This window comes from Sorex araneus, chromosome 11 (assembly GCF_027595985.1).
Source record: "Sorex araneus isolate mSorAra2 chromosome 11, mSorAra2.pri, whole genome shotgun sequence".
Lineage (NCBI taxonomy): Eukaryota > Metazoa > Chordata > Mammalia > Eulipotyphla > Soricidae > Sorex > Sorex araneus.
The window spans coordinates 32,237,610-32,309,698 of NC_073312.1; the positions used below are offsets into that span (position 1 = coordinate 32,237,610).

Here is a 72,089-nt window from a genome sequence, read left to right on the forward strand (position 1 = left end):
TCATAAAATATTAGTTTTAAAATTTAGAACATAATAAGAAAAGTTGTCTGTGTATTGGCATACACTAATCCCTTGCTTAATTTTATAGTGCCGACTTTCAATTTTGGGAAGTATGAGCATATTGATGTTATGATTCAATTTTAGAACATATAAGAATATAAGGGTTGTAGTGATAGCACAGCAGGTAGGGCATTTGCCTTGCACGAGGCCGACCAGGGGTTCAATTCCTTTATACTTCTCTGAGATCCCTGCAAGCTACCGAGAATACCTCACCCACACGGGAGAGCCTATCAAGCCACCCGTGTCGTATTCGATATGCCAAAACCAGTAACAAGTCTCTCAATGGAGACATTACTGGTGCCTGCTCAAGCAATGGGATGACAGTGATGACAGTGATGAGCATATAGATGTTACAGACTATGAAGAAATAACATGGCTTTGAAGTGAAACTCGGAAAGCCCATCTTTAATGAACACTGGATCTTTTTGAATCTGAAGACAATGGAGATATGAGGGGAGGAGAGATCAGAGATAGCATCTCAGGAAATGGGTAAAGAGGGAAGGAGGTAAACAAAGCCCTATATGGAGGGATTTTCAGACAAAATCATAACAGAAGTAGGTGATCTATTCTTCTCACAGAGGAACAAAGCAGAGCTTGTAAGAAGGGGGCACAGAACCCAATCCGCTGGCAACAGGGGTAGTATCAAGGTCCTTGGGGTCAACCACAGATTTCAAGTTGAATTTCTGTAAAATGGTGGTCAGGAATAAGAACAGTTCCATGCGGGCCAGGCTTTCTCCTGCACATGAGCGTTTACCTGAAAAAAGCAAATACAAAGAAAAGTTAGTCCTTGAACCCTGTTTCTGGCTGTCAGTTGGAGAATATGCAATAATTATTTAAAGAGTGGTTAAATGGGTGAATAAAAAAATATGATGCTTTGACAAATGGATGAAAAGTGTAATACACACACACACACACACACACACACACACACACACCATACATTGCCTAACGGCTTATTTTAAAGGTGTTCTTTCAACGGTTATTGACATGAACACAAAGGAAGAACTTTGAAAAGTAGTTTTAAATTATAACTCCTACTTTCATATATAAGAGTTCCATTAATACTTTTCTTGAAACAAATACATTAGCTGTGTTTTCTGTTTCTAATTTGATATTATAGTGTTTGCTGTTTCTAATTTGATATTATAGTGTTTGCTGTTTCTAATTTGATATTATAGTGTTTGCTGTTTCTAATTTGATATTAGATGATCTGTCCATTTTGTCTGAGTCTTTTTCATACTTTCACAGAACTCATGCTAAATAATCTCCAATATATCATGATATTTCAAGTTTTATCTCACACCGTTCCATTTTATAAAGCGCAATTTTCTTATATTTTGTCTTTTAAAAAAAATTCTTTCTGAATTTGGAAGAAATGAGTGAATTTTCCAAAATATCAGTGATCTGACCTAATAATGAAGGTGTGTAGAAAGAGGGAAAACTGCTTAGACCATAAGATTCTGTTCTTGATCATGAACAAAGAACTATTCTACTAGCCCTAGAGTGAGCACTGTGTATTGTCAGCAAATCCATTGTCAATTGACTGCTGATGTACCAAGGAAATAAATTTTAATACCTGCTGAAAAAGCCATGAAGTAGTCACTTTTCTTAAATTTTCCACTCTCATCCAGAAAGTGGCCGGGGTCAAACATCTTTGCATTCGGGAATTCTCTTTCGTCATGCAACACAGAAGTCAGTGATGTAAGTATAGTTGTGCCCTGGAATAAAACACAACTAACCTGACTCATAAAGTGTTTGTGGAGTTGGAAGAAATGTACGAGATAATATTAAGCAGCAAGGGGTTCCTCTTCAATAAATGTTAGGAAAACTGGATACTGAGATGCCAAAAAATCAAGTAACCCACTGCCTAGTACCATAAATAAAAAATAATTCAAAATAGATTATGGTATAGTATATAAGACTAGAAACACAAAACAGATAGAAGAAAAACAGGAGTGGGAATATTGGCTTATGGTGTCTTTGTTACTCAATTGCAAATGGCAGAAAACAAAAGTAAAACTAACAAACATGATTACATCAAACTACAAACCTTTTCCTAAGTGAAAGGAACAATGATAAAATGATGAGGCACCCTAATGAATGGCAGAATATAACTGCACACCATCCATCTGGTAAAGAGCTGGTACCCAAGATTTTTAAAGTATTCAGAAAACGAACAATAAAAAATTCAATGGCCCCTTTTTACTGATCAAAAATTATTTATAAAAATTAAAACTAAATATTTATGCCATGTATAAAAAATAACTCAAAGTGTATTAAAGACTTGGCTGTAAGACTTAAAACCACAAATTATGTTGTGAAAAGCATTCACAATAAACTCCAACATTGCATAGACTGCACATCACATCAGAGATGTCTTTGGGACTCAATTCCAATGACATAAGAAACAAAATTTAAAATAAATTAGTTAAATTAAACTGGAAGAAGACAGAGGAGGAGAGAATGAAGACAGGGGAGACAGACGAAGAAGACAGAGGAGACAGAGGAAGAAGACAGGGAGACAGAAGAAGATGACACAAGAGAAGACACAGAAGACACACGGAATACACAGAAGCGAAGGAGACAACACAGACAGAAGACACAGAAGCAGAGACAGAGCGGTTGAAAGAGACCAGAGGAGAGACTATAGAGACAGAGACAGAGAGACAGACAGAAGCAGGGGAGACACTGAAGCAGAGCTCAAGGCAAAAGAAGTGAGAGTGAGCGGGGACGAAAGAGAGAGAAGCAGAACTCGGGAATGGAGATTGGAATAAACTGCAACTGAGACCAAAAAAAAACCTAAAATCCTTAGCACAGTCAAGGAAACCACACACACACACACACACACACACACACACACACAACACACACACACACACACACACAAAGCAGCTTACTGACTGGGAGAAGATATCTGGACACCATATATAGGACAAGAGACAATTATTCAAAAGATATGAAAAGCGTACAACTCATCAAAAACAACAAAAAAACAGGGGCCAGAGAGCACAGTTGGGAAGGCTTTTGCCTTGAATACACCCCACCTGGTTAGATCCCCCAAACCTCGTAATGGATCCACAAATCTTTCCAGGAGTGATCCTGAGCACAGAATCAAGAATAACCCTGAGCAGAGCCACATGGGACCTAAACTCCCAAAACAAATAACAGCAACAAAATGTCAAAAACAACTCAATTTAAAAATGAGTACAAGACTTGATCTTCAAGCCTGTGTTTTCTCCTGACCACGTTTCTCATTTGATTGTCTCTACGTTTCTTTGCTTGTTTATTTCTACTCTGGTGAAGCCTCTGTTCATTCTTGAAAACATTTCCCTCTTTCACTCCTCTTACATCTTGGTAAACAGTTTCATTCTATAAAAACTACCTAAAATATAAGATAAAAATTAATATTAGCAGAAAATAGAATAGACATCATTCTAAGGAAGACATACAGGCAGGCACCAGATATGTTTTTAGTTTTTGCAAATCTCTCTGTGTTCATTAAGAATTGGATATATATAATGTGAAAAGGAAAATTGATAAGCAGAGGTCAGTATAAGAAAAACAAATCTTACCTTGGGAATGATGTAATTTCTGAATTTAATATCCTGGGTCACAGCATGGGGAAGGTTGAGAGGGACGAGATCAATGAATCTCTGGACCTCGTGCACCAAGGCGTCCATGTAAGGCATGTTGCTCCTGTCCTGCATGCAGGGGCTCCGGTGTCTGCCAATCACATGCTCAATCTCTTCCTGGGCTTTAGCTGTAATACACAAATCATGACTCAGAGAAAAAAAAATTTTAAGCTGCGTTTGTATACCACTTCAAGGATGCATGAAATAGGCTTGTGAAGTTATCACAACACCATTTTTGTGTCAAGAAATGCACTTAGACATAGATAATTCTATTATATAGATAAATATCATTACTTATAAGCCAAACAAGATAGTCTATACCTACCTATTATTATAATATGTGACAATACAAAGGAAAATGCAGGAATGTTTTTAAATAGAACAGAATTACATCAGAAAATTCAATCAGAAAACTAAAGTCTTGAATCACACAAAGAGAAATCAAACATTGTTTTAATCAGAAATAAAAATGGTTGAAAACTAAATTATAATGTAACTATCTGTATGTGTTGAGTTTTCATTTTTCTTTTATTTACTATTTATGTCTCTTATCTACCAGATTGGCTGGTCTGGAAATCACCTCCATCCTCAACTCCTATTTTCAGATTATACTTCTCCAATATGTTTACACCAAAAGTACTATAAGAAACTTTATTTCAATGTCTTTCTGATTACACAAACAATGCACCCCAGCAATATAACCATAATCACTTTGAGTACTTACTTGGACCAAACCATTTCTTCCAATTCAATTATAATTTTATACAGTCTCATTTTTTAATTATTTCCAAATAGGAACATATAGTTTCAAACCCACAACAATAATTTTTCTATAGAGCCCTCCTTGCTAATACAGAAATTAGAGGATAAAATTACTTTATTAAATAGCGAAAAATGGTCTTTGATGGAGCCTTCAGTTAACTTGAAGGCTAGTACTTAATAATTTCTCTAAAACTCAAAGTTGTTAAATGTATACCAAACACACAATTCAGTTGTTACGATAAAATTTTGTTTGCTTTCTGGCCGAAGCAATAGTACAGCAAGTAGGGTACTTGCCTTGTATGCAGTAGACACGTTTTATCCCCAGCACCCCATATGGTCCCCTGAACACAGAGCAAATGTGGTCCAACCCAACCCGCCAATTTTTTTTCATTTTCAAATACTAAACACATAGCTTCCAACTGTTTTTTGTTTGCTTTCAATTAATTAAATTTTTTTTTTAATTTTCTATAAGGTAGCGCCTCTGCTCCAGGCCGCTTTCCGCACGCTCGGAACAAGTCTGAAACAAATTCCAAGACCGCGCAGCAGCGACACATCATCATAGAGGGAAATAAATATTTATGCCTCTCTGAGAGCTTGGCAAGCTACCAAGAGTATCCCGCCCACTCGGCAGAGCCTGGCATGCTCCCTGTGGTGTATTCAATATGCCAAAAACAGTAACAATAACAGGTATCATTATCATTATCAGGGTCATTCCCTGACCCTGAAAGAGGCCTCCTATTGTTTTGAAAGACTAGTAAGGACAGGCTGCTAAAATCTCAGGGATGGGACAAATGGAGATGTTACAGGGGCCTGTTTGAGTAAATTGGTGAACAACAGATGACAGTGATACAGAGATACGGTGAACATAAGAAAATCTGATGTGATTTCTCAGGTCTCTGTTGTCCCTATCATCTCCCCTCAGTATATACCCCAATTTTGATGTGTTCTTTTCTAGGTCTGACTTACTGACACTTTCATTCCCCTTCAAAAGTTCTCTGACACCATGACTTCCTATGATGCGATTTATGACTTTAAAGTGAGAAAGGGATAAGAGGGAAAAAATTATAAAGCATACCCATTTGAAAATGCATCTCTTTTGATTGCTATACAACTTAATTTCCAAATTTAGAGCACAGTTTCTAAATTTGAGAGATTGAATGTTCTTTTCTTTTCTTTTTTTTTTTTTTTTGGTTTTTGGTCACACCCGGCAATGCACAGGAGATACTCCTGGCTCTGCACTCAGGAATTAACTCCTGGAGGTGCTCAGGGGACCACATGGGATGCTGGGAATCAACCTGGGTCGGCCCCGTACAAGGCAAACGCCCTCCCTGCTGTGCTATTGCTCCAGCCCCAGGGAGATTGATTCTAAACGTTTCTTATGAGCTGGACAAGTAATGCTTTCCTTTGCATTGTGAGTGTGGCTGAGTGTTGGTTCATGTACATGCTGTCCCTGTGGAGTAACCCTCTCTAATCCTATAAGGGAAACAATTACCTGATAAAAGGAGTTGTGGTGAGGCCTGGAAAGAGTACAGCAGTCAGGATGTCAGCAGGCCCCAGTTGGGCTTGATTTCCTCCACCACATCCAACTGTTCAGGAGGCCAAGGGTCATGTGCATCAACACTATTCAGATCCTATGGACACCAAAGCCACCAGGTGGTGCTCCGAGGCTTTCAGAGTTACACTCAACGATGCTCAGGGCACCATGTGGTTCGTGGAATCAAACCCAGCAAACCCAGGTCTAGTGCATACTAATCATGCTCCCTAACTGCTGTCCTATCTTTTGTCCCTGAATTTGGCTTTTTAAAACATATCCCTTAATGTGTACATTTTCTCCAAAAAACACTAGATTTCTAAATTCCCATTTAGTTTTGATAAGAAAACTTCCCACTTTCTTACTATGACTTGAGAACAATATACTTTCAGAATTGTATATATTATTTACAGAGCCGAGGATCTGTAAATAAACTACCTTCTATTCAAAGAGAAATTTTCATAGAAATCTAGTATGCAGGACCGGTTAATTGATGCTGGTTATGGCTGACACAACTAACCCCCCATGAAATCCAGATCATCATTTATTACTTTTGATATTGCCAGTAGTAAGTAGTATCTTCACCTTTCTTAGCACTGCATCTTCTGGAATTATATAAGATTTCCCATCATGATGTAGCACTGTGGTCCTGTTGTTCATCGATTTGCTTGAGTGGGCACCAGTAAGGTCTCCATTGTGAGACTTGTTACTGTTTTTGGCATATCTAATATGCCATGTGTAACTCTCCAGGCTCTGCCGTGAGGGTGGCATACTCTCGGTAGCTTGCCAGGCTCTCTGAGAGGGGCAAAGGAATCGAATCCAGGACGTGCAAGGCAGGCGCCCTGCCCAATGTGCTATCACTCCAGCCCTCCCATCATGATACTTTCATTAATTTGATCATACAGATATTATTTACTGATGCTTTCTAAGAAGCAAGATGGAAAGCACATCTAAACCTTGCAAGATATTTCTGCCATCCATCCATCTATTATATTGCTCATACCCATGACCTCAGGGTGCTTCAGCAGGAGGAGAAGAGCGTATCTCAGTGTAGTGCTTGTTGTCTCTGTCCCAGCTGCAAACAGATCAGCGGCTGTGATAGTCAGATTTTCTAAAGTAAACTCCGAGTCTTTATTGTGCTTTTCCTAGAAATAATTTGATATGATTATTTGATTTCTGATTTTCCCAGAACTCGTAAATCCAAAAGAATTCATTCTGTTAAAAAATTAAGTCAACATATCAAAAGTTTGCAGGCTTCTCTGCATAAATTGAAAAGGTTATCCTAAAATTATGTTGAAAGTTGAGGGACCCAGAAAAAGCAAAACAAACTTTATAATGACAAAGCTGGGCCAAAGCAAGAGTACAATAGGAAGGTTGTTTTCCTTGTAGAGGCTGATCCAGGTTCCATCCCCAACACCACATTTGGTTCCCTGAGTCCCGCCAGGAGTGATCCCTGAGTGCAGGGCCAGGGGTAAGCTCTGAGTACAGCCTGGTATCGCCCAAGCCTACACTTTTATCCTGGCTGAAAATGAAAAAATGAGAAAGTCGGATACTCATGATTCTCAATCGAAAAACTTTCTACAAGCAAGCAACTATGACTACATTTTCAGTCAACTGATTCTTAACCTGATGCAGTACAAATTCATGCTAGAAGAATTGCCTTTTTCAGTTCAAGTAGCAAAACTCATACTTTTAGAAATCAATACCAAATTTTGCGTTTATATCATTTTATACCACTTTATATCAGTAGATGTTTCTCTCTTCCATATCCCAATTCACTTCCAATCCTCACTTCTATTCCTCCATTCATACAATTCGGTTATTTGAACTAGTTTACACCAACAACATATTAAATTTAATTTCCAATCCTCACTTCTATTCTTCCATTCATACAATTGGTTATTTGAAACTCCCTCAACTGTTTATAGCAACAACATATTAAATTTTATTTCCAGTTATCAGACATACAGAAAACTCAAAAAAATTGAAGTTTTGGTTTAGTCTTCAATATAAAGTGTGCCACAATCAGAATCAACCTTCAGGGGCTGGAGCAATAGCACAGCGGGTAGGGCGCTTGCCTTGCACGCGGCCGACCCAGGCTGACCCAGGCTGACCCAGGTTCGAATCCCAGCATCCCATATGGTCCCCTGAGCACCGCCAGGGGTAATTCCTGAGTGTAGAACCAGGAGTAACCCCTGTGCATTGCTGGGTGTGACCCAAAAAGCAAAAAAAAAAAAAAAGAATCAACCTTCAATTATGGAATGATTTTTTACATTTTGTAACTTATTTGTAATTCGTTGATTCTAGTTTACCTAAAGTGTAATTCTCTGCTCCCAACACCTCCACCACTATAAGTGCCTAAAGAACTTATACATTCCACTTATCTTAACAATTAAATTTTACTTCTTCTGTAATATTTCATTTCTATTAATTTATGCAAGAAATAGCAAAAGACCTTGACAACATTAGTTTCCTTACACAGAATCCTCCCTCGTAAATATAGCATTCTTTCTTTTTAAATACAACACTCTTAATAAACCAAATAACTAAACTACCAGTCACATTTTACCTCTTGCATTTTGATGAGGAAACAGTCAATAAAGTCCCGAGGATTACTAGTGTCCAGAGATGCTTGATGTTCTTTTGTTTTCTCAAAAACATAATTTTTAAAGAACTCAATATTTTTTATTACTTTGTTATGACTTCCAGGGAAATAGTCAATGAGAACAGGGAAAGCATTACAAAGCTAAAAGAGAAAACAATGATTTATTAAAGTTTTGAAACTTGAGTATTTCATGGGGGTGCACTACCCTGGTGCTGGTCAGCACTTACTCCTGGTTCAATGCTTTGGGATTACTCCTATCAAAACTGTGGAATAAATAGGGCCAGCTATGTGCAAAGCAAGTGCTTTAATCCCTGAGCTGTCTCTCCAGTCCAATGAAAAAAAAAGTTTAATGAAGACGTACACCACATGTCAAACCTTGGCCAAAAATTTTAAAAGTGTTCTCTGTCTTAAAGGGAAATTTTGTTTTACTCCTTCATAATTTGTACACTGATAGATGTGTTTGATGGAGAAAATTCTGACAAGCAGATGAAGATCACAGATATTTTCTATATTCATACATCATGTTTATAATATAAAGTATCCTGTATTAATTATTTTATTGTTTACTTCAGTTCCCTACAGTATTGAAATTCTGGATGACATAAACACTAAGATTCCCATCTTGTGGGTAATAGAGGTGAAGGGAGGATAAGCATCCTGATATAGCTATAGTTTTATACTGCTTTTTAAAAATCCTGTCTCGTAGTCTCAAATAGAGTCAGTAATTTAGAAGTGGGAAAATCCTGAATATACTATGTAGCACCTTTCAACTTTCTATTCACAGTAACTATGAGTAGAGTAGTTAAATTAAACTCTCTGGTCATATCACATGGTTTAAACAGAAGGCAGAACATCTTATCTACTTACAGGGTAATACTTGATATTTGTTTATGGTTGGGAAATCATAAACCCAATTACTTTATCACTCAAAAATAATTGCCTGGAGGGCGTCAGAGTGGTAGTACAGCAGGTAAGGCCTTACATGCAACTGATCCAGGTTTAATCCCTGGCATCCCATATGATCCCTCAAGCCAAGAATAATTTCTGAGGCAGAGCCAGGAATAACCTCTGAGCATTGCTGGGTAGACCCAAAAAAGCAAACAAACAAACAAACAAATAAATAAATAATTGCCTTGATCATTAGGATATAAAAAAGAGATCATCAAAAAGGGCAGGAGGGGCGGAACTGGCACGCCATCGGCCCAGATAAATCCGGAGCCGCTGAGCGCGAATCGGACCCTCTGCGCCTAAAGACTTTGATTCCAAAGATGTAACACATTCAGGCATCCAGCGCAGCATCCGATAGCGATGCACTGGGGCACCGAACTGGGCTACAACTCTGTGCTGCCGGGGGTGGATTTTTTTTCCTCCCCACCCTGTCTTCCTGCACGGAAAGCGGTGGCCTGGCGGCACACATGTGACAGGCGCCATCTTCGGTGACTCCAAGCCCACAGGTATTCGGTTTTCACTTTTGGGGCTCCCAGGAACTCATAGGAAGGGGGCGTAACCGGCACGCCCTCGGCCCAGATAAATCCGGAGCCGCTGAGCGCGAATCGGACCCTCTCGCCTAAAGACTTTGAATTCAGAGACTTCTTACAGCAATGCACTGGGACTGTGAGCTGGGCTATGTAATTTCTGGCAGAATTTTCCCTGGACTTTATACAGAAATCCAAAACCGCGCGGACGCAGATCTGACCATTTGAACAGATCTGACTTGGGGGGGAAAACTCCAAATAATAACAGTAAGTTTTTGTTGAAATATTGAAGGTTTTTAATGTAGCAGCCACCTCTGGACTGTGAACTAAGCAAAAGCCCCACGCTGGCCGACACTGTGTGGCGTACACCATACTATGAGGCACAGGAAGTGGGATGAGGGGGAAAAAGAAAAAAAAAGGGAAAAGGAAAAAGGGAAAAAAAGGAGAGAGAGAGAGAGTTATGTACTTGTAGCAGTGGGGCTACATATCTCTTCATTTCCGGCAATGAAAAACTAATTATCAAATGTAGTAGGTCTGTCTCTCTTGGTTGGAAACTCCAACAACTATAGTGAGTTTTGTGTTGAATTATGGAATGTAATCAAGGTAAAGAAAAAATGAAGTGAAATTCATTAGTTATACAGTAGGGGGTAGTGGGTGGGGGCGGGGGGTATACTGGGGTTTCTGGTGGTGGAATATGGGCACTGGTGAAGGGATGGGTGTTTGAATATTGTATAACTGACATATAAACCTGAGAACTTTGCAACTTTCCACATGGTGATTTAATAAAAATTTTTTTTAAAAAAAGGGCAGGAACAACAATAAACACATAGGGCATTTGCCTTGCATGTGGCTGACTGAACTAGATCTCCATCCCATATGGTCCCCAGAGCACTGCCAGAAGTAATTCCTAAGTCCAGAATCTGGGGTAACCCCTGAGAATCACTGGACTCGACTCAAAAACAAAAAAAAAAAGAAAAGCATCAAAGATTCTCACTTTACTCAGTGTTATTTGACATCATGTGTGAAGCCTAAAATGCTCTTTTCTTGAATAAGATATTCTCCTCCTAATTTATTTCTAGCAACTAATATAATAATGTTGATAAATGTTCATTATATTATGTTATCTGTGGATATCCTTTAGTAGTGTGCACATTTTTTAGAAAAATACAAAATTATTTTGTGAAAGCTGGACTTTGGGCTTTTGTAGAAAAAAAACACTTAAAAGAGTTAATTATCGTGAAATTCTGTCCCTTATTCTGTACAGAATTTTCATGTCTATATTTAAAGAGCATTCTATGAAGCTAAGCACTGAGTAGAAATTGTGGTTCATACATTGACTTCATAGTTTGGTGCACTAGACCTTTGGACTTGGAGAAAACAGCAAACATTATGATTAAATAGGAAAAACATTCAGCTTGTTCTTCAAGCTCATGTTCTCCCTTGAACATGTATCTTGATTATCTCTATGCTTCTTTGTTTTCTTATCTCCACTCTGGAGAAGCCTATTCTCTCTATTGAACATGTACTACTCCCTCTTTCTCCCTTCACATATATCTAAATAAGTTTCAATAAAAACTACCTTGCTTCACACACAGACACACACACACACACAACCCCCACAGTCCTACAGAATTCTCTTTTTTCACATATGAGTTATATAGATACATAGAAGGGAACAGCAAAGGATCAAAGGCAATAGAACCAGAAAGTTGGTCTCTAGAACTGATTCCACCAAGGGGTGAGAGGTAAGGGTGGATAGGGGGCTACTAAAGGACATTTTGGATGTGACAAGGGGAAGATGACATTCTGGTGGAAGGGATGGTACTGGAATATTGTATGCATGGACAAAAGTGCCATGCATGGAACAGTGTCCATATGTTGGAACAATGTATACTTAAGAATATCATCTTAAAGTGAACAATGCATAGAAAAAAAGTAGTATAAAACATGGAGAGCAAATAAAACTCAAAAAAAAAAGAAAAGGAATTTACACTCACTTGCAACCATGGAGAACTCAGAATACTGAAATTTTCGTTAAGTTTTTCCATTAGACTTAGAAAATCTGGATCTCTATAATCAAAACGATGCTGAAATATAATGGAGCAGATCACATTGCAGGGAGCACAACCCAGGATAAAAGTAGGATCACATGGTGACGCTACAGAAGAATAACAAAAAAATTTTAAACAAAATTAAACAATGAAAATACAGATACACGCTTGTTGTAGCAAGAAAAAAATTATCACTAGAAACTTAACAGCAACATCTTACATATAAATTCCCTTAACAATAAAATATTTGATAAGCACAAACAAAAAAATCACTAATGGCTTGCAGCAAAAACAATTCTAAGAGTAAAATTTATAAGTGATAATAAAAAAGCTACATCAATAATAAAAGATAGATGAAGCAAGAGAAATGGTACACATGCATTGGACCTAGTCCAGTAGGTCCAATTTCTGGCACTGTACATCCCCAATGCCCTAGCATCATCAGATATATCTCTGAAGCCCCAAATCATCTCCAGGGTTGACCTGATGGTCCCTAGCCACAATGGTATGAACACCACCATATCCTCAGGCCTTCACTCTGAACCATTCAATATAGTTGATTTCAAATCACTATGAGTGCCCCACCTCCAAGCTCCCTTTTGGGAGGCCCTTCCTATATTCCAAAAATGAAGAAATAAAGATAACAAATAAACAATGTAACTTAAGTTATCAAGAAACTAGGAAATGTACAATCATGTCTAAACAAAAAAGGATAGTATAAAGATTAAAGAATAAATAAATAAAATAGATAAGAAAAACAATAAAACACAGCAATGAAACTAGAATTCTTTTGTAAAACTTAATCAAAATTGACAGACCCTGCTAGAGAAAATAAAAAAAGAGAAGTTACTCAATTAATATTAAACAAGGGGCTGGAGTGATAGCACAGCGGGTAGGGCATTTGCCCTGCACGCGGCCGACCCGGGTTCGATCCCAGCATCCCATATGGTCCCCTGAGCACCACCAGGAGTAACTCCTGAGTGTAGAGCCAGAAGTAACCCCTGTACATCGCCGGGTGTGACACAAAAAGCAAAAAAAGAAATAAAAAAATTAAATTAAATTAAACAATACATATAACACACAGAAATGTTAATAATATTATTTAATAATAATAAAAATGGAAACATTAACATTATACAAAGTAAACTAACATGGAAGAAATGAAGTCCTAGATATGTAAAATTAACAGTACCAGATCATGAAGAAAAAGACTCTCTGACAAATCAATAATGAGTAATGTACTCAACGAAGGTTCAAATATTAAAGAATAATGTCAAAATATCAATGTGTTAGATATACCACCTATTCATTATTAAAACAAACTCTCAGACTTAAGAAACAGATGAAACAATCTTTTATATTCACACTAGATGCACAAATGTGAGGTATACACAAACACAGCAAACAGATAAAACCTCTTGATTTTATGCCTCAAATAATCCCTACGCTATATAACAGCTGGCAGCTACTACCTGAATGAAAACTGGCTGTGTCTGAAAATTTTCCAAGGATGTCATTAGAAAGGGTAACAGTTGGGCATTGTATCTATACCATTGGTTTTTCTCAACTCCTCCACCAGACAGTGGGCTTCTTCTTGAACACGATTCTCAATGCTTCTCTTTCCCATCCCAAAATTCCTCAAGGTCATGAGAGAGAAGCGCCTTATATCCTTCCATTTCTTTCCATTGCTGTTAATAATTCCTACCAGAAGAAGAAATACAAAGTATAAGTGAAGTCCTAAGTAAAAAAGAAAGAAATCAAGAGGTGGCAGCTCCTTCAATGAACACTTTTGATATCTGCCTTCTCTCTTCTTCATCCTCATTAGTAATGCTAAACATGAGTGCATTCACACCTACCATTTCCAATAGTAGTTCTATCAGCCAGTGGGAAACTGCCTCTTGCAGAAAATTCTTCTCCAAAATCAATCAGGGCCTCCTTCACTGTTTCATATCCATGCAGAACCACAGTGGGTTTCATGCCCAAATACACAGTGAACACAGGACCATAGACTTTTGAAAGCTGGAAAGAAGATGCATATAATGGTCAAAGAAGACACTCCGACATAATCTGAATAAATTTTCTGAATTTAAAACATAAACATATGTTATTGTAGTAGCTGCCAATTATGGATGACCTAGGATATGTCAAACAATGGCCCAAGTAACAGTACACGGGTTATAATTAATAGCACTGTAGCACTGTCATCCATTGTCCATCAATTTGCTCGAGCAGGAACCAGTAACATCTCCATTGTGAGACTTGTTGTTACTGTTTATTAATTGCATAAATTAACTATCAAATAAATCTGCAAAAGTTTTATTTGCCTCACTTAATAAGGTTTACTTGCCCCCAAATGAGGAAACAACTAAGATATTTATCTTCTTAGAAACAGATCCCAAGGAGTGCTCTACCATCCCATTATAGTAGTTGAGCTGACTGGGAACTGAGATATCTGAGTTGCCTAAGCCTAGCCAAACATATCTAGTCCACTCTAGTCCACATCTGAGTGCTAGGAACATGCCTATAGCCAGAAAGCACTCTGTGGCACTTCCAGAGGCAGCCAGCTAGCAAAGCATCTCCCATAGTCTGCTGTGTTCCATACAACTCCTTTGGGGCTTGTACTGTGTGACTGAAGCATAGCTTCCTCCTAAGGCCACTCCTCCACAAATTCTCAAGCCACACAGAGGCCTGTTTGACTACAGCAGAACACACAAGGGGCTGTCAACATTAGATATTGAACTCTTGGTACTCACTTAGGCCTCTTCGTCTTGGTGCTCTGAAACATCTTGAAACTCACAATCTTGACCCCAAATCCCCTCTATACTCACTAGGTCTATTACAAATTACAGCACAATATCCCCTGTAAATCCCTAAGTTTCAACTCTTAGTCTTTGCTTCTCAGGGATTCTGGGAGATTTGTATCCATGTCATACTTCAGCAAGCATGAACTTTATGTGGAGCCAACACAGTTTCTTGTGACTGTGCACGCTTGTCATCATTCAGACTTTCTCAAACTTGAGGTACAGGAGTATCCAGCAAAGAATAGTAGAGAAAAGAGCCAGTAGGACTGGTCCACGAATGGAAGTTGGCCTCAAGTGCTGGGGAAGAGGACAGTTGTGATAAAGAAGGGACCACTATAACAATGGCTGTTAGAAGGGTTCACTATGGATAGGAGATGTGTGCTGAAAGTGGGTAAAGGACCAAACATGATGGCCTCTCAGTATCTGTATTGAAAACCATAATGAGAATTTGATTTCTTCCTTTCCTATCTGGACGGACTTAATCTCTTTTTCTTGTCTAATAGCTATCGCAAGTACTTCCAGTACTATATTGAAGAGGAGTGGTGAGAGTGGGCATCCTTGTCTTGTGCCTGATCTCAGAGGAAAGGCCCTTAGTTTTTCCCCATTGAGGATAATGCTTGCCGTAGGCTTGTGATAGATGGCTTCAACTATCTTGAGGAAAGTTCCTCCAAACCCCATTTTGGCGAGGGTTTTCATCATGAAAGGATGTTGGATCTTATCAAATGCTTTCTCTGCATCTATTGATATGATCATATGGTTTTTATCTTTACTTTTGTTGATATGGTGGATTATGTTGATTGATTTCGGAATGTTAAACCATCCTTGCATCCCCGGGATGAATCCCACTTGGTCGTGATGTATGATCTTTCTGATGAGTTGTTGAATCCAATTTGCTAATATTTTGTTGAGGATCTTCGCATCAGTGTTCATCAGGGATATTGGTCTGTAATTTTCTTTCTTAGTGGTGTCTTTGTTTGCTTTTGGTACTAGGGAGACGTGTGCTTCAAGCCTAAAGCCTCTACTAAGAAACTCTTAGAAACAATAGATTTATACAGTAAAGCTGCAGGCTACAAAATCAATACCCAAAAATCCATGACTTTCATATATGCAAACAATGAGGCAGAGGAAAGGGACATGAAAAAAGCAATCCCATTCACAATCGTGCCCCAGAAAATCAAGTACCTTGGAATCAGCTTAACCAAGGAAGTAAAAGACCTCTACAAAGAAAACTACAAAACGCTACTCCATGAAATCAAAGACGACATGAGGAAATGGAAACATATACCCTGCTCATGGATAGGGAGAACCAATGTTGTCAAAATGGCAATACTCCCCAAAGCATTATACAGATTCATCGCGATCCCTATAAGGATATCCATGACATTCTTCAAAGAAATGGATCAAGCAATCTTAAAATTCATATGGAACAACAAACGTCCAAGGATAGCTAAAACAATTCTTGGGAGAAAGACGATGGGAGGCATCACCCTCCCCAACATCAAACTTTACTACAAAGCAGTAACAATTAAAACAGCATGGTACTGGAACAAAGGCAGAGCTGTAGACCAATGGAACAGGGTGGAATATCCCTACACACAACCCCAAATGTATGATCATCTAATCTTCGATAAGGGAGCAAGAGATGTGAAGTGGAGCAAGGAAAGTCTCTTTAACAAATGGTGCTGGCACAACTGGACAATCACATGCAAAAAAATGGGCTTAGACCTTGACCTGACACCATGTACAAAGGTCAGATCAAAATGGATTAAAGACCTCAACATTAGACCACAAACCACAAGGTACATTGAAGACAAGGTCGGCAAAACCCTCCAGGATATTTAAGATAAAGGTATCTTCAAAGGTGACACGGAACTAAGCAATCTAGGAAAAACAGAGATCAACAAATGGGACTACATTAAACTAAAAAGCTTCTGCACCGCAAGAGATACAGTGACCAGAATACAAAGACCATCCACAGAATGGGAAAGGATATTTACACAATACCCATCAGATAAGGGGTTGATATCAATGGTATATAAAGCACTGGTTGAACTCTACAAGAAGAAAACATCCAACCCCATCAAAAAATAGGGCGAAGAAATGAACAGAAACTTTACCAAGGAAGAAATACGAATGGGCCAAAAGGCACATGAAAAAATGCTCTACATCACTAATCATCAGAGAGATGCAGATCAAAACAACCACGAGATACCACCTCACACCACAGAGACTAGCACACCTCCAAAAGAACAAAAGCAACCGCTGTTGGAGAGGATGTGGGGAGAAAAGGACCCTTCTACACTGCTGGTGGGAATGCCGACTGGTTCAGCCCTTCTGGAAAACAATATAGTCGATTCTCAAAAAATTAGAGGTTGAGCTCCCATTTGACCCAGCAATACCACTGCTGGGAATATATCCCAGAGAGGCAAAAAAAGTATAATCGAAATGATATCTGCACATGTATGTTCATCGCAGCACTGTTTACAATAGCCAGAATCTGGAAAAAACCCGAATGCCCTAGAATGGATGACTGGCTGAGGAAACTTTGGTACATATATACAGTGGAATACTATGCAGCTGTTAAAAAAAGGAGGTCATGAATTTTGTATTTATGTGGTTCGGCATGAAAAGTTTCATGTTGAGTGAAATGAGTCAGAAAGAGAGAGACAGACATAGAAAGATTGCACACATCTATGGTATATAGAATAACAGAGTGGGAGACTAACACCCAAGAATTGTAGAAATAAGTACCAGGAGGTTGACTCCATGGCTTGGAGGCTGGCCTTGCTTACTAGGGAAAGGGCAACTCAGAGAAGGGATCATCAACTATAATGCAGTCGAAGGCCATGTGGGGGAAGGGAGTTGCAGGCTGAATGAGGGCTAGAGACTGAGCACAGTGGCCACTCAACACCTTTATTGCAAACCACAACAGCTAATTAGAGAGTGATAACAGAAGGGAATGCCCTGCCACAGTGGCAGGGTGGGGTGGGGGGAGATGGGATTGGGGAGGGTGGGAAGGATGCTGGGTTTACTGGTGGTGGAGAATGGGCACTGGTGAAGGGATGGGTTCCTGAACTTTGTATGAGGGAAGCATAAGCACAAAAGTGTATAGATCTGTAACTGTACCCTCATGGTGATTCACTAATTAAAATAAATAAATTTTAAAAAAATGTAGAGAGAAAAAGAAGAAATGTGTCAGCCATAGAGGCAAGCTGGGGGTGATGCCGGTGGGAGGGATACTGAAGACATGGGTGCTGGAAAATATACACTGGTGGAGGGATAGTTGTTAGAACTTTATATGACTGAAACCTGATTGTGCAATCTTTGTAACAATGTATTTCACATAGATTCAATTAAAAGGGAAAAAAAGGAGTACAGGGGTACTGGCCATCTCAAACCCAGGCTAGCTCGCAGTCTAATTAAAACATGACAGGCAGGCATTTACAGGCATTTACTAGGTCAATCTCTTGGACCCATCCCAGGACTCACTGGCTGATTTTCTGAACTGATGCTTGGAACCCATTATTTGCAAATTTGGTAGAGACAAGTTCCACAAAAATGTGGTGCTATGAGTCTTGACAAACCTTTGCAATATCAATCACAAGATTGTACTAATGATCTTGCTACTACAGTTGCTGACAGGTTCTGGAAAACTCAAATCCCTTAGAAGATGTGGGTCTGCTGAGTATTACAGCTGCTACTGCACACTCAAGACCCCAAATCCTCAACAACTTCTCAGGCCCATTGAATTTCATTGCTACTCAATTACCAGGCACTAGCCTGGGTCTCAGTCCAGGTCTCAATAGCAGCTGCAAGAAATTTATGACATTATCATCAGTCATCCAAGTCCACAAAATTACAGAATCACTGTCTGGAATTTATTGTGATGAATTCCCAATTACTACTGAGGACTTCTTGAACACAGGACTTTCTTGCAAGCCTCATATAGCACAAGACATAATGAAAAAAATGAGAGACTCACCTGCCAGATGGTCAGAGATAAAAATCGGGGAAGTGCTCTAGCACTTTAGAGATTTCTAAATTCCCTGATTAAGACTTCAAAGCAACTCGGTCAAACTCTTGGACCCTTGCTCAGTGAAGTGAGGACTCAGTGGAAGAGAACTTCAATAGGACAAAGTATGAGAAAAAACTGAGCACATCACTAATTTAAGGAATAGAGTAGTTAAAGTTTAAAAATAATTCAATTCAGCTATTCTCCGGTTTTTTTTGAAGCATGGGGTCAAACATAGGACCTCATGTATTTAGGGTAAATATTCTCCCACAGAGTATAAATCCTGACCCTTGTTTACATCAACCATCTTTTTTGAATTGAAATTCATAAATCTATTTTTTAACTTTCTTTCCATAAAGTTTTGATTGCACACAATGTCAGGATTTTAAAATACTATGATAAATAGCAAAATATGGGTCTACTTTTTTATTTTTAAGAATTTTATTTTATTGAATCACCATGTGAAAAATTAAATGCTTTCAGACTTAAGTCTCAGTTATTCAATGTTGAAACAACTATCCCTTCACCAGTGTCCATATCTCACCACCTAAAAAAAAAAAACCACAGTACACCTCCCATCCCGCCCCCCGCGTCCCCCCTCCTTGTAACTGATAAATTTCACTTTACTTTCTATTTACTTTGGTTACGTTCAATATTTCAACACAAACCTCACTATTACTGTTAGGAGTACCCCAATAGAGTCAGACCTGTTGTGAAGAGATATGAGGTTGCGTGGCCGCAGTAGCAGCCACGAGGTTTTGGATTTCTGTACTTTAGCAACTAAGTCCAGGGAGATTTCTTCCAGATATTGGATCATTGCAAGCTTGTAAACCCCATCTGTGGTCATCATAATATGGCGGTCACCACGCCCTTCACCCCCGGCAAGGAAGAGGCAAGAGAGAGAAATACATTTCCCCTCCTGGGCGTTCATGGGGCTGTGGCTTAGTTCTCAGTCTGGAGACATTCTGCGAGGAGCTGCCCATGCCGAAAACTTTAGCTGGCATCTGGAGTCACGCTCGTGCAGCTGCGGAGAGGCCTCACACACGTGCGGCCCCCGGGATCACATCTTGGCAGCAGGCGGGGCCGGTGCCACCCACCTTCCCAAGAGCACCCTCGCATCCTGTTGCTGCAGTTTGTAATCAATATAGATCAATATAGGTCAACTCTTAGGACATTAGTTAGGGCATATTTTTTGCACATATGAAATCTTGATTCAATTCCTGACATCACAGGTTTCCAACTACTGAGATTTATAGGGTGCTACCCTAAAATCCCAAAAGCACCACCATATTTGGTCCTGGTGGTTTCCAGAACTTCAGGACCCAATCAAAATTGTTATCTTTGGGTCCTGGCATTCAACTCTATGAGCATCATTACAGTATAGGACCAAGGTGCTGCTTAGTAACAACTTTTTATATTATTTGTTCTTTTCTTTTTTTTTTTTAATTGAATCACCATGTGGAAAATTGCAATGCTTTCGGTGTTACGTCTCAGTTATACAATGCTGAAACAACCATCCCTTCACCAGTGCCTATATTCCACCACCAAAAAAAAAAAACCCAGTATACCTCACATCCCTCACCCCCTCACAGCCCCCCCCCCCAACCTGGGTAACTGATAAATTTCACTTTACTTTCTCTTTACTTTGGTTACATTCAATGTTTCAACAAAAAAACTCACTATTATTGTTAGGAGTTCCCCACTGGAGTCAGACCTGCTGTGAAGAGATATGAGGTCTCTGTGAAGCGATAGCAGCCATGCAGTTTTGGATTTCTGTATTTTAGCAACTAAGTCCAGGGAAATTTCTTCCAGGAATAATTAGATCACTGCAAGCTTTTATCTCTTGTCTGTGGTCCTCATAATATGGCGATTGCCACGTCCCCTCATCCCCCCCCCCAACAAGGAAAAGTCGAGAGAGAAAAACATTTCCCCTCCTGGGTAGGCATTGGGCCTCAGCTTAGTTCTCAGTCTGGAGACATTTTGCAAGGTGCTTCCGTAGCAAAAGTAGTTTAGCTGGCCTCTGGAATCATGCTCGTGCAGCTGCGGTAAGGCCACACATGTGTGGCCTCCGGGATCTTATTTGAACTTTTCTTAATAAATTTCCACATGGCAGAGCTTGCAAGCTACCCGTGGCATATTTGATAAGCCAAAACCAGTAACAAGTCTCACAGTAGAGATTTTACTGGTGCCCGCTCAAGCAAATCGATGAGCAACGGGATGACAGTGACAGTGACTTAATAAATTTATTTATTGAATCACCGTAGAGCAGTTACAAAGCTTTCGGGTTTAAGTTTCTGTCATACAATGACTAAATACCTGTCCATTCACCAGTGCACATTTTCCACCACCAAAAACCCCAGTATATCCCCCATCCCACACCCTTCCTCTACCTGTGTGGCAAATGATTTTCACATTACTCTCTCTGTGCTTTGATTACATTCAATATTTTGACACCAGACTCCACCATTATTATTTTGGATTTTACCCCAGCACTCAGATCTGCCGTAAAGGCAACATTAGACAATTTGTAATTTTTTAAAAATTTTATTGAATCACTGTGAGATAGTTACAAGCTTTCATGTTTGGGTTACAGTCACACAATGATCAAACACCCATCCTTCCACCAGTGCCCATTCCCCACCAATTTCCCCGGTATACCCCCTCCTTCTCACCCTCCCCCTGCCTCCATGGCAGACAATATTTCCCATACTCTCTCTCTACTTTTGGGCATTATGGCTTGCAACACAGACACTGAGAGGTCATCATGTTTGGTCCATTATCTACTTTCGGCACACATCTCCCATCCCGACTGATTCTTCCAGCCATCATTTTCCTAGTGATCCATTCTCTGTTCCATCTGCCTTCTCCCCTCCGCTCATGAAGCAGTCTTCCAGCTATGGGGCTATCCTCCAGGCCCTTGTATCTACTATCCTTGGGTATCAGCCTCATGTCCCTCTCTTTCTGACTCATTTCACTTAGCATGATGCTCTCCAGATCTATCCATTTATAAGCAAATTTCATGGCTTCATCTCTCCTAACAGCTGCATAGTATTCCATTGTGCAGATGTACCAAAGTTTCTTTAACCAGTCATCTGTTCTGTGGCACTTGGGTTGTTTCCAGATTTTGGCTATTGTCAACAGTGCTGCAATGAATATATATATAAGCACAGATGTCATTTCTACTGTGCTTATTTGCAGCCTCAAGATATATTCCCAGAAGTGGTGTTGCGGGGTCATAAATTACTAGCTCAATTTCTAGTTTTTGAAGGACTGTACATATTGTTTTCCAGAAAGGCTGGACCAGTTGGCATTCCCACCAATAGTTAAAGAGAGTCCCTTTTTCCTCACATCCATGCCAGCACTGGTTGATTTTGTTCTTTTGAATGTGTGCCAATCTCTGTGGTCTGAGACGATATCTCATTGTTGTTTTGATTTGCATCTCCCTGATGACTGGCAATGTGGAGCATTTTTCACATGCCTTTTGGCCATTTGTAAAAAATGGGGAGAAGAAATGAACAGACAAATTATATTCTATTGCTGATTATGAATAACATATGATGTCACGCCCTTACCAGGTTGTCCATTGTTCTCTGGAAAATGGTAGCCATTGAGCCACCAGGGGTAGCCGGCAGACAGATGGCACCATTCCCCAACTGGAGAGACCTGGGGCTGGTAACCTAATGCAAAGTCCGTTGCATTTTTGCCAAAAGCCATTAGGTTCTGACATTTGTTTCTGACTCTCTGGGATCATGGCTTTAGCCCGCATCAACCATTTTAAGCAACATAGTATCCCCCTGTTTGAATGCCTCACATTTCTTAATACAGTGAGTAAATTATGAATTGGAACTTCAACAAAGATGACGTAACCTGGTTTGCAGCTGTCAGGGAAAGGTGTTGTAAGCATACTACTTTCAAAATGTAGGTCTTTAGTAGGTGTGTACATCTTTATTTTTCCTATTTTTAAAATGGGAATAGGCAACTCTCCTACACACATACACACACACACACACACCACACACCCCAAAATACAATTCAGGGGCTGGATTGTATTGTACTTTATGGATAGTACAGATAGTGGTGTGTTTGCCAGGCATGTGGCAAACCTGGATTCAATTCCTGGCATCCCATGTGGTCCCCTGAGTCTCACCAAGAGTGAGAACCAGTAGTAAACCACATTACTGCTGGGTGTGGCAAAAACAAACAAAACATACACTTTGGGCACTCAATAACAGAATGATAGTATTCTTTGGCACTTTAGAGATGGTAGAGGTGCAGTAACTTTGTATATCATATTCATAAATGTTAACATAATAACTATGTTACCTCAGAGTTTCTTGCCTGCATGTCTGGCTGTCTTCCCCGGGACCCTTCAGAAGGGATGGGCTCCAGCTTCCCTCCCCGTCCCGAGCAGAGCTCCCGGCACCCGAAGATCACCAGAACCTAACCACAACCATGTTCAAGGCCCCTCTCCACACGTTCAGACAAGCCTCACACATGAAGGTACTGGTAGAGGATCCCAGGTGTGTGTAATCCCATCAGTGGCCAACATCCAGAGACTTAAAAGCAAGTTCCCAGAAGCGCACAATATCTTATAATCTACTTCTCCCTCTGGGAGAAACTAGCAAGCGACTGAGAGTTTCCTGCCCACATGGGTCAGTCTCGTAAGCTTCCCATGATGTATCCATATGCCAAAGCCAGTAATAAGCTGGATCTCATCCCCTGACCCTGAAAGAGCCTCCAATGCGGGCTGGCGAGCATTGTTGGGAAGGCGAGTAGAGAAGGCTTCTAAAATCTCAGGGATAGGACGAATGGAGAGGTTACTGAGACCGCTCAAGCAATTCGACAATCAATGAGATTTCGTGATCCTGATCGTGATGTTACCTCAACTAGTTACATAAATAGATATAATATAATAATTACATTATATTTATTATATAATAACATATTATTATAATAGAGCTCTATCATCCAACATATTAAAAATTGTGTCACTTTGTTATATAATAAATATAGTTATTTTATTATATATAAACAATAATAAAATTATTTTAATAATAAAATGATGTGTTTTATTATATAATAAATACATTAACTTTAGTATAATTTAATGATTTATAATTATTAATAAAATAATAAGTAAAATAATTTAATAAAATAGAGATCTATCATTCAACAATTTCTTTCTTGAGTATTAAGGGCATGATATGCAAATGAGAAGATAGATATATTTGCAAATATATATATAAAAAACCACTTGTTATTTACAGACAATGCAATACCACTCAACTACAAGAAGGAAAAAAGAAAAGGAAATCCTATCTTTTTCTACAACATGAATGAAACTGGTGTAGGTGATATAAGCAAAATACTCAAGAGAAAGATATATACCAGAAGTTCTCACTCACACACGTTATATAATGAAGCAAGAAGCAAGAAGAGAGAAGACAGACAACGGCCAATGCAATCAAACCCTTAGACTCTCCTGACAGAATTGGGGATATTGGTATTTTGTTGATAGGTATAGTGTCTTATCAATGTGGTCCTGAACCCAGGTATGTGGGACTTTGTGACTGAAAACGCTGGATTCAACAGAATCTGGAACAGGGATCCTCTGCCTGTATCCCTGTGCTTCCTGGCACTCAGCATTCAGCCCATAAACCAATTCTGGCTGGCGCCAGATAATTTTATCATCAGCCTTGATCCAGAGTCTCATGTCCTTCTCTCCGGAATGAAGCATAACCCGACGACACACACCGTAACCATGACCCCAAACCCCACTCCATGATGCTTCATTCAGGGTGCTCTGAAGGGGGGCAGTGAGACCCCTCCCAACCCCAAGGAACCCAGCCCTGTCAGCTGAAAACCTCCAGAACTCAACCGCTGCCATGCTCAGGGCCGGTCTCCACATGCTGGGGTGAGCCTTATCGAGAAATGAATGCATTTCTAGACCTCACAGTTGCACTGGTGGCCTCATGACAACTCATAATGCACAACACCCATACTCCAAGAGTACCAACCACATTTGATGGGGATTAAGTAGGAGGAAACCAATCTTAAAGGGAAATACTTTTAAACAAATATGATATATATATATGTATATATATATGTATATATATATATTCACACAAGGCTCAACTTTCAGCAACTCATCTGATTTCTTATAGTAAGGCCTTAATGGGCCCTGGTGAAATATAACAATCTTCACATTCTTTTCTCTAAAAAAACTTTTTTAGAGCATTTTTAGTGTTTTTTTATAACAAACAATACAAAATTAATTATTTGGTTTCTGCTCTGGGGGCAGGGTTAAAGTTCAAGATGGAAACATCTTAAATACGGTGGTGGAAGGTATAATGTTAAATATAATCAAATATAGCAAGCTACTTTATAAAATAAAATTTTTTTGAAAACAATATAGTCCTAAACATAAGATTTCCACTTCTTTAACCAATGCTACTGAATAAAAAGTACATTTAATAAGTAAGTAAATAAATAGATTCAGGTGCTCTAATGCAGTGTGTTTCAACTACCAGTCCCTGGGTGGGTGCTGGCCTGCAGGTATGAGAAGGTAGAAATGTCCTAATGCCCAGGCTGATAAATTGCTCCCCTCCCAATATAGGGAATAGTGGCATCACAAAGGTAATTTAGCACATGCAGCACTTTATGGAAGCACAATTTTTCCAGCCTGTGTCTTCATAGGATACACACAGAAGTTCTTGTTAGCATTCATATGAATTTGGTTAACAACATTGGGTCCTGCTGATTACTTCTTTCTTTCAGTCAGTCAAGCTCTTCCCAGACCAATTTATTGAAATTAGGCCCACTCTGTCACTTCAGAGTAAATCAATGTTCATTGTTATTCTTAGAAAAACAAACTTTCTATAGTAGAGGAATATGGCATAAAATCTATAATCACAAAACCCTTTCTTCCATTTATCCTGAACCAAAAATTATAGCAAATGACTGAAATTGCCATAGTAGTATATTGATTCCATCATACAAAACTCTAAATTTTTCTTTACCGACAAATACATCATTTCATTCTACTGTTTGAGATAATACATTGAAAATGGCAAAAGAAATGCGAATCATTTCAGGGAATAATTTTATTTGCATTGGTTAATTTTAAAAGTGTGCCAAGACTAGACATCATTTTCAAATTTGAAGCTAATTTATTTACCCATAACAAGTCACTGGAGGATCATAAAACATACTTACATTGCTCAGGGATTTGCTGATATTCTTAACATCTATCTGTAAAATATTTCCAATAATTGGGAGAGGAGTAGGGCCAGGAGGGAGATGTCTTTTCTGAGAGCTCTGTTTCCAGAATGAAAGGAGGAGGCAACAGGAGATACCGAGCACCAGGAACACAAGCAGATCCATCAAAGCTCTCTCTACTTAGATAACTGTGAACCTCAAACTGAACACTCCCTACTAAATCAGCTTGTGCCTCTGAAGCTAACCAATTTGTTACATCCACTTTATAGTCTCTCTTGTGTGGACTCTGATCTTGTAATACTGATTAAATGAAAATGTACTTTAGTCCAGGTTTTCTTCAAGCCAGTCACTGAGTTCACTAGAGTTTGTGGTCTCTTGGACTTCCTGGAGGAACAGATTAAAAAACTCTTACTAAAGTGATTCCAATATGCAGCCATCATTTATAAACAATGAAATAAGTAATTTAATATCAGATGACTATCTCTAGATTCATATTGTTTTGGAAATTATTACTTTGAAGATGATTGTATGTACCATAGCATGGTCATCCCATTTTTTTCATCAATTTTCTCGAGCTGGCACCAGTAATGTCTCCATTATGAGACTTGTTGTTACTGTTTTTGGCATATCGAATACACCACGGGGAGCTTGCCAGGCTGTGCCATGTGGGCAGGATACACTCGGTAGCTTGCAGGGCTCTCCTGAGGGATGGAAGAACAAGCAAGGCAAAGGCTCTACCCGCTGTGTCCAAAGAAGAGTGCATATCTAAGCATATTTATTATTTAGAATAATAGGATGCTTTTCTGTAAATTGGACATTTTTATATCTTAAAATACTGTGAAAATGAAAAAAAGTTATACATAAAATACTCCATATAATTAAACACCTTGAATGAGTAAATATAGATAAAGTAATCACTTAAGTACATTTGTATGTGTTTTCCAGGAGATATTACCTCCTTTAAACAAATTCCTGAAAAAACTGAAAAAGAAGAGATTGGAGTTAGTAATTTTTACTAAGCAAGGAGTAAACAGAAAGGACTAGTTGCCTTTCCTGTCCTATTGCATACCTAATATTTCTTAACTAGGAATTAAACTAAGACCTGTTTCCAGCTAAAATAGTTACAAAGACCACCAATTTAACCAGATTTTCACTATGAATCAGTGTTTCAAGATAAATTGAGATATTTTCAAATGTTTCTAGTTAATAATTACATAATTTGATTAAAATCAAGGTCAGAAAAGTTTCTTCAAGCAACCTTTAAACTTGAGTGAGTACATTTTGATTTCACATAGCTTTTAATAGGACAAAGATGTGTTTTTTCTTTCAAAAATCAAAGTCTAGAGACTTTCATTTATAGTAAAATTATAAGTAATAGCTTCAAGCATAAAATATTCCAACTCAATGCCAACCACAAATGCTAGTATCCCTCTACCAACACCTCAAGGTCTCCTCCCATCAGACATTCCCTTGGCAAACTCATTTTTTAAATTTAATATAGATTGCATCACATATTTATAACTGTTAATGCTTATAGTTTGATGTACAGTTACCTCACCTCACTACCACCGAAGTGTCCATAGGCCAATTTTCCCATGTTATATCAGTATATCTCATTGTTCCCCTACCCACTTTATCTGGTATTCTTACTTCTGTAATCCAGAGTCAAAGTTTTGCTATCATTTGATACCATCCATTTCCTCATGTATTTGAGCATATGCCACAGATGAGTAAAATTATACCATATTTATGCTTCAATGTATGGCTTATTTTACTAGACGTGATATACTCCAGTTATATCCACATTGCGGCAAAGTGTATGATGCCATTTTTTCTTACAGATGCATAGTATTCCATTATGTGTCTATGCCACAACTTCTTCCATAATTCTGTCATTGGACCTTTGGGTAGCTTTCAGGTTTTGGCTATAGCACTAAGAGCTGAAATGAACTATAGTGTGCAAATATCTTTTCAAATTAATGTTTTTGCATTTGGAAACATATGTAAAAACGTGGAATCACTGGGTTATACGGAAGCTCTAGTCTTACTTTTATGGAGTCTCCATACAGCTTTCTCTAGAGGCTGAGCCAGATTTTGCACCAAGAGGAACACTTTTATTTATTTATTTGATGGGAGAAAGCTCGCCCAATGCTACTCAGAAGCTCTTCCCAGCTTTGTGCCAGGAGTTCACTCTAAACAGTCTTTGAACACAGACTTATCATATATGAAGCATGTACTCTAGCCCATTGATCAGTTTCCCTGACCACAATAAATAACACTTTTATCAACACCTACTGCCTTCACCCTCTCTACCTGTGTTATGCAACAGCCCAACTGAGTGACTGAATGGATCAGAAAACAGAATCCAACTTTCTGCTTCTTAAAATAGACTCACTTTAACTATCTATCATATTTAAATTCTCATAATAAATACAAGCTTAAAGCAAAAATCAGTTAAAAATCAATCATACTTACATAAATGGCTATGAAAAGGTAGAAATAGTCATCAGATTAAATGGACTTCAGTCTATACAGGTAATAAAAAACAGAGATGGACATTACATATCAATCAAAGAATGTATACACTAAAAGCAATCTTAAACACATATGCATTAAACAAAGGATCATATAAATACATATAGCAATTACTAGCAGGCATAAAGAAACTATTGACAGCAATGCAGTAGTAGCAAGATATTTTACTACAATACTCATCATTGCATGGACCAACTAGAAAGAGAACCGGTAAAGAAATAGAACTCATAGAGAAAGAGATGGGTATAATAGATCTATAGGGCTCTCCATTCCCGAAAGCTGAGTTCACATTCTTTTTCTGTACTCATAGATAATTCTTGTTTGTTTTATTTGGGGCTACACCCAGTGGCGCTAAGGGCTTATCTTAGCTCTGTGTACAGGGATCACTTCTGGTTGGCTCAAGGACCATATGGACTGCCAGGGATTAAAACCAAATTGACCATGTGCAAGGAGAGTGCCTTATTTGCTGTAATATTTCTCTAGTCCCTCGTTCTTTTTTAAAATTTTATTTTATTTTTATAAAGTTTTTCACAATAATTTATTGCATTCAATATTCCAACACTAATCCCACCACCTTTACACTTTCGCATGACCATAACTTTGAATTTTTCCCTGAACCCCCCTCCCACAAAGCCTTCCCACAAAGCAGGACTTAAATAATTTATTTTGTGTTGCTTGTTAGGAATAATGCATTAGAAATGATCCAATAAAGTTTCCTTAGAAAATAAGTGTGTTAAGATTGTTGATCTCACCAAAAAAAAAAGAAAGAAAGAAAATAAAGAAAGGTTGAAATCATGCAATTGCCAGTTAATGAACAGAACTAGAGGTAATCACACTGAGTGAAATCAATCAGAGGAAGAGGGACAGAGAGTAATCTTTCTCATGTGTGGAACATAAAGAAATATGACAAGAGAATAGCAAATGATTGGTGGCTTCAGATCCTGAGACTGGCCAAAAGAAGTGTTTGGCAAGACAGTGAGGCAAATGGTAATAATAGTAGTAGAAGTATGTTAAGACTTTGAAAGGGGGTGTGGCATTGGAATGCTGTCTACCTAAAACTTTGTTATTAGTAGTGTTGTTAATCATGGTGCCTAAATAAATGTTTTAAGAATAATAAATAGAAAAAAAAAGAATAATAAATAGAGTTAGGAGAGAATCAAGGCTGGAAAGATAGAAAGTGGTAGGGTTCTTGCCTTGCAGGCAGCTGACCACGTTTCAATTCCTGGTATCCCATAAGGTTCCTGGATCCCTCCACAAATGATATGAGTATGAAAGCTCTACATATTACACCTCACTGCAAACACACCTCACATCACTAGTAAAAGACCAGCAAGGAAAATAAAGAGTAATATCCAGTCTAATCCATGTTTGACTCCCAGTGGGGCTAACTGATGTATAGTAGCAAGATATAGTAGGATTTTGGACATACAAATATATAATATATGTGTATACATATACACATATATATGAAGATTTATATACATATAAATACACATATATATGAGGATTTACTACAGAATGAGATACGAAATGTGAGGAAAGTGAAAATCAAGAGAGTCAAGGATGACACCGAGATTTCTACCTCAAATAACTGAAAAATATACCCCGCCACTTACTAAAGCACAAAAAGCTACTAGAGTAGCATTAGTTGGATTAGTTGAATGAGAAAAGCAAATAAAAAAGTATTATGTGCTCAATATAGACAGAACAGGTTCTAACTGAAGAAGTTAATTCAATGACCAGTTGAATTCTTTATACGATGTCTGCACATAATACTAGTAAATGAAGCCAAGTCAGTGTAATGTTGAGTCACAATCTACACTTTTGCTACAATTTTACCTGTCAGTATTTTTCAGAAAAAGTTAGTTGATAAGATCATTGTGTAACATCAGGTTAATTATGTGATAGAAATAGACCTTAGTGAGGGTGGGAAAGGGGGGGTAATGCCAGAGATATTGGTGGTGGGGAATGTGCCCTGGTGAGGGGATGGGTCTTTGATCGTTGTGTGCTTGTAATCCAAACATGAAAGATTGTAACTATTTCACAGTGATTCAATAAAATTGAAAAATAGGAAATAAACAATAAAATTAGATAATTTTTGCATTTAAACAGAAAATATATTCTCAAACTTGCTCCATCAAAATTCTACTCCATAAATGAAGTACCAAGAAAACCCATACAGGTACTACTAAAAGGGAATAAAAAGTGTTTATTCAACTTCCACAGGAAGATTGTATAATTCTGGCATCAGTCAAGTTTATATTCCGTCTGAAATCTAAACTTTATATGAATACTTCTTTGCTCTTACCAAGGCTCAGAAAATTACCATCTATTTATTATGCAATGGTACTTGTATGCAAACTGATATAATCCAAAACGTGAACAATCTGGATTTTAATACCAAAAAAGGTAAAATCCTAGATGTGAACAAGTAATTTTTCAAGATATTCTTTAGCTCCAACTTAAAGCAAACATTCAGAACTGGAATCTTTAGAATTTTTCTACTGTCCTGAAAATCCCCGTCTTCTCTTTAACATGGTCTGATGAATTCATTTTATCTAAGAGAGAAAAAAAACAAAACACCATTGAGACATTGAGACTGTATATACTTTTATGTATGAATACACAAAAAAGAAACTTATACAGTGTAGACTCTCCTAGTAGCTAGGGAGGGCCCCGGTGGCTCTCCCTCTCGCTGCCTGGGTTGTTGTTCTCTGGTTGCTCCCCAACCAGGCGCAGCCCATGTCATGGGCAGATGGAGGAGGAAATGAAGGCCAAGCCAGTTGATGATCAGTAGTCATTTATTCCATTCTCCCCACGTGCCTGCTCCAGTCTCACTCAATTCCCCATTCTAGTCCATACTGCCCCTCATTCCCATCTCCTTCTGTGTCTCCTGCTCATCTCTCCGCGCTCCATCTCACAGCCTGGGCTCTCTCCATGTGCCTGCTCCTGTATTCTTCTTCTTGTACATTCTTCTCTCTCTGTCCCCTTTGCGACTCTCACTACTCTCCATCTTGTTGCCCTGCTCTTTCCCTTATCTCTCCCCAACTCTCTCTTCTCTCTCCAACTCTCCAGTCTCTCTCCAACTCACCAGCAGCTACACCCAGTCAACATAAGAAGGCCCTTCCTGATGGCCCATCAGCTCAAGGGCAGACACAGCACCTAGTGGTGTTCCTCTTCTTCTTAGTCCAATAACTTGATTAACATCTAAACTCTAATTCTTAATATTAGGAATTTTGTATGGACACAGTAAGAAATAGATTGAGCCTATGGGGTGGCTCTCCTGGGAACATCTCATCACAGACTAGGACTGGACTACTCAGGCTAGATTAATCTTTCCTAACCCTAGCAGGGTCTGAATCTAGTTATTACTTTTTGGATCATGACCGCATTTGTCCATGACCATGCTCTTAACTTATAGTTAAGCATTATGGCACTTTGACCAGAACCATTTCAATGCCAGCTTGCCCTGGGTCCATCAGATTCCTTATCGGGACCCTGCTTGTGGGGTGCTAGGAAGTAAGGGCAACTGAGGCTTAACTCGAGAGAACAGATGTCCAGGAGGAAAATATCAGTCAGGAGGAAAATATCAATCAACTCCCAATTTACGAAAGCATAGCATTAACTCTCATTTTTGTCCCTACAAAAAGGACATTGCTCTGAATTAACTATGCAAAGGGCTTAGGAAAATAGAAAGAATAATGTTCACAAGTCAACAGAGCACAAAGAAAAAAGTTACAAGTAAACACAAAGGAATGGGAGCACTGTGATGGGAGAAACCCACCAAACCTAAGCTCCCTGTGACAAGGCGGAAAGGACAAACCAATGTTATCCTACAGTACAATATCTAATAGGTTATAGGAAGTGAGCCTTCTGTCCAAATTTTTAAAAATGAAATAGATGTGGCTCCATGCTGTATATTAGATATTATGACATTAGTTCAAAGTTTATAATGTAATACTACTGAGTAAAAGCATGTTGTCAATAAAAACAGCATAACAAAATGAAAGTGTCATGATTTGAGAATCTATCAAAACAGGAAAATATATGTGAGCTGCAGAGATGCCTCCACAGCCTGCCTTAGGCTGTCTCATATAGGGCGCCCTGGATGGGGGCGGCCAAACCAGGTTCAATCCCCTGCACTCCACATGGTCCCGTGACCCTACCAGGAATGATCCCTAAGCACAGAACAAGAAGTAAACCCTGAGTGATGCTAGGCGTGGCACAAAAAACAAACCAAACAAAATGAAACAAAGCAAAAAAGAACAACTGCTATGTCCACAAACAATTGAGAAATGCAGCTTATAAAAATAAAAATCTAGGCCCCCCTGGCCTCAGTTTGGGGCTCACCCTCAAGCCCCCACCCCCGCCTGGCACCTTTGAGCCACCGCGCTGACCGGCCCTGACCCCTCACTTTAGGGGGTGTGGTCTCAAAAGTGGGCATGGCACTTTCTGGAGCAGCCGCAGTTGTTTCTCCCATTCCATGCACTGTTCTTTGGCCACAATCGATATAATCTATTCCTCTGAAGAATACCCTGGTCATCTTAGTCACTATATGTTAATAGTGAACTAGCCTAGCCTATCCTAATTTCACAAAAACTGTCAATGAACACATCAAGCTGCACATAAAAGTCCTTTGTAAAAAGATCATAGCCCCATGTCTTCAGTTGAGGCCCCTCTCAAGCTAAGGAGAGTGCCTGATAGTAAAGCCCATAACAACATGAAGAAACAGCGAAAATCCCCACCACCAGGAGAGATGGAAGAAAGGATCTCAGTAACCTCAGCAGCGACTTCCCAGAAATACAACCTCCTCTCAGATAAAGAACTCAGAGAGGAAATCGTGAAGATGGTTGACGAACTCAAAGCAACTATGGAATGAACATCCAATAAATTAAGGGAGGATATGGGTGCAGCATTGGAACAGTCCACCAAGATAATCCAGGAAGAAATGAGAGCAGAAATTTCAAAGCTACGAACAGAAGCGAACAACTAAAAGAATCAGTAGATGGAATAAAAAACTCGGTAGGAGCCCTCAATAGTAGAATGACTACAGCCGAAGACAGAATCAGTGAGCTTGAAGATGAGCTGCAGAAAGCATATAGGCAACAACAAATAATGGAAAATGACCTCAAAATGGCTCTAGAGCGAATTACAGTCCTAGGGGATGACCTCAAGAGAAACAACATAAGAAACATTACAGTACCAGAAGCACAGGGAACCAATCCCAATGAAAAAAACACCCAAAAGGAAAGAGAAATATCAAATTGGAATGCCCCACTACAGAGGCAGGGTGGGGTGGGGGGGATGGGACTGGGGGGGGTGGGAGGGATACTGGGTTCATGGGTGGTGGAGAATGGACATTGGAGGAGGGATGGGTTCTTAAACATTTCATGAGGGAAAAACAAGCACGAAAATATGTGAATCTGTAACTGTACCTTCACTGTGACTCACTAATTAAAAAATAAATAAATTTTAAAAAGTAAATAAAAAAATAAAAATCTAGAAACAACACCAATATTCATCAACAGAAAAATGGAAAAGAAATATTTGGCAAACAAACAATATTTGTTTTAGTGAGGGGCACAGAAACATGGCAAATGACTACAAAGAGTACAAAATTAAAAATCCTGATAATGAAACTTTCATTAACTTAAACTGGATGGTACCTATGGTAAGCACTTCTCAAAGTTCATTAACCAGTACACTTAAAATCTAGTGCCTATACTAAGTATGTACTAAACTACATGAAAACTGTATCTTTATTTTCCTTTCAAAATGTTCTTTGAAATTATTTTCTCAAAATAATTTTAAAAATCCTCATTGACACAAAACCATAAACTTAGATATATTTAGACTATATTCAATAAATACAAATTATTTAATGGTGCTAATTCCTAAGGCAAGAAGTGGGAAAAAAATTAATTTACAGGGACTGGAGTGATAGCACAGTGGGGAGGGCATTTGCCTGGCACGCGGCAGACCCGGGTTCGATTCCCAGTATCCCATATGGTCCCCCAAGCACCGCCAAGAGAAATTCCTGAGTGCAGAGCCAGGAGTAACCCCTGAGCATTGCCAGGTGTGACCAAAAAAGGCAAAAAAAAGTAGCATACAATACAATAAACCAACAGCGATTTTTAAAATTAGTATGATGCCCTCATTTCTCACCCTGAAATGAACCGAGTTCAAATAATAATATTTTAGTAGTAATGCATTGCCTTAATTTTGATTCAAGAGTTTCTTAGATCACTTAAGACAAGCATAAATGATCTCAAACCAAATTGTTTAAAATTATCAAATCCAATTCCTACAACCTTATGCATTTTCACATAACTTTCATACAAATAATTATAAAAACATTATTGAACTGCACATCTAAACAAAAATGATGCATTTGACCTTCAGGTTTTGCTCCTGGGGACAGTAGTAATGCTATTCCCCTGCCTGCTCTCACCTTTTTTTTTTTTTGGCTTCATGGCTAGTAGCCTCAAGATGGCAGACATCTCCATCCTGTTGATGGTGCAAACTCTGCAGTGCCTTCTCCAGAGTGCACCTTATAGTGAAAACATAATGACTAAAAGAAGAACTGTTAGAACTACCATAAGGGATGAGAAACATTTTAGGGTCCTGAAACTGTGTGTAACATCAGTCATGCTTTCAAGTGGATCTCAGTGGGAAAGAACTTGCAATTTATGAGGAAAAGTATCAAAGATTTCATGTTGCAAATGTTATATATCATAAGAAATACTTCCCTGATTAAGCAAATGTTTTCTAATTTATTCCCATGAGTTCTGTGTTTCATTAAAAATGTTGGGAGTAACACAGAACTTGGTAAAATTCCAATTACATATTAAGTCAGCTTTAGTTTGTAAATTTTGTATTTCATCCCCTAAACACACACACACAGACACACACACACACACACACACAACACAATGCTTGTTGCAAGTCTGCTCTTTGGGTAACAGTTTTGTATCAATTTGTTGTTGACTATGTCATAATAAAGTAATGTGCTAAAGTTCTCAGAAAAATGGACAGTTTGGATGCCCCGATAAGAGCAGTTCCAGTAGCAGCTGCAGTGGAGATTTAATGCTATTAATCCCAGGATTCCAAAGATATGCATTGATATAAACCTTCATGATCCTTTCAGTATCTTCTAAAAAAACTTTCTACAATGCACATTGAAGGAGAGTCCTGCCTGCCCTAGGAAGCTTAACAGGCATCCTTGGGTTTAAGTAAGTAAAGGGAAGGAAATGCTTGAATTTAGGCAAGTGAATAATCTGCAAAAGACACAGATTAGGGTTTGCTCTTCTTTATCAAATCTTACTTTTCTGATTGATAGGATAGGGTATTTTCACAATAGTTTGTATAAAATCAGTGTCAATTTCTGTGAAACTGAAGTCAGACAGAGTCCCTCTACTAATGTTTTGGTACTTCCCTACCCATCCTTTCAGGAGTTTTAAAGTTGCAGTAAACCTCCATAGTTCCAGATGTTGAGGGCTGCCTGGAATACTGGGCTTTGGAGGAGAAAGCTCTCCCAAGTTCCATAGTACAATCATGTTGGAATAAGCTGTCATAGTTTCGGTTTCTCCCACAATTCTCCTACTCAATTTAATTACTTTTTGTGTGCACTGGCAAAACAAAAGGTCTGCAGTCAATTATCTTGCCATGGGGGATAGTTATTAGGACTCTACCTACTCTGCTTACTCACTGTTCCATAGTACCCAAAATCTAGAACCAGAAGTCAGATGGTTTGACTTTACCAGTTAACATATCTGGCCTGGAGATATTTGTAACTCCAATATCTTTTTGAGTCACAGATCCAAGCCATTTAAGAGAAAAGCCTAATAGCAACCGTAAGGCCAAATACCCTTCTGTAGTTTTTACATGTCTATGCCAGCCTTGATTTGCTAATTTGAGACATGATCTCCATAGCTTTAGCAGATTGGGAAAGTGGAAAAATCCAAGGGCGCGTTTCTGAGAAATATCCCTTTTTTCCAGTGGTTTTTCTGAAGCCAGGGACCTGGCATCCATATAGTTTCGTTAGTGAATTTCAAAGGTGGTATATCTCCCATTCCACTACCTGCATGGTCTCTTGTGGAGTGAAGAAAGCCTTGTAATGGTGCTCACCAGCATATCATACCAATAATATCAATTATAGCTAGAAACATAGTAGTTGGGTGTCTTACCAGTATTGGTCTGGATCAATACTCTCTTCCTGGCTCTAATCTCCATGACTACTGAAGCTAAAGGCATCTTTAAAGGTGAAAGACCACTGACAAGCAAGTAGAAGCACTAAAAACAAATGGAACTACATGAAACTAAGAACAGTCTCCACCTCAGAAGAAATAGTGACCAAGATGCAGAGACAGCCCATGGAATAGGAAAAATTATTTCCCCAATGCCCATCAGATAAATAATTAATATACAAGATATATAAGTTACTGGTAGAACTTTACAAGAAAAAAAGTACAACCCCATCAAAAAATGAAGAGAAGAAATGAACAGAAACTTCCTCAAAAAAAGATATACAAATTGTCAAAAGACAAAGGAAAAAGGGGCTCTACATCAGTAATTAGCAGGGAGATGCAAATCAAAACAACAATGAGATATCATCTCACACCACACTGTCACACATCAAAAAGAAACTGGTGCTGGTGCAGAGGTAGAGAGAAAGGAACTCATTCATTGTTGGTGGGAATACTCACTGGTTCAGTCTTTTTGGAAAATAATATAGGCATTCCTCAGAAAACTACAAATCCAGCTTCCATTTGACCCAGCAATACCATTTCTGGAATATATCTGGGGTCTCAAAGATACACAGCAGAAATGCCATCTGCACTTCTATGTTCATTGAAGCCCTTTTCATAATACCCAGAATCTGGAAACAACCCAAGTGCCCAAGAACAGATGATTGGTTAAAGAAATTTGGTGCATCTATACCATGTGATCTATGCAGCTGTGAGAAAAAAATAAATTTATGAAATTTGCTTATAAATGAATGGAGAGTATCATGCTGAGTAAAATGAGTCAGAAAAAGAGGGGCAGACAGAATGATTGCACTCATTTGTGGGATAGAAAATAAAACATAGAATGATACTAATACACCAGGACAGTAGAAACAAGGGCTAGGAGGATTGGTCCACAGTTAGAAGCCTAGAGCTTCCAACCTAGTGCTTCTCCCAAATGTCGAGGGGAAGGCAGTTGAGATAGAGAAGGGACCATTATGACAATGAGAGTTGGAAATGATCACTCTAGACAAGGACTGACAAACATGATAACCTCTTAGTATCTGTATTGCAAACTATAATGTCCAAAAGAAGAGAGAGAGAGAGAGAGAGAGAGAGAGAGAGAGAGAGAGAAAGTGCCTGCCAGAGTCCGTCCTTAGGTGTGGCAGGAGGGATACTGGGCACATTGGTGGTGGGAAATGAACACTGGTGTGGGAAGGGTGATGGAGCATTCTATGACTGAAACCTGATCATGAACAGGTTTGTAACTATAACGCACACTGATTCAATTAAAAAAGAAAAGAAAACAACTTCTTTCTGCCTCCTGGGTTAACTTCTTTATTAGTCCCCAGCTGTGCAGTAATGCCTGATGGATCACTCTCTTAGATCTTTTGAGGGACAGGTTGGGTATCTTTTCTTGTAAAAATATAGGCATATCTTCTCCACCAAATATTTGCATCTTCCTATTTATTCTGTTTCCCATTTTCTTCTTCCCTAAACCACTGAATCACTGCCACCAGTTCCACTTTCTGGGCTGAGAAATACGGTGTTTGCCTCATCTTCATAGTGGATCCCCAATGGGCCCCTCTTAAATTCCAATTCATTACTTTTAAGAATTGAAACAAGTTAGAGAAGTGTTTTCATTATCTATCAGCCCTAATGAAGTCAGAAAGCTCTAATTGCCATCCCAATTCATTGGAGTGCTTCCTTCATGTGTAAATTAGTAAAGACAAAGACGATTTTATTTGCATCTTGATTAATTAATTGGTGTAAATGGCAGCATCTTTAAGTATTCTTCCTATTTTTGTAAGCAAATTTCCAGTTTTTCTTTTTGATTTTGTTCATGAGGTAAAAATATCCAGTCCTTAATTTTGTGTTGATTAAAAAACAAGAGGAATTTTTGTAGAGGAATTTTGGAAGGAAAGCTAACAGGTTTATTTCCACATTTAAGGAGATATACTCTAATTTGATTTTGTAAATTCTATCTTGTACCCATTTTAATTCAAATTTCTTAAGTGGCAATTCCAAAATTGTTCAGATCCAATTTATATCTCTATTTCTAAAAGTTGTTTAAGGTGTTTAAATTATCAATATAAGCTGTACCTTCTTGTGGCACAATGATATTTCTATTTATTAAATGATCAAAATATGAATTGGATATTCTTTCTGGATTTTATCAGAAACTAGCCAAAGACCTGTCTGAGCCAACTGATCTTTTAATACTGGAATACCAGTTAGAAGGTTATCATCAGTTTGGGTGACTATCAAGATATCATTCATATAATGACATAACATAAACACACTCCTGTAAGCCAAGACTAAATGTGAGGCTGTTTAATATTACTTGAGGCCTAACTGTAGGCCTGAAATGATTTTAGGGCCTAATGATTTTAGGGCTAATGATAAAGAAGAGCATTATCACGTTGACTGATAGAGGTCAAACATACAGACTATACAGTTTAAACCACAATATCATGTTTGCTTGGTTCTATTAGTTTTATGTGAAAGAAAACTTGATTATTTGTTTCATATTTTTAAAATTTGGTGGCAGGAGGGATACTTCAGACATTGGTGGTGGGAAATGTACTCTGTGGAGGGACGGGTGTTGGAACATTGTATGACTGAAACCCGATCATGAAAGATTTGTAACTGTGTCTGTCCTGGTGATTCAATAAAGATAAATAAATAAATAAATAAATAAATAAATAAATAAATAAATAAATAAATAAAAAGGCCCAGTTTCTTTTGAAAGAGAATCAGTATTGCATTTATTCTAACTATTTCAAATCATAAATTATCTAGGCCAGATATTCTAACACTTCCAAAGAGAAACAAAACAAACAAGTACACTTACAGAAAAACGCCCCTGATCTTTTACTAAACGTTTAGATAGCAGCATAAGAAAACACTTAAATTTCCAATGCTGATAAACACAAGAAGCCTTCTTTGATGGCCTCTGTGCCTCTGTTATTTGTAACACAGCCTAACTTCTCATTAAAGCCAGCTGAGATCAACATTCCATCTCAGAAACCAAACCTTTCAGTCTAATACTAGTCTAACAAGATCCAAAAGTACCTAAATTTTTTTAAATTGTTGGGTTGTGTATCCTCTGATCTCTAGTGATGATACATGTTTCTCAGGTCGGTTGGGGTCTCAGCAGCAGTCCGAGACCCTGGCCAAATCCCTTACCCTTAGAAGCAGGAGCAGGCTCTCTTCACCGGAGCCTAAGGCCCCGTGCCAGCACTCCACCCAGAAAGGTGCACTTGGTCGAGGAGGTAATGGAGTGAAACCTGAAAGTCACCACTTGTCGGAGATAACATACCTGACCTTGAGAAGCGGGGAACATAAATCATTAGCTAACATCTGTAGAGGGCACAGCAAAGTGTTTACGCCAAGAGTTGATAACCAGGTGTTCACAGTATCCAAACTACCCTAAAATTTTTATATAAATATCAATGTGTGACAGCTAATAAAATGAGAGTTTTTTGACCTTCAACTCTTCCCCCTCTGCGTGGTTCTTTCTCGGTGGTGGAGGTGGGGTGGCCGAGGTTCGCAGAGGGCTGGGCAGAGGCTTCTCCCCCTCCCACTCCCTCTCTCATCGGGAGTAAGTCCGGTGGCTTGGGGGATCATACTCCAGTTTTCTGGGGTCTACTGGCCAGGACCCTGATAAGGCCTAAGAATTTGTTTTACTTCTGATTTCAGCCTGGCTCTAATATTCCGGTGTTACACACACACACACACACACACACACACACACAGACAAATTGACTCCAGAGGGGTAGCTGCCCACCCCCAACTCAAGACCCCCCAACACACACACATACAAGCTCAATTGGGCCCTACAGTGAAATAAATAGTGCTCTCCCACTCCTCAAAGCTCACTGCTTAGTTTTTTCTGGCTCATGATGGGAATTTCCACAACAAAGAAAATACAAATTAGAATTTGCACTCTAGTGTTCACAGTAATATTATTTCTCATAGCCAAATATATGAAATCCACCTTAATACTTATTAACAGATTCTTCATAACAGGTTGTAGTAAATACACTTAATGAAATACTATACCACCATAAAAAAAGATAAAATTGTGCCTTATTCAACAATATGGCTAAATCTGGAGGTCAACAAGTTAAGTGAACTAAGGGAAAGGCAACTTTGGATAATTTCATTCACATAAAATATATACACTACAAAGAACAAAACAAGCCTCTGAATTCTGACTTCAGAAATAAAATGGGTTCAGGAAGGTAGGAAAAAATGGAGAAGATCCAGTGGTCTATAGGGAGGCTCACTAATACTTTGGTAGCAGGTATGTGTATAACATATACCTGAAAATTTGTGATCTTGAAATCATAGAACTCATATTTGAGTAGAAGTTTCTCTGTAAGACTCTCAGAATGTCAAAGCATCATATAACAGAGAAAATTTAGGGCCTGAGTGATAGTGCAAGGGCTAAGATACTTGCTTTGCATGCAATCATTCCTGGATATGCCCCCAAATCTTGTCAGGAGTGATCCCAAAGAACATAGCCAGGAATAATCCCTGATACTTTTGGGTGTGAGCCCCCAAACTACAAAAATATATGAAAGAGATTAGTTGAAAAATAAAGGACTGGATCAATAGTACAGCAGATAGGGCAGTTGCCTTGTACACAGCTGACCTGAGTTCAATCGCTGGCACATCATATGGACCTCCGAATCTACCAGGAGTGATGCCTGAGCACAGAGCCAGGAGAAAACCTTGAACACTGGCAGATGTAGTCCAATAAACAAGAAAACAAAAAAAAAACACAAAGAAAAGAAGAGAAAAAAATGAGAGATATTTTCAAAGCCATCTACCACGAACCTATGGTAAACATTATCCTCAGTGGGGAAAAACTAAGGGCCTTTCCTCTAAGATCAGGGACAAGACAAGGATGCCCAGTCTCACTACTTCTCTTTAATATAGTACTGGAAGTATTAGCAATAGCCATTAGACAAGAAAAAGATATTAAGGCATTCAGATAGGAAAGGAAGAAGTCAAGCTCTCACTATTAGCAGACGATATGATACTATATCTAAAGAAGCTTAAAAGCTCTAGTAAAAAACTCTTAGAAAGCATTGACCTGTACAGTAAAGTCGCAAGCTATAAAATCAATGCCCAGAAATCCATGGCTTTCCTATATGCAAACAATGAGATAGAGAAAAGGGACATGAAAAAAAGCAATCCCGTTCACAATCGTGCCCCACAAAATCAAATACTTTGGAATCAGCTTAACTACAGAAGAAAAGGACCTCTCCAAAGAAAACTATAAAATGCTGCTCCATGAAATAAAAGAGGACATGAGGAAATGGAAACATATCCCTTTCTCATGGATAGGGAGAATCAACATTGTCAAAATGGCAATACTCCCCAAAGCATTATACAGATTTAACGTGATCCCTATAAGGATACCCATGACATTCTTCAAAGAAATGGATCAAGCAATCCTGAAATTTATATGGAACAATAAACGCCCACGGATAGCTAAAACAATTCTTGGTAAAAAGATGATGGAAGGCATCACCCTCCCCATCCTTAAACTTTACTACAAAGTGGTAACAATTAAAACAGCATGGTACTGGAACAAAGGCAGAGCCGCAGAACAATGGAACAGAGCGGAATATCCCTACACACAACCCCAGATGTATGATCATCTAATCTTTGATAAGGGGGCAAGAAATGTGAAGTGAAGCAAGGAAACTCTCTTCAACAAATGGTGCTGGCATAACTGGACAACCACATGCAAAGGAATGAACTTAGACCTTGACCTGACACCATGCACAAAAATCAGATCAAAATGGATTAAAGACCTCAACATCAGACCACATCCATAAGGTACCTCAAAGACAGGGTTGGCAAAGCCCTTCACGATATTGAAGCTAAAGGTATCTTCAAAGATGACACGGAACTAAGCAATCAAGTAGAAACAGAGATAAACAAATGAGACTATATTAAACTAAAAAGCTTCTGCACCACAAAAGACACAGTGACCAGAATTCAAAGGCAATCTACAGAATGGGAAAGGATATTCACCCAATACCCATCTGATAAAGGGTTGATATCAAGGGTATATAAAGCACTGGTTGAACTCCACAAGAAGAAATATCCAACCCCATCAGAAAATGGGTCGAAGAAATGAACAGAAAGTTTTCCAAGGAAGAGATACGAATGGCCAAAAGGCACATGAAAAAATGCTCTGCATCACTAATCAATAGGGAGACGCAAATCAAAAGAACCATGAGATACCACCTCACACCACAGAGAATGGCACACATCCAAAAGAACAAAAGCAACTGCTGTTGGAGAGGATGTGGGGAGAAAGGGACCCTTTTACACTGCTGGTGGAATGTTGAATGGTCCAGCCATTTGGAAAACAATATGGACGCTTCTCAAAAAATTAGAAATTGAGCTTCCATTTGATCCAGCAATATCACTTCTGGGAATATATCCTGGAGAAACAAAAAGGTATAGTCGAAATGACATCTGCCCTTATATGTTCATCGCGGCACTGTTTACAACAGCCAGAATCTGGAAAAAACCCGAGTGCCCGAGAACAGACGACTGGTTAAAGAAACTTTGGTACATCTATACAATGGAATACTATGCAGCTGTTAGAAAGGATTAAGTCATGAACTTGGCATTTAAGTGGATCAACATGGAAAGCATCATGCTAAGTGAAATGAGCCAGAAAGAGAGGGACAGGCATAGAAAGATTGCACTCATCTGTGGAATATAGAACAACAGAGTATGAGACTAATACCTAAGAATGGTAGTATATAATACCAGGAGGTTTGGTCCATGTCTTGGAAGCTTGTGGAGAGCCTCCACAGGACCGAGTGCTTCGTAAACAACACCTGTTCTTGTTAATTTCACCATGCTTTGAAAACAGGATGTCCTGTCACCCCCACAAGGTGTAAGAAAACAGGATGTCCTGTCACGCCCACAAGGTGTAACTAGCCTATCAGCTGCAGACACTTGGGCGTAAACAGGCAGCGCGAGAGGTATATAAGGAGGGAAGCTGCCTAGCTAGTGGGTTCCCCCCTGGTTCCTCTTCCTTCGTCCTTCATCCATCCTTCCTTCATCCTCTTTTCTGTTTGCATGAGATGGTCTCTTAATAAATCGCTGTAAGAAGAGTCTCCAGGTTGCGTGTTATTTTACAGCTGGCGTTCCTGGGTGGGCCCGAACTACCAACTAAAGGTAAAAATAAGGTAAGAGTTCGGTGCACCCCACTCTAGAAAGTGAGCGGGAGACCAGGATTCTTTTTTAGTGTGCTGCGGATTAGAATCCGAACAGCAATCCCCCACTAAGATGGGGCAGATTCTGGGCCTTTTCAAAATCTTTCATATTTTCTCAAGCCGGACTGAAGAGGGCAAGTCATTTATGGATTTGATTCAGTCTCTCTCCCGCAGAATAGGAGACCTGGAACTCTACATTTCCAGAGACCAACTCCGGTCCTGCCGTAAAGTAGTTTATGAGGTTAACCCATGGTTCCCAGACGAAGGAACTCTAGAAAGCAAGATTTGGAGACAAGTTAGGAAAAATGTCTATAAGGCATCTAAGAAAGGGACTGAGATCCCCGTGGAATTCTGGACTACATGGGAGATTGTTAATTCTATTCTCCTATTTTTGAATAGTGCAATTGATGTGGAGAACATTAGGAATAATACGGCCTCAGGTCCTCCCACACCTAAGCCTCGAAAAGGTTGTCATAGTCTGAATATTTCTCAGACTGATGACTATAGCTCCACGTCCAGTGCATCAGATGAAAGTGATGCAGATTATGAGTCTGCTACTGCCTTCTCATATTCTGAGTCCGAGGTGTCTCGTATGGGCCTACATCTCCGTACTGTAGGGAGTATCTTGCATACTGGAGTAAAAAGGCGTACTGGGTACCTCAAGATTTTCACGTGGTTGCTAAGACATGCTTAAGCCGTTCTCAGTACTTGGAATGGAGAATGTGGCTCTATAATGAGGCCAAGGCAAAGCTTCAAGGCCTAGGCCATGCTGGACAAAACTTTTCAGGTATTGAGTTGACTTGTGAGATGTTAACTGGTGAAGAGAAATGGCGCGACCCAGAAAGGCAAGTCACCTTGCCTCATGCTGTTCTTGCTCATGTCCATGAAATAGCCCTGCATGCATGGGAGAAGGTTGATACAGAAGCAGAATTTAAGGAAAGTTTTACGAAGATTTTCCAGAGAGCCTCAGAACCTTATGTAGATTTCATAGGAAGGTTGATGAAAGCCATTGAAATGCAGGTTAAGGATAAGGCAACTCAGGAGCTGTTGATTAAACTATTGGCCTTTGAAAATGGTAATAAAAATTGCCAGGCCATTCTGGGCCCTATTAAGGAGAAGGAAGACATATTTGGGTATTTGGAAGCATGCAGGAATGTTGGCTCTGCTAAACATAAGGTACAGGTCTATGCCTTACAGAGACAAGCTCAGAAAAAATGTTTTAATTGTGGAAAACCAGGCCACTGTAGTAGAGATTGCAATGCGCCCCCAAGCCATGCTACGAGAGCACGTCCTGGGCCCTGTCCCAGGTGTAAGAAGGGAAACCACTGGGCCAGAGACTGCAGAGGCAGACTTGCACCTCCTGGGCCCTGTCCCCGGTGTAAGAGGGGAAATCATTGGGCCAGAGATTGTCGCTTTAATTTTGATGTAGTGGGTGACCCCAACTCGGGACACCTGCAAGGGGACCAGCCCCAGGCCCCACAAAATCAGGAGATGTTCCCAGTTTCAGCCCCTTTCCCCAGTGTGGAGTTTCAGAGCTCCAATCATTATAATCGCTGCAGCCAGGGACAGTGGGAAGCGCAGCCTATTTCCTGCCCAGATACAGTTACTACAACCCCTTTTCAGTATAGAACACTGCGACCTTAAGCCCATCACCTCTGCATTTTTCAGTGGACATATGCAATGTTAAATCAAATACAAAAAGGAGGTATTTTCTCAATTGAATGTAGCAGGAAAACTCCTCATTCGAGGAAAAGGCTATGCTTCTGTTTCAACAGATGATAACCCCGCTAAGAAACTTTGGATCCCTTTACGTCTCATCAGAGGTAGAATTCAACCACCTGATTTGGATCTCAGACCTCCAGTAGACCAAGATGTGCAAACTGGTGCTCAGCCTGATTCCTGTGATGATATGAGCTGAAGAAGCAGCTTCCTGGGCCATTGCTACAACATGGCTTGCTTTGACGCCTGTGCATAGATTATCCCCTTCCTTACCCATCTTGATAGGACCAGAGTAGAAGTCCCCTCCATTTTATCAAAGAGTGGGCGGGGTGGGAGCAGTACTGTCCTTGTTGCTTCTCGCTGCTTTGGTTTTTGCCTGGTGTCTATATAAAATGCAGCAAGAACAACTACTTATAGGGCGTGGTATTTACGGGCATCTGCGGCCCTGGAAGCACAGCAATCCCCGCAGCTTTGGCTTACAACTCTGAAACAATACTCTCGCTTAGAACAATCAGGTCTAGCCGGATATAGCAAAGGTATTATGCAGCTGAGAGCCCTTAACTGCAGGGGACCTCCTGTGGTTGAGGAGTTTGAAAGGGTGCATTATACCCCACCTGACTCTTGGACAAACCTAAGACAGGGACCTACAAGCGAGAAGGCTCCCAATGACGGGTAAGGCCAAGGGGGCCGAGGTCGCTACACAGACTTGCTGTTCTAAAACGAAAAGGGGGAACTGTGGAGAGCCTCCACAGGACCGAGTGCTTCGTAAACAACACCTGTTCTTGTTAATTTCACCATGCTTTGAAAACAGGATGTCCTGTCACCCCCACAAGGTGTAAGAAAACAGGATGTCCTGTCACGCCCACAAGGTGTAACTAGCCTATCAGCTACAGACACTTGGGCGTAAACAGGCAGCGAGAGGTATATAAGGAGGGAAGCTGTCTAGCTAGTGGGTTCCCACCTGGTTCCTCTTCCTTCGTCCATCCTTCCTTCGTCCTCTTTTCTGTTTGCATGAGAAGGTCTCTTAATAAATCGCTGTAAGAAGAGTCTCCAGCGATTTATTAAGTGTTATTTTACAGAAGCTGGCCTCACACGCTGGGGGAAAGTCATCCCAGATAGAGAAGGGGAACACCAAGTAATTATGTGATTGGAGATCCTGCGTGGGAAGGGAGATGTGTGCCGAAAGTAGACTAGAGACTGAACAGGATGACCACTCAATACCCCTATTCAGACCACAACACCCAAAAGGAAAGAGAGATATCAAATTGGAATGCCCCACCACAGAGGCAGGTTGGGTTGGGGGGATGGGACTGGGGGGGTGGGAGGATACTGGGTTCATTGGTGGTGGAGAATGAACACTGGTGGAGAGATGGGCTCTTAAACATTGCATGAGGGAATAACAAGAACAAAAATGTGTGAAACTGTAACTGTACCCTCACTGTGACTCACTAATTAAAAAATAAATTTAAAAATATTTAAAAAAGAAATGTTTTTAGCTGTTTTTCTCCATAGAATTTCTGCATATGCACATATCAATAGTTTATAATTGTTCTATATATTTTTTAGCAGAAGTAATTTTTGTATGGACCACTCCAAGTGATGCCTACAGGTAGTATAATTGTGACAGTTCACTGCAGTTCTTGGACCCAGGGGAAGTCAGGATCACCAGCAACCCCAGCAGTGCTCAGAAGCCACCAGGGTCACACCCAACAGTGTTTGAGGACCATCAGGGATACAGGGCTACCCAGGAGACATTCAGTAGGTATCAGATTCACAGCCTTACACATTCTGGACATATGTCCCAACTCCCCAAAACCTATAAATATTTTTTATCAAGTTTAATTTGCAATTTTAATTAAAAAGTACAATGTTCAACTATGCTTTGAAAACACAAGTGTGGATAAAGTCTTGGATAATTTACATCTGGATGGCTATTAGAAAAGACTAATTTTCAAGAACTTGAAATGGTTTTGCTTTAGAATGATCCCCAAAGGTTACTCTTAATGGGTGTTTCCCAGGTCTTCTGACAAAAGCTGAATATACACATTAGTCAAGTTTGATAAATTTCATTTCCCTAATAGACAACAGTCCAATTCTACTAAAACATACATTCACTCCTGTTTCTAAACAATCCCAAACCTCAGAAGCAACCAGTACTCTGGATTATATCAATAGATTAGTTTTGTGTTTCTGGAACTAGAAAGAAACACTTTTAGAACACTGTTGTCAATATTTTCCTAACAGGATGAAAATTCTCCAGTGCATAATTTCTTTTATTTCCAAGATGATACATGAAGAAATTCCAGGAGGCATGTAGTCACAAGAGCTCATCTATTCTAATACTCTTTGTCCTTCTCTGTGACTGTCATTATGAGGACAAACATAATCCCAAAACTTTTGGATTAATTCCTATGATTCTTGCCTGCATTGTGGAAAGTGAAAAGGAAGTTTGAAAATTGGCTCATAAAATATTAATTTTAAAATTTAGAACATAATAAGAAAAGTTGTCTGTGTATTGGCATACACTAATCCCTTGCTTAATTTTATAGTGCCGACTTTCAATTTTTGGAAGTATGAGCATATTGATGTTATGATTCAATTTTAGAACATATGAGGATATAAGGGTTGTAGTGATAGCACAGCAGGTAGGGCATTTGCCTTGCACGAGGCCGACCAGGGGTTTGATTCCTTTATACTTCTCTGAGATCCCTGCAAGCTACCGAGAATACCTCACCCACACGGGAGAGCCTATCAAGCCACCCGTGTCGTATTCGATATGCCAAAACCAGTAACAACAAGTCTCTCAATGGAGACATTACTGGTGCCTGCTCAAGCAATGGGATGACAGTGATGACAGTGATGAGCATATAAATGTTACAGACTATGAAGAAATAACATGGCTTTGAAGTGAAACTCGGAAAGTCCATCTTTAATGAACACTGGATCTTTTTGAATCTGAAGACAATGGAGATATGAGGGGAGGAGAGATCAGAGATAGCATCTCAGGAAATGGATAAAGAGGGAAGGAGGTAAACAAAGCCCTATATGGAGGGATTTTCAGACAAAATCATAACAAAAGTAGGTGATCTATTCTTCTCACAGAGGAACAAAGCAGAGCTTGTAAGAAGGGGGCACAGAACCAAATCCGGTGGCAACAGGGGTAGTATCAAGGTCCTTGGGATCAACCACAGATTTCAATTTGAATTTCTGTAAAATGGTGGTCAGGAATAAGAACAGTTCCATGCGGGCCAGGCTTTCTCCTGCACATGAGCGTTTACCTGAAAAAAGCAAATACAAAGAAAAGTTAGTCCTTGAACCCTGTTTCTGGCTGTCAGTTGGAGAATATGCAATAATTATTTAAAGAGTGGTTAAATGGGTGAATAAAAAAATATGATGCTTTGACAAATGGATGAAAAGTGTAATACACACACACACACACACACACACACACACACACACACACACACACACACCATACATTGCCTAACGGCTTATTTTAAAGGTGTTCTTTCAACGGTTATTGAGATGAACACAAAGGAAGAACTCTGAAAGGTAGTTTTAAATTATAACTCCTGCTTTCATATATAAGAGTTCCATTAATACTTTTCTTGAAACAAATACATTAGCTGTGTTTTCTGTTTCTAATTTGGTATTATAGTGTTTGCTGTTTCTAATTTGATATTATAGTGTTTGCTGTTTCTAATTTGATATTAGATGATCTGTCCATTTTGTCTGACTCTTTTTCATACTTTAACAGAACTCATGCTAAATAATCTCCAATATATCATGATATTCCAAGTTTTATCTCACACCGTTCCATTTTTAAAGCGCAATTTTCTTATATTTTGTCTTTTAAAAAAATTCTTTCTGAATTTGGAAGAAATGAGTGAATTTTCCAAAATATCAGTGATCTGACCTAATAATGAAGGTGTGTAGAAAGAGGGTAAACTTCTTAGACCATAAGATTCTGTTCTTGATCATGAACAAAGAACTATTCTACTAGCCCTAGAGTGAGCACTGTGTATTGTCAACAAATCCATTGTCAATTGACTGCTGATGTACCAAGGAAATAAATTTTAATACCTGCTGAAAAAGCCATGAAGTAGTCACTTTTCTTAAATTTTCCACTCTCATCCAGAAAGTGGCCGGGGTCAAACATCTTTGCATTCGGGAATTGTCTTTCGTCATGCAACACAGAAGTCAGTGATGTAATTATAGTTGTGCCCTGGAATAAAACACAACTAATCTGAGTCATAAAGTGTTTGTGAAGTTGGAAGAAATGTACGAGACAATATTAAGCAGCAAGGGGTTCCTCTTCAATAAATGTTAGGAAAACTGGATACTGAGATGCAAAAAAATCAAGTAACCCACTGCCTAGTACCATAAATAAAAAATAATTCAAAATAGATTATGGTATAGTATATAAGACTAGAAACACAAAACAGATAGAAGAAAAACAGGAGTGGGAATATTGGCTTATGGTGTCTTTGTTACTCACTTGCAAATGGCAGAAAACAAAAGTAAAACTAACAAACATGATTACATCAAACTACAAACCTTTTCCTAAGTGAAAAGAACAATGATAAAATGATGAGACACCCTAATGAATGGCAGAATATAATTGCACACCATCCATCTGGTAAAGAGCTGGTACCCAAGATTTTTAAAGTATTCAGAAAACGAACAACAAAAAATTCAATGACCCCTTTTTACTGATCAAAAATTATTTATAAAAATTAAAACTAAATATTTATGCCATGTATAAAAAATAACTCAAAGTGTATTAAAGACTTGGCTGTAAGACTTAAAACCACAAATTATGTTGTGAAAAGCATTCACAATAAACTCCAACATTGCATAGACTGCACATCACATCAGAGATGTCTTTGGGACTCAATTCCAATGACATAAGAAACAAAATTTAAAATAAATTAGTTAAATTAAACTGGAAGAAGACAGAGGAGGAGAGAAAGAAGACAGGGGAGACAGACGAAGAAGACAGAGGAGACAGAGGAAGAAGACAGGGAGACAGAAGAAGATGACACAAGAGAAGACACAGAAGACACACGGGAATACACAGAAGCGAAGGAGACAACACAGACAGAAGAAGACACAGAAGCAGAGACAGAGCGGTTGGAAGAGACCAGAGGAGAGACTATAGAGACAGAGACAGAGAGACAGACAGAAGCAGGGGAGACACTGAAGCAGAGCTCAAGGCAAAAGAAGTGAGAGTGAGCGGGGACGAAAGAGAGAGAAGCAGAACTCGGGAACAGAGATTGGAATAAACTGCAACTGAGACCAAAAAAAAAAACCTAAAATCCTTAGCACAGTCAAGGAAACCACACACACACACACACACACACACACACACACACACACACACACACAAAGCAGCTTACTGACTGGGAGAAGATATCTTGACACCATATATAGGACAAGGGACAATTATTCAAAAGATATGAAAAGCTTACAACTCATCAAAAACAACAAAAAAACAGGGGCCAGAGAGCACAGTTGGGAAGGCTTTTGCCTTGAATACACCCCACCTGGTTAGATCCCTCACACCTCGTAATGGATCCACAAATCTTTCCAGGAGTGATCCTGAGCACAGAATCAAGAATAACCCTGAGCAGAGCCACATGGGACCTGAACACCCAAAACAAATAACAGCAACAAAACGTCAAAAACAACTCAATTGAAAAATGAGTACAAGACTTGATCTTCAAGACTGTGTTTTCTCCTGAACATGTTTCTCATTTGATTGTCTCTACGTTTCTTTGCTTGTTTATTTCTACTCTGGTGAAGCCTCTGATCATTCTTGAAAACATTTCCCTCTTTCACATCTCTTACATCTTGGTAAGCAGTTTCATTCAATAAAAACTACCTAAAATATAAGATAAAAATTAAAATTAGCAGAAAATTGAATAGACATCATTCTAAGGAAGACATATAGGCAGGCACCAGATATGTTTTTAGTTTTTGCAAATCTCTCTGTGTTCATTAAGAATTGGATATATATATATATAATGTGAAAAGGAAAATTGATAAGCAGAGGTCAGTATAAGAAAAACAAATCTTACCTTGGGAATGATGTAATTTCTGAATTTAATATCCTGGGTCACAGCATGGGGAAGGTTGAGAGGGACAAGATCAATGAATCTCTGGACCTCGTGCACCAAGGCATCCATGTAGGGCATGTTGCTCCTGTCCTGCATGCAGGGGCTCCGGTGTCTGCCAATCACATGCTCAATCTCTTCCTGGGCTTTAGCTGTAAGACACAAATCATGACTCAGAGAAAAAAAAATTTTTAAGCTGCGTTTGTATACCACTTCAAGGATGCATGAAATAGGCTTGTGAAGTTATCACAATACCATTTTTGTGTCAAGAAATGCACTTAGACATAGATAATTCTATTATATAGATAAATATCATTACTTATAAGCCAAACAAGATAGTCTATACCTACCTATTATTATAATATGTGACAATACAAAGGAAAATGCAGGAATGTTTTTAAATAGAACAGAATTACATCAGAAAATTCAATCAGAAAACTAAAGTCTTGAATCACACAAAGAGAAATCAAACATTGTTTTAATCAGAAATAAAAATGGTTGAAAACTAAATTATAATGTAACTATCTGTATGTGTTGAGTTTTCATTTTTCTTTTATTTACTATTTATGTCTCTTATCTACCAGATTGGCTGGTCTGGAAGTCACCTCCATCCTCACCTCCTATTTTCAGATTCTACTTCTCCAATATGTTTACACCAAAAGTACTATAAGAATCTTTATTTCAATGTCATTCTGATTACACAAACAATGCACCCCAGCAATATAACCATAATCACTTTGAGTACTTACTTGGACCTAACCATTTCTTCCAATTCAATTATAATTTTATACAGTCTCATTTTTTAATTATTTCCAAATAGGAACATATAGTTTCAAACCCACAACAAAAATTTTTCTATAGAGCCCTCCTTGCTAATACAGAAATTAGAGGATAAAATTACTTTATTAAATAGCAAAAAATGGTCTTTGATGGAGCCTTCAGTTAACTTGAAGGCTAGTATTTAATCATTTCTCTAAAACTCAAAGTTGTTAAATGTATACCAAACACACAATTCAGTTGTTACAATAAAATTTTGTTTGCTTTCTGGCCGAAGAAATAGTACAGCAAGTACGGTACTTGCCTTGTATGCAGTAGACACGTTTTATCCCCAGCACCCCATATGGTCCCCTGAACACCGAGCAAATGTGGTCCAACCCAACCCCCCAATTTTTTTTCATTTTCTAATACTAAACACATAGCTTCCAACTGTTTTTTGTTTGCTTTCAATTAATTAAAATTTTTTTTTAATTTTCTATAAGTTAGCGCCACTGCTCCAGGCTGCTTTCCACACGCTCGGAACAAGTCTGAAACAAATTCCTGGACCGAGAAGCAGCGACACATCATCATAGAGGGAAATAAATATTTATGCCTCTCTGAGAGCTTGGCAAGCTACCAAGAGTATCCCGCCCACTCGGCAGAGCCTAGCATGCTCTCTATGGTGTATTCAATATGCCAAAAACAGTAACAATAACAGGTATCATTTCCCTGACCCTGAGAGAAGCCTCCTATTGTTCTGAAAGACTAGTAAGGACAGGCTGCTAAAATCTTAGGGCTGGGACGAATGGAGAGAGAGACGTTACAGGAGCCTGTTTGAGTAAATTGGTGAACAACAGATGACAGTGATACAGAGATACGGTGAACATAAGAAAAATCTGATGTGATTTCTCAGGTCTCAGTTGTCCCTATCATCTCCCCTCAGTATATACCCCAATTTTGATGTGTTCTTTTCTAGGTCTGACTTACTGACACTTTCATCCCCCTTCAAAAGTTCTCTGACACCATGACTTCCTGTGATGCGATTTATGACTTTAAAGTGAGAAAGGGATAAGAGGGAAAAAATTATAAACCATACCCATTTGAAAATGCATCTCTTTTGATTGCTATACAACTTAATTTCCAAATTTAGAGCACAGTTTCTAAATTTGAGAGATTGAATGTTCTTTTCTTTTCTTTCCTTTCCTTTTTCTTTTTTTTTTTTTGGTTTTTGGTCACACCCGGCAATGCACAGGGGATACTCCTGGCTCTGCACTCAGGAATTAACTCCTGGAGGTGCTCAGGGGACCACATGGGATGCTGGGAATCAACCTGGGTCGGCCCGTACAAGGCAAACGCCCTCCCTGCTGTGCTATTGCTCCAGCCCCAGGGAGATTGATTCTAAATGTTTCTTATGAGCTGTACAAGTAATGCTTTCCTTTGCATTGTGAGTGTGGCTGAGTGTTGGTTCATGTACATGCTGTCCCTGTGGAGTAACCCTCTCTAATCCTATGAGGGAAACAATTACCTGATAAAAGGAGTTGTGATGAGGCCTGGAAAGAGTACAGCAGTTAGGATGTGAGCAGGCCCCAGCTGGGCTTGATTTCCTCCACCACATCCTGTTCAGGAGGCCAAGGGTCATGTGCATCAACACTATTCAGATCCTATGGACACCAAAGCCACCAGGTGGTGCTCCGAGGCTTTCAGAGTTACACTCAACGATGCTCAGGGCACCATGTGGTTCATGGAATCAAACCCAGCAAACCCAGGTCTAGTGCATACTAATCACGCTCACTAACTGCTGTCCTATCTTTTGTCCCTGAATTTGACTTTTTAAAACATATCCCTTAATGTGTACATTTTCTCCAAAAAACACTAGATTTCTAAATTCCCATTTAGTTTTGATAAGAAAACTTCCCACTTTCTTACTATGACCTGAGAACAATATACTTTCAGAATTGTATATATTATTTACAGAGCCGAGGATCTGTAAATAAACTACCTTCTATTCAAAGAGAACTTTTCATAGAAATCTAGTATGCAAGACCGGTTAATTGATGCTGGTTATGGCTGACACAACTAACCCCCCATGAAATCCAGATCATCATTTATTACTTTTGATATTGCCAGTAGTAAGTAGTATCTTCACCTTTCTTAGCACTGCATCTTCTGGAATTATATAAGATTTCCCATCATGATGTAGCACTGTGGTCCTGTTGTTCATCGATTTGCTTGAGTGGGCACCAGTAAGGTCTCCATTGTGAGACTTGTTACTGTTTTTGGCATATCTAATATGCCATGTGTAACTCTCCAGGCTCTGCCGTGAGGGCGGCATACTCTCGGTAGCTTGCCAGGCTCTCTGAGAGGGGCAAAGGAATCGAATCCAGGACGTGCAAGGCAGGCGCCCTGCCCAATGTGCTATCACTCCAGCCCTCCCATCATGATACTTTCATTAATTTAATCATACAGATATTATTTACTGATGCTTTCTAAGAAGCAAGATGGAAAGCACATCTAAACCTTGCAAGATATTTCTGCCATCCATCCATCTATTGTATTGCTCATACCCATGACCTCAGGGTGCTTCAGCAGGAGGAGAAGAGCGTATCTCAGTGTAGTGCTTGTTGTCTCTGTCCCAGCTGCAAACAGATCAGCGGCTGTGATAGTCAGATTTTCTAAAGTAAACTCCAAGTCTTTATCGTGCTTTTCCTAGAAATAATTTGATATGATTATTTGATTTATGATTTTCCCAGAACTCGTAAATCCAAAAGAATTCATTCTGTTAAAAAATTAAGTCAACATATCAAAAGTTTGCAGGCTTCTCTGCATAAATTGAAAAGGTTATCCTAAAATTATGTTGAAAGTTGAGGGACCCAGAAAAAGCAAAACAAACTTTATAATGACAAAGCTGGGCCAAAGCAAGAGTACAATAGGAAGGTTGTTTTCCTTGCAGAGGCTGATCCATGTTCCATCCCCAACACCACATTTGGTTCCCTGAGTCCTGCCAGGAGTGATCCCTGAGTGAAGGGAAAGGGGTAAGCCCTGAGTACAGCCTGGTATCGCCCAAGCCTACCCTTTGATCCTGGCTGAAAATGAAAAAATGAGAAAGTCGGATACTCATGATTCTCAATCGAAAAACTTTCTACAAGCAAGCAACTATGACTACATTTTCAGTCAACTGATTTTTAACCTGATGCAGTACAAATTCATGCTAGAAGAATTGCCTTTTCAGTTCAAGTAGCAAAACTCATACTTATAGAAATCAATACCAAATTTTGCGTTTATATCATTTTATACCACTTTATATCAGTAGATGTTTCTCTCTTCCATTCACCAATTCACTTCCAATCCTCACTTCTATTCCCCCATTCATACAATTTGGTTATTTGAAACTCCCTAAACTAGTTTACACCAACAACATATTAAATTTAATTTCCAATCCTCACTTCTATTCTTCCATTCATACAATTGGTTATTTGAAACTCCCTCAACTGTTTATAGCAACAACATATTAAATTTTATTTCCAGTTATCAGACATACAGAAAACTCAGAAAAATTGAAGTTTTGGTTTAGTCTTCAATATAAAGTGTGCCACAATCAGAATCCACCTTCAATTATGGAATGATTTTTTACATTTTGTAACTTATTTGTAATTCGTTGATTCTAGTTTACCTAAAGTGTAATTCTCTCCTCCCAACACCTCCACCACTATAAGTGCCTAAAGAACTTATACATTCCACTTATCTTAACAATTAAATTTTACTTCTTCTGTAATATTTCATTTCTATTAATTTATGCAATAAATAGCAAAAGACCTTGACAATATTAATTTCCTTACACAGAATGCTCCCTCGTAAATATAGCATTCTTTCTTTTTAAATACAACACTCTTAATAAACCAAATAACTAAACTACCAGCCACATTTTACCTCTTGCATTTTGATGAGGAAACAGTCAATAAAGTCCCGAGGATTACTAATGTCCAGAGATGCTTGATGTTCTTTTGTTTTCTCAAAAACATAATTTTTAATAAAATCAAGATTTTTTAATACTTTGTTATGACTTCCAGGGAAATAGTCAATGAGAACAGGGAAAGCATTACAAAGCTAAAAGAGAAAACAATGATTTATTAAAGTTTTGAAACTTGAGTATTTCATGGGGTTGCAATACCCTGGTGCTGGTCAGCACTTACTCCTGGTTCTATGCTTTGGGATTACTCCTATCAAAACTGTGGAATAAATAGGGCCAGCTATGTGCAAAGCAAGTGCTTTAATCCCTGAGCTGTCTCTCCAGTCCAATGAAAAAAAAAAGTTTAATGAAGACGTACACCACATGACAAACCTTGGCCAAAATCTTTAAAAGTGTTCTCTGTCTTAAAGGGAAATTTTGTTTTACTCCTTCATAATTGGTACACTGATAGATGTGTTTGATGGAGAAAATTCTGACAAGCAGATCAAGATCACAATTATTTTCTATATTCATACATCATGTTTATAATATAAAGTATCCTGTATTAATTATTTTATTGTTTACTTCAGTTCCCTACAGTATTGAAATTCTGGATGACATAAACACTAAGATTCCCACCGTGTGGGTAATAGAGGTGAAGGGAGGATGAGCATCCTGATATAGCTATAGTTTTATACTCCTTTTTAAAAATCTTGTCTCGTAGTCTCAAATAGAGTCAGTAATTTAGAAGTGGGAAAATCCTGAATATACTATGCAGCACCTTTCAACTTTCTATTCACAGTAACTATGAGTAGAGTAGTTAAATTAAACTCTCTGGTCATATCACATGGTTTAAACAGAAGGCAGAACATCTTATCTACTTACAGGGTAATACTTGATATTTGTTTATGGTTGGGAAATCATAAACCCAATTACGTTATCACTCGAAAATAATTGCCTGGAGGGCGTCAGAGTGGTAGTACAGCAGGTAAGGCCTTACACGCAACTGACCCAGGTTCAATCCCTGGCATCCCATATGGTCCCCCAAGCCAAGAATAATTTCTGAGGCAGAGCCAGGAATAACCTCTGAGCATCGCTGGGTAGACCCAAAAAAGCAAACAAACAAACAAACAAATAAATAAATAATTGCCTTGATCATTAGGATATAAAAAAGAGATCATCAAAAAGGGCAGGAACAACAATAAGCACATAGGGCATTTGCCTTGCATGTGGCTGACTGGACTAGATCTCCATCCCATATGGTCTCCAGAGCACTGCCAGAGTAATTCCTAAGTCCTGAATCTGGGGTAACCCCTGAGAATCACTGGATTCAACTCAAAAACAAAAAAAAAGAAAAGCATCAAAGATTCTCACTTTACTCAGTGTTATTTGACATCATGTATGAACCTTAAAATGCGCTTTTCTTGAATAAGATATTCTCCTCCTAATTTATTTCCAGCAACTAATATAATAATGTTGATAAATGTTCATTATATTATGCTATCTGTGGATATCCTTTAGTGGTGTGCACATTTTTTAGGAAAATACAAAATTATTTTGTGAAAGCTGGACTTTGGGCTTTTGTAGGAAAAAAACACTTAAAAGAGTTAATTATCATGAATTTCTGTTCCTTATTCTGTACAGAATTTTTCTGTCTATATTTAAAGACCATTCTATGAAGCTAAGCACTGAGTAGAAATTTGTGGTTCATACATTGACTTCATAGTTTGGTGCACTAGACCTTTGGACTTGGAGAAAACAGCAAACATTATGATTAAATAGGAAAATCATTCAGCTTGTTCTTCAAGCTCATGTTCTCCCTTGAACATGTATCTTGATTATCTCTATGCTTCTTTGTTTTCTTATCTCCACTCTGGAGAAGCCTATGCTCTTTTTTTTTAAAATTTATTTATTTATTTATTTTTTATAATTTATTTATTTTTAATTTAAGAATCACCGTGAGGGTACAGTTACAGATTTATACACTTTTGTGCTTATACTTCCCTCATACAAAGTTCGGGAACCCATCCCTTCACCAGTGCCCATTCTCCACCACCCTTAAACCCAGTGTCCCTCCCACCCTCCCCAATCCCATATCCCCCCCACCCCACCCTGCCACTGTGGCAAGGCATTCCCTTCTGTTCTCTCTCTCTAATTAGCTGTTGTGGTTTGCAATAAAGGTGTTGAGTGGCCGCTGTGCTCAGTCTCTAGCCCTCATTCAGCCCGCAACTCCCTTCCCCCACATGGCCTTCGACTACAATGTAGTTGGTGATCGCTTCTCTGAGTTGACCTTTCCCCGGAACGTGAGGCCAGCCTCGAAGCCATGGAGTCAACCTCCTGGTACTTATTTCTACAGTTCTTGGGTGTTAGTCTCCCACTCTGTTATTCTATATACCATAGATGAGTGCAATCTTTCTATGTCTGTCTCTCTCTTTCTGACTCATTTCACTCAGCATGAAACTTTTCATGCCCATCCACTTGACTACAAAATTCTTGACCTCCTTTTTTCTAACAGCTGCATAGTATTCCATTGTATAGATGTACCAAAGTTTCCTCAACCAGTCATCCGTTCTGGGGCATTCGGGTTTTTTCCAGATTCTGGCTATTGTAAACAGTGCTGCGATGAACATACATGTGCAGATGTTGTTTCGATTGTACGTTTTTGCCTCTCTGGGATATATTCCCAGCAGTGGTATTGCTGGGTCAAATGGGAATTCAATATCTAATTTTTTGAGAGTCGTCCAAATTGTTTTCCAGAAGGGCTGAACCAGTCGGCATTCCCACCAGCAGTGAAGAAGGGTCCCTTTCTCCCCACATCCTCTCCAACAGCGGTTGCTTTTGTTCTTTTGGATGTGTGCTAGTCTCTGTGGTGTGAGGTGGTATCTCATGGTTGTTTTGATCTGCATCTCTCTGATGATTAGTGATGCAGAGCACTTTTTCATGTGCCTTTTGGCCATTCGTATTTCTTCCTTGGGAAAGTTTCTGTTCATTTCTTCGCCCCATTTTTTGATGGGGTTGGATGTTTTCTTCTTGTAGAGTTCAACCAGTGCTTTATATACCATTGATATCAACCCCTTTTCTGATGGGTATTGTGTAAATATCCTTTCCCATTCTGTGGATAGTCTTTGGATTCTGGTCACTGTATCTCTTGCGGTGCAGAAGCTTTTTAGTTTAATGTAGTCCCATTTGTTGATCTCTGTTTTTACTACATTGCTTAGTTCCGTGACACCTTTGAAGATACCTTTATCTTAAATATCCTGGAGGGTTTCGCCGACCTTGTCTTCAATGTACCTTATGGTTTGTGGTCTAATGTTGAGGTCTTTAATCCATTTTGATCTGACTTTTGTGCATGGTGTCAGGTCAAGGTCTAAACCCATTTTTTTGCATGTGGTTGTCCAGTTGTGCAAGCACCATTTGTTAAAGAGGCTTTCCTTGCTCCACTTCACATCTCTTGCTCCCTTATCAAATATTAGATGGTCATACATTTGGGGTTGTGTGTAGGGATATTCCACCCTGTTCCATTGGTCTACAGCTCTGCCTTTGTTCCAGTACCATGCTGTTTTAATTGTTACTGCTTTGTAGTAAAGTTTGAGGTTGGGGAGGGTGATGCCTCCCATCATCTTTTTCCCAAGAATTGTTTTAGCTATCCTTGGACGTTTGTTATTCCATATGAATTTTAGGATTGCTTGATCCATTTCTTTGAAGAGTGTCATGGGTATATTTATAGGGATCGCATTGAATCTGTATAATGCTTTAGGGAGTATTGCCATTTTGACAACATTGATTCTCCCTATCCACGAGCAGGGTATATGTTTCCATTTCCTCATGTCCTCTTTGATTTCATGGAGTAGCGTTTTGTAGTTTTCTTTGTAAAGGTCTTTTACTTCCTTGGTTAAGCTGATTCCGAGGTACTTGATTTTCTGGGGCACGATTGTGAATGGGATTGCTTTTTTCATGTCCCTTTCCTCTGCCTCATTGTTTGCATATATGAAGGCCATGGATTTTTGGGTATTGATTTTGTAGCCTGCAACTTTACTGTATAAGTCTATTGTTTCTAAGAGTTTCTTAGTAGAGGTTTTAGGCGAGAAGCCTATGCTCTTTATTGAACATGTACTACTCCCTCTTTCTCCCTTCACATATATCTAAATAAGTTTCAATAAAAACTACCTTGCTTCACACACAGACACACACACACACAACCCCCACAGTCCTACAGAATTCTCTTTTTTCACATATGAGTTATATAGATACATAGAAGGGAACAGCAAAGGATAAAGGCAATAGAACCAGAAAGTTGGTCTCTAGAACTGATTCCACCAAGGGGCCAGAGGTAAGGGTGGATAGGGGGCTACTAAAGGACATTTTGGATGGGACAAGGGGAAGATGACATTCTGGTGGAAGGGATGGTACTGGAATATTGTATGCATGGACAAAAGTGCCATGCATGGAACAGTGTTCATATGTTGGAACAATGTATACTTAAGAATATCATCTTAAAGTGAACAATGCATAGAAAAAAGTAGTATAAAACATGGAGAGCAAATAAAACTCAAAAAAAAAGAAAAGGAATTTACACTCACTTGCAACCATGAAGAACTCAGAATACTGAAATTTTCGTTAAGTTTTTCCATTAGACTTAGAAAATCTGGATCTCTATAATCAAAACGATGCTGAAATATAATGGAGCAGATCACATTACAGGGAGCACAACCCAGGATAAAAGTAGGATCACATGGTGACGCTACAGAAGAATAACAAAAAAATTTTAAACAAAATTAAACAATGAAAATACAGATATACGCTTGTTGTAGCAAGAAAAAATTATCACTAGAAACTTAAGAGCAACATCTTACATATAAATTCCCTTAACAATAAAATATTTGATAAGCATAAACAAAAAAATCACTAATGGCTTGCAGCAAAAACAATTCTAAGAGTAAAATTTATAAGTGATAAAAAAGCTACATCAATAATAAAACATAGATGAGGCAAGAGAAATGGTACACATGCATTGGACCTAGTCCAGTAGGTCCAATTTCTGGCACTGTACATCCCCAATGCCCTAGCATCATCAGATATATCTCTGAAGCCCCGAATCACCTCCAGGGTTGACCTGATGGTCCCTAGCCACAATGATATGAACACCACCATATCCTCAGGCCTTCACTCTGAACCATTCAATATAGTTGATTTCAAATCACTATGAGTGCCCCACCTCCAAGCTCCCTTTTGGGAGGCCCTTCCTATATTCCAAAAATGAAGAAATAAAGATAACAAATAAACAATGTAACTTAAGTTCTCAAGAAACTAGGAAATGTACAATCATGTCTAAACAAAAAAGGATAGTATAAAGATTAAAGAATAAATAAATAAAATAGATAAGAAAAACAATAAAACACAGCAATGAAACTAGAATTCTTTTGTAAAACTTAATCAAAATTGACAGACCCTGCTAGAGAAAATAAAAAGAGAAGTTACTCAATTAATATTAAACAAGGGGCTGGAGTGATAGCACAGCGGGTAGGGCATTTGCCCTGCACGCGGCCGACCCGGGTTCGATCCCAGCATCCCATATGGTCCCCTGAGCACCACCAGGAGTAAATCCTGAGTGTAGAGCCAGAAGTAACCCCTGTACATCGCTGGGTGTGACCCAAAAAACAAAAAAAGAAATAAAAAAAATAAATTAAATTAAACAATATATATAACACACAGAAATGTTAATAATATTATTTAATAATAATGAAAATGGAAACATTAACATTATACAAAGTAAACTAACATGAAAGAAATGAAGTCCTAGATATGTAAAATTAACAGTACCAGATCATGAAGAAAAAGACTCTCTGACAAATCAATAATGAATAATGTACTCAAAGAAGGTTCAAATATTAAAGAATAATGTCAAAATACCAATGTGTTAGATATACCACCTATTCATTATTAAAACAAACTATCAGACTTAAGAAACAGATGAAACAATCTTTTATATTCACACTAGATGCACAAATGTGAGGTATACACAAGCACAGCAAACAGATAAAACCTCTTGATTTTATGCCTCAAATCCTCCCTACACTACATAACAGCTGGCAGCTACTACCTGAATGAAAACTGGCTGTGTCTGAAAATTTTCCAAGGATGTCATTAGAAAGGGTAACGGTTGGGCATTGTATCTATACCATTGGTTTTTCTCAACTCCTCCACCAGGCAGTGGGCTTCTTCTTGAACACGATTCTCAATGCTTCTCTTTCCCATCCCAAAATTCCTCAAGGTCATGAGAGAGAAGCGCCTTATATCCTTCCATTTCTTTCCATTGCTGCTAATAATTCCTACCAGAAGAAGAAATACAAAGTATAAGTGAAGTCCTAAGTAAAAAAGAAAGAAATCAAGAGGTGGCAGCTCCTTCAATGAACAAACACTTTTGATATCTGCCTTCTATCTTCTTCTTCCTAATTAGTAATGCTACACATGAATGCATTCACACCTACCATTTCCCTTATTAGCTCTTTCAGCCATTGGGAAACTGCCTCTTGCAGAAAATTCTTCTCCAAAATCAATCAGGGCCTCCTTCACTGTTTCATATCCATGTAGAACCACAGTGGGTTTCATGCCCAAATACACAGTGAACACAGGACCATAGACTTTTGAAAGCTGCAAAGAAGATGCATATGATGGTCAAAGAAGACACTCCGACATAATCTGAATAAATTTTCTGAATTTAAAACATAAACATAAGTTACTGTAGTAGCTGCCAATTATGGATGACCTAGGATATGTTAAACAATGGCCCAAGTAACAGTACACAGGTTATAATTAATAGCACTGTAGCACTGTCATCCCATTGTCCATCAATTTGCTCGAGCAGGAACCAGTAACATCTCCATTGTGAGACTTGTTGTTACTGTTAATTAATTGCATAAATTAACTATCAAATAAATCTACAAAAGTTTTATTTGCCTCACTTAATAATGTTTACTTACCCCCAAATGAGGAAACAACTAAGATATTTATCTTCTTAGAAACAGATCCCAAGGAGTGCTCTACCATCCCATTATAGTAGTTGAGCTGACTGGGAACTGAGATATCTGAGTTGCCTAAGCCTAGCCAAACATATCTAGTCCACTCTAGTCCACATCTGAGTGCTAGGAACATGCCTATAGCCAGAAAGCGCTCTGTGGCACTCCCAGAGCCAGCCAGCTAGCAAAGCATCTCCCATAGTCTGCTGTGTTCCATACAACTCCTTTGGGGCTTGTACTGTGAGACTGAAGCATAGCTTCCTCCTAAGGCCACTCCTCCACAAATTCTCAAGCCACACAGAGGCCTGTTTGACTACAGCAGAACAGACAAGGGGCTGTCAACATTAAATATTGAACTCTTGGTAGTCACTTAGGCCTCTTCATCTTGGTGCTCTGAAACATCTGGGAACTCACAATATTGACTCCAAATCCCCTCCATACTCACTAGGTCTATTACAAATTACAGCACAACATCCCCTGTAAATCCCTAAGTTTCAGCTCTTAGTCTTTGCTTCTCAGGGATTCTGGGAGATTTGTATCCATGTCATACTTCAGCAAGCATGAACTTTATATGGAGCCAACACAGTTTCTTGTGACTGTGCACCCTTGTCATCATTCAGACTTCCTCAAACTTGAGGTACAGGAGTATCCAGCAAAGAATAGTAAATAAAAGAGCCATGAGTTTTGGTCCACAAATGGAAGTTGGCCTCAAGTGCTGGGGAAGAGGACAGTTGTGAAAAAGAAGGGACCACTATAACAATGGCTATTAGAAGGGTTCACTATGGATAGGAGATGTATGCTGAAAGTGGGTAAAGGACCAAACATGATGGCCTCTCAGTATCTGTATTGAAAACCATAATGCCCAAATGTAGAGAGAATTTGATTTCTTCCTTTCCTATCTGGATGCCCTTAATCTCTTTTTCTTGTCTAATAGCTATTGCAAGTACTTCCAGTACTATATTGAAGTGGAGTGGTGAGAGTGGGCATCCTTGTCTTGTGCCTGATCTCAGAGGAAAGGCCCTTAGTTTTTCCCCGTTGAGGATAATGCTTGCCGTAGGCTTGTGATAGATGGCTTCGACTATCTTGAGGAAAGTTCCTCCAAACCCCATTTTGGCGAGGGTTTTCATCATGAAAGGATGTTGGATCTTATCAAATGCTTTCTCTGCATCTATTGATATGATCATATGGTTTTTATCTTTACTTTTGTTGATATGGTGGATTATGTTGATTGATTTCGGAATGTTAAACCATCCTTGCATCCCCGGGATGAATCCCACTTGGTCGTGATGTATGATCTTTTTGATGAGTTGTTGGATCCTATTTGCTAGTATTTTGTTGAGGATCTTCGCATCGGTGTTCATCAGGGATATTGGTCTGTAATTTTCATTCTTAGTGGTGTCTTTGTTTGCTTTTGGTATTAGGGAGATGTGTGCTTCAAGCCTAAAGCCTCTACTAAGAAACACTTAGAAACAATAGATTTATACAGTAAAGTTGCAGGCTACAAAATCAATACCCAAAAATCCATGACTTTCATATATGCAAACAATGAGGCAGAGGAAAGGGACATGAAAAAAGCAATCCCATTCACAATCGTGCCCCAGAAAATCAAGAGCTCCCGGCACCCGAAGATCACCAGAACCTAACCACAACCATGTTCAAGGCCCCTCTCCACACGTTCGGACAAGCCTCACACATGAAGGTACTGGTAGAGGATCCCAGGTGTGTGTAATCCCATCAGTGGCCAACATCCAGAGACTTAAAAGCAAGTTCCCAGAAGCGCACAATATCTTATAATCTACTTCTCCCTCTGGGAGAAACTAGCAAGCGACTGAGAGTTTCCTGCCCACATGGGTCAGTCTCGTAAGCTTCCCATGATGTATCCATATGCCAAAGCCAGTAATAAGCTGGATCTCATCCCCTGACCCTGAAAGAGCCTCCAATGCGGGCTGGCAAGCATTGTTGGGAAGGCGAGTAGAGAAGGCTTCTAAAATCTCAGGGATAGGACGAATGGAGAGGTTACTGAGACCGCTCAAGCAATTCGACAATCAATGAGATTTCGTGATCCTGATCGTGATGTTACCTCAACTAGTTACATAAATAGATATAATATAATAATTACATTATATTTATTATATAGTAACATATTATTATAATAGAGCTCTATCATCCAACATAATGAAAATTGTGTCATTTTATTATATAATAAATATAGTTATTTTATTATATATAAACAATAATAAAATTATTTTAATAATAAAATGATGTATTTTATTATATAATAAATACATTAACTTTATTATAATTTAATGATTTATAATTATTAATAAAATAATAAGTAAAATAATTTAATAAAATAGAGATCTATCATTCAACAATTTCTTTCTTGAGTATTAAGGGCATGATATGCAAATGAGAAGATAGATATATTTGCAAATATATATATATAAAAAACCACCTGGTATTTACAGACAATGCAATACCACTCAACTACAAGAAGGAAAAAGAAAAGGAAATCCTATCTTTTTCTACAACATGAATGAAACTGGTGTAGGTGATATAAGCAAAATACTCAAGAGAAAGATATATACCAGAAGTTCTCACTCACACACGTTATATAATGAAGCAAGAAGCAAGAAGAGAGAAGACAGACAACGGCCAATGCAATCAAACCCTTAGACTCTCCTGACAGAATTGGGGATATTGGTATTTTGTTGACAGGTATAGTGTCTTATCAATGTGGTCCTGAACCCAGGTATGTGGGACTTTGTGACTGAAAACGCTGGATCCAACAGAATCTGGAACAGGGATCCTCTGCCTGTATCCCTGTGCTTCCTGGCACTCAGCATTCAGCCCGTAAACCAATTCTGGCTGGTGCCAGATAATTTTATCATCAGCCTTGATCCAGAGTCTCATGTCCTTCTCTCCAGAATGAAGCATAACCCGACGACACACACCGTAACCATGACCCCAAACCCCACTCCATGATGCTTCATTCAGGGTGCTCTGAAGTGGGGCAGTGAGACCCCTCCCAACCCCAAGGAACTCAGCCCTGTCAGCTGAAAACCTCCAGAACTCAGCTGCTGCCATGCTCAGGGCCGGTCTCCACATGCTGCAGTGAGCCTTATCGAGAAATGAATGTATTTCTAGACTTCACAGTTGCACTGGTGGCCTCATGACAACTCATAATGCACACCACCCATACTCCAAGAGTAATAACCACATTTGATGGGGATTAAGTAGGAGGCAACCAATCTTAAAGGGAAATACTTTTAAACAAATATGATATATATATGTATATATATATATATATTCACACAAGGCTCAACTTTCAGCAACTCATCTGATTTCTTATAGTAAGGCCTTAATGGGCCCTGGTGAAATATAACAATCTTCACATTCTTTTCTCTAAAAAAACTTTTTTAGAGCATTTTTAGTGTTTTTTTATAACAAACAATACAAAATTAATTATTTGGTTTCTGCTCTGGGGGCAGGGGTTAAAGTTCAAGATGGAAACATCTTAAATACGGTGGTGGAAGGTATAATGTTAAATATAATCAAATATAGCAAGCTACTTTATAAAATAAAATTTTTTTGAAAACAATGTAGTCCTAAACATAAGATTTCCACTTCTTTAACCAATGCTACTGAATAAAAAGTACATTTAATAAGTAAGTAAATAAATAGATTCAGGTGCTCTAATGCAGTGTGCTTCAACTACCAGTCCCTGGGTGGGTGCTGGCCTGCAGGTATGAGAAGGTCGAAATGTCCTAATGCCCAGGCTGATAAACTGCTCCCCTCCCAATATAGGGAATAGTGGCATCACAAAGGTAATTTAGCACATGCAGCACTTTATGGAAGCACAATTTTTCCAGCCTGTGTCTTCATAGGATACACACAGAAGTTCTTGTTAGCATTCATATGAGTTTGGTTACCAACATTGGGTCCTGCTGATTACTTATTTCTTTCATTCAGTCAAGCTCTTCCCAAGAGCAATTTATTGAAATCAGGCCCACTTTGTCACTTCAGAGTAAATCAATGTTCATTATTACTCTTAGAAAAACACACTTTCTATAGTAGAGGAATATGGCATAAAATCTATAATCACAAAACCCTTTCTTCCATTTATCCTGAACCAAAAATTATAGCAAATGACTGAAATTGCCATAGTAGTATATTGATTCCATCATACAAAACTCTAAATTTTTCTTTACCGACAAATACATCATTTCATTCTACTGTTTGAGATAATACATTGAAAATGGCAAAAGAAATGCGAATCATTTCAGGGAATAATTTTATTTGCATTGGTTAATTTTAAAAGTGTGCCAAGACTAGACATAATTTTCAAATTTGAACCTAATTTATTTACCCATAACAAGTCACTGGAGGATCATAAAACATACTTACATTGCTCAGGGATTTGCTGATATTCTTAACATCTATCTGTAAGATATTTCCAATAATTGGGAGAGGAGTAGGGCCAGGAGGGAGACGTCTTTTCTGAGAGCTCTGTTTCCAGAATGAAAGGAGGAGGCAACAGGAGATACAGAGCACCAGGAACACAAGCAGATCCATCAAAGCTCTCTCTACTTAGATAATCGTGAACCTCAAACTGAACACTCCCTACTAAATCAGCTTGTGCCTCTGAAGCTAACCAATTTGTTACATCCACTTTATAGTCTCTCTTGTGTGGACTCTGATGTAGTAATACTGATGAAATGAAAATGTACTTTAGTCCAGGTTTTCTTCAAGCCAGTCACTGAGTTCACTAGAGTTTGTGGTCTCTTGGACTTTCTGGAGGAACAGATTAAAAAACTCTTACTAAAGTGATTCCAATATGCAGCTATCATTTATAAACACTGAAGTAAGTAATTTAATATCAGATGACTATCTCTAGATTCATATTGTTTTGGAAATTATGACTTTGAAGATTAGTGTATTTACCATAGCATGGTCATCCCATTTTTTTCATCAATTTTCTCGAGCTGGCACCAGTAATGTCTCCATTATGAGACTTGTTGTTACTGTTTTTGGCATATCGAATACACCACGGGGAGCTTGCCAGGCTGTGCCGTGTGGGCAGGATACACTCAGTAGCTTGCAGGGCTCTCCTGAGGGATAGAAGAACTCGGGTCAGTTGCAAGCAAGGCAAACGCCCTACCCGCTGTGTCCAAAGAAGAGTGCATATCTAAGCATATTTATTATTTAGAATAATAGGATGCTTTTCTGTAAATTGGACATTTTTATATCTTAAAATACTGTGACAATGAAAAAAAGTTATACATAAAATACTTCATATAATTAAACACCTTGAATGAGTAAATATAGATAAAGTAATCACTTAAGTACATTTGTATGTGTTTTCCAGGAGATATTACCTCCTTTAAACAAATTCCTGAAAAAACTGAAAAAGAAGAGATTGGAGTTAGTAATTTTTACTAAGCAAGGAGTAAACAGAAAGGACTAGTTGCCTTTCCTGTCCTTATTGCATACCTAATATTTCTTAACTAGGAATTAAACTAAGACCTGTTTCCAGCTAAAATAGTTACAAAGACCACCAATTTAACCAGATTTTCACTATGAATCAGTGTTTCAAGATAAATTGAGATATTTTCAAATGTTTCTAGTTAATAATTACATAATTTGATTAAAATCAGGGTCAGAAAAGTTTCTTCAAGCAACCTTTAAACTTGAGTGAGTACATTTTGATTTCACATAGCTTTTAATAGGACAAAGATGTTTTTTTTCTTTCAAAAATCAAAGTCTAGAGACTTTGATTTATAGTAAAATTATAAGTAATAGCTTCAAGCATAAAATATTCCAACTCAATGCCAACCACAAATGCTAGTATCCCTCTACCAACACCTCATGGTCTCCTCCCATCAGCCATTCCCTTGGCAAACTCATTTTTTAAATTTAATATAGATTGCATCACATATTTTTAACTGTTAATGCTTATAGTTTGATGTACAGTTACCTCACCTCACTACCACCGAAGTGTCCATAGGCCAATTTTCCCATGTTATATCAGTATATCTCATTGTTCCCCTACCCACTTTATCTGGTATTCTTACTTCTGTAATCCAGAGTCAAAGTTTTGCTATCATTTGATACCATCCATTTCCTCATGTGTTTGTGCATATGCCACAGATGAGTAAAATTATACCATATTTATGCTTCAATGTATGGCTTATTTTACTAGACGTGATATACTCCAGTTATATCCACATTGCTGCAAAGTGTATGATGCCATTTTTTCTTACAGATGCATAGTATTCCATTATGTGTCTATGCCACAACTTCTTCCATTCTTCTGTCATTGGATATTTGGGTAGCTTTCAGGTTTTGTCTATAGCACTAAGAGCTGAAATGAACAATAGTGTGCAAATATCTTTTCAAATTAATGTTTTTGCATTTGGAAACATATGTAAAAACGTGGAATCACTGGGTTATACGGAAGCTCTAGTCTTGCTTTTATGGAGTCTCCATACTGCTTTCTCTAGAGGCTGAGCCAGATTTTGCACCAAGAGGAACACTTTTATTTATTTATTTGATGGGAGAAAGCTCGCCCAATGCTACTCAGAAGCTCTTCCCAGCTTTGTGCCAGGAGTTCACTCTAAACAGTCTTTGAACACAGACTTATCATATATGAAGCATGTACTCTAGCCCATTGATCAGTTTCCCTGACCACAATAAATAACACTTTTACCAACACCTACTGCCTTCACCCTCCCTACCTGTGTTATGCAACAGCCCAACCGAGTGACTGAATGGATCAGAAAACAGAATCCAACTTTCTGCTTCTTAAAATAGACTCACTTTAACTATCTATCATATTTAAATTCTCATAATAAATACAAGCTTAAAGCAAAAATCAGTTAAAAACCAATCGTACTTACATAAATGGCTATGAAAAGGTAGAAATAGTCATATCAGATTAAATGGACTTCAGTCTATACAGGTAATAAAAAGCAGAGATGGACATTACATATCAATCAAAGAATGTATACACTAAAAGCAATCTTAAACATATATGCATTAAACAAAGGATCATATAAATACATATAGCAATTACTAGCAGGCATAAAGAAACTATTAACAGCAATGCAGTAGTAGCAAGATATTTTACTACAATACTCATCATTGCATGGACCAACTAGAAAGAGAACCGGTAAAGAAATAGAACTCATAGAGAAAGAGATGGGTATAATAGATCTATAGGGCTCTCCATTCCCGAAAGCTGAGTTCACATTCTTTTTCTGTACTCAAAGATAATTCTTGTTTGTTTTATTTGGGGCTACACCCAGTGGTGCTAAGGGCTTATCTTAGCTCTGTGCACAGGGATCACTTCTGGTTGGCTCAAGGACCATATGGACTGCCAGGGATTAAAACCAAATTGACCATGTGCAAGGAGAGTGCCTTATTTGCTGTAATATTTCTCTAGTCCCTCGTTCTTTTTTAAAATTTTATTTTATTTTTATAAAGTTTTTCACAATAATTTATTGCATTCAATATTCCAACACTAATCCCACCACCTTTACACTTTCGCATGACCATAACTTTGAATTTTTCCCTGAACCCCCCTCCCACAAAGCCTTCCCACAAAGCAGGACTTAAATAATTTATTTTGTGTTGCTTGTTAGGAATAATGCATTAGAAATGATCCAATAAAGTTTCCTTAGAAAATAAGTGTGTTAAGATTGTTGATCTCACCAAAAAAAAAAAGAAAGAAAGAAAATAAAGAAAGGTTGAAATCATGCAATTGCCAGTTAATGAACAGAACTAGAGGTAATCACACTGAGTGAAATCAATCAGAGGAAGAGGGACAGAGAGTAATCTTTCTCATGTGTGGAACATAAAGAAATATGACAAGAGAATAGCAAATGATTGGTGGCTTCAGATCCTGAGACTGGCCAAAAGAAGTGTTTGGCAAGACAGTGAGGCAAATGGTAATAATAGTAGTAGAAGTATGTTAAGACTTTGAAAGGGGGTGTGGCATTGGAATGCTGTCTACCTAAAACTTTGTTATTAGTAGTGTTGTTAATCATGGTGCCTAAATAAATGTTTTAAGAATAATAAATAGAAAAAAAAAGAATAATAAATAGAGTTAGGAGAGAATCAAGGCTGGAAAGATAGAAAGTGGTAGGGTTCTTGCCTTGCAGGCAGCTGACCACGTTTCAATTCCTGGTATCCCATAAGGTTCCTGGATCCCTCCACAAATGATATGAGTATGAAAGCTCTACATATTACACCTCACTGCAAACACACCTCACATCACTGGTAAAAGACCAGCAAGGAAAATAAAGAGTAATATCCAGTCTAATCCATGTTTGACTCCCAGTGGGGCTAACTGATGTATAGTAGCAAGATATA

General features: G+C 38.7%; 2 protein-coding genes across 3 annotated transcripts; both read right to left on the reverse strand.

The window, feature by feature from the left end:
- Positions 1–508: 508 nt before the first annotated feature.
- Positions 509–26,312, reverse strand: LOC129398774 (cytochrome P450 2C19-like). Of its 2 annotated transcripts, XM_055119004.1 has the most exons (9): positions 26,145–26,312; positions 13,973–14,135; positions 13,668–13,817; positions 12,063–12,223; positions 8,555–8,731; positions 6,989–7,130; positions 3,633–3,820; positions 1,637–1,778; positions 509–814 (listed from the first exon to the last, which is right to left on the reverse strand). In XM_055119004.1, exons 1-9 carry the CDS (start codon positions 26,310–26,312, stop codon positions 633–635), a joined length of 1,473 nt encoding a protein of 490 aa, XP_054974979.1. In that variant the 3' UTR covers positions 509–632. The 2 variants fall into 2 exon arrangements, with proteins under 2 accessions (XP_054974979.1, XP_054974980.1); XM_055119005.1 differs by lacking the exon at positions 8,555–8,731.
- Positions 26,313–48,853: 22,541 nt separating this feature from the next.
- LOC101539226 (cytochrome P450 2C19-like) lies at positions 48,854–68,327 on the reverse strand. Its single transcript, XM_055118992.1, has 9 exons — positions 68,124–68,327; positions 63,189–63,351; positions 62,880–63,029; positions 61,281–61,441; positions 56,682–56,858; positions 55,319–55,460; positions 51,963–52,150; positions 49,966–50,107; positions 48,854–49,160 (listed from the first exon to the last, which is right to left on the reverse strand). Exons 1-9 carry the CDS (start codon positions 68,289–68,291, stop codon positions 48,979–48,981), a joined length of 1,473 nt encoding a protein of 490 aa, XP_054974967.1. The 5' UTR covers positions 68,292–68,327; the 3' UTR covers positions 48,854–48,978.
- Between the last annotated feature and the right edge of the window lie 3,762 nt (positions 68,328–72,089).

Coding starts and splice junctions, on each gene's coding strand:
- LOC129398774 (XM_055119004.1), bottom strand. CDS start 26,312: ATGGATCTGCTTGTGTTCCTGGTGCTCGGTATCTCCTGTTGCCTCCTC. Junction 8,732..12,062: donor TGAGTTCTCCATGGTTGCAA/GTGAGTGTAAAT, acceptor TTTCTCTTTTAG/CTTTGTAATGCTTTCCCTGT. Junction 7,131..8,554: donor TCCTCATCAAAATGCAAGAG/GTAAAATGTGAC, acceptor AATTATTTCTAG/GAAAAGCACAATAAAGACTC.
- LOC101539226 (XM_055118992.1), bottom strand. CDS start 68,291: ATGGATCTGCTTGTGTTCCTGGTGCTCTGTATCTCCTGTTGCCTCCTC. Junction 63,030..63,188: donor AAGAGCTAATAAGGGAAATG/GTAGGTGTGAAT, acceptor TTCTTCTGGTAG/GAATTATTAGCAGCAATGGA. Junction 50,108..51,962: donor GAAATTACATCATTCCCAAG/GTAAGATTTGTT, acceptor GTTTTATTCCAG/GGCACAACTATAATTACATC.